This window comes from Excalfactoria chinensis, unplaced genomic scaffold, assembly GCF_039878825.1.
Source record: "Excalfactoria chinensis isolate bCotChi1 unplaced genomic scaffold, bCotChi1.hap2 Scaffold_82, whole genome shotgun sequence".
Lineage (NCBI taxonomy): Eukaryota > Metazoa > Chordata > Aves > Galliformes > Phasianidae > Excalfactoria > Excalfactoria chinensis.
Window position 1 is genome coordinate 217343 of NW_027315715.1, and position 71147 is coordinate 288489.

Genomic DNA, 71147 nt, shown 5'->3' on the forward strand with positions numbered 1-71147 from the left:
TTTCAGTAGCCATTAGACTAAATGGATTACTATTAAAACACAGAATGAAATAACACACTGGCAACACACACAGTCACACAGGCAGCAGACACGCACTGGCAGCAGACACGCACTGGCAGGAGACACGCACTGGCAGGAGACACACACTGGCAGGAGACACACACTGGCAGGAGACACACACTGGCAGGAAACACAAACTGGCAGGAGACACAAACTGGCAGGAGACACGCACTGGCAGGAGACACGCACTGGCAGGAGACACACACTGGCAGGAGACACAAACTGGCAGGAGACACGCACTGGCAGGAGACACGCACTGGCAGGAGACACGCACTGGCAGGAGACACGCACTGGCAGGAGACACGCACTGGCAGGAGACACGCACTGGTAGGAGACACACACTGGCAGGAGACACGCACTGGCAGGAGACACGCACTGGTAGGAGACACGCACTGGCAGGAGACACGCACTGGCAAGAGACACGCACTGGCAGGAGACACACACTGGCAGGAGACACACACTGGCAGGAGACACACACTGGCAGGAGACACACACTGGCAGGAGACACACACTGGCAGGAGACACACACTGGCAGGAGACACACACTGGCAGGAGACACACACTGGCAAGGCACACATGCATGGAATCAAAGAAAGACGACATAAAAATGACTAAGGAAAGGTCACTAAGCAAAAACAATAAGCTAAAACCCTAAGCAAAAACCCTAAGCAAAAACCCTAAGCAAAAACCCTAAGCAAAAACGCTAAGCAAAAACCCTAAGCAAAAACCATAAGCAAAAACCATAAGCAAAAACCATAAGCAAAAACCATAAGCAAAAACCCTAAGCAAAAACCATAAGCAAATCCATAAGCAAATACCATAAGGAATAGTAGGAAGGAAAAACAATAGGGAAATTTAATATCAAAAACGATATAGAAAAAGAATTCAGCGATGACAACAGAGTCTCTAGGACAACAAAAGCACAGCATCCATGCCTGGGAGGAGGAATGGGTAGCTACAGGGCATGCTGCTAACTCAAACAGAAATGCAACATCACGGTGCCCAGCCCAGATTGGGTCTGTGGATGACAATTACAACAAAACATCTCTTGGGAGGAATGCAAATCATCTGCAGTAATGCCAAGGAGGAGGAAAGGGTAGCTACCAGGCATGGATTTCAGTAGCCATTAGAGTAAATGGATTACGATTAAAACAAAGAATGAAATAAAACACTGGCAACACACACAATCACACAGGCAGCAGACACAGACTGGCAGCAGACACAGACTGGCAGCAGACACAGACTGGCAGGAGACACGCACTGGCAGGAGACACGCACTGGCAGGAGACACGCACTGGCAGGAGACACGCACTGGCAGGAGACATGCACTGGCAAGGCACACATGCATGGAATCAACAAAAGACGACATAAAAATGACTAAGGAAAAATCACTAAGCAAAAACAATAAGCTAAAACCCTAAGCAAAAACCCTAAGCAAAAACCCTAAGCAAAAACCATAAGTAAAAACCCTAAGCAAAAAACGATAAGCAAATCCATAAGCTAAACCATAAGCAAATACCATAAGGAATAGTAGGAAGGAAAAGCTATAGGGAAATTTAATATCAAAAACGATAGAGGAAAAGAATTCAGCGATGACAACAGAGTCTCTAGGACCCCAAAAGCACAGCATCCATGCCTGGGAGGAGGAATGGGTAGCTACAGGGCATGCTGCTAACTCAAACAGAAATGCAACATCACGGTGCCCAGCCCAGATAGGGTCTGTGGATGACAATTACAACAAAACATCTCTTGGGAGGAATGCAAAGCATCTGCAGTAATGCCAAGGAGGAGGAAAGGGTAGCTACCAGGCATTGATTTCAGTAGCCATTAGAGTAAATGGATTACTATTAAAACATAGAATGAAATAACACACTGGCAACACACACAGTCACACAGGCAGCAGACACAGACTGGCAGCAGACACAGACTGGCAGCAGACACAGACTGGCAGCAGACACAGACTGGCAGCAGACACGCACTGGCAGGAGACACGCACTGGCAGGAGACACTCACTGGCAAGGCACACATGCATGTAATCAAAGAAAGACGACATAAAAATGACTAAGGAAAAATCACTAAGCAAAAACAATAAGCTAAAACCCTAAGCTAAAACCCTAAGCAAAAACAATAAGAAAAAACTCTAAATAAAAACCCAAAATAAAACCCCTAAATAGAAAACCTAAATACAAACGCTAAGCAAAAACCCTAAGCAAAAACCCTAAGCAAAAAACCATAAGGAAAAACCATAAGGAAAAACCATAAGGAAAAACCATAAGGAAAAACCATAAGGAATAGTAGGAAGGAAAAGCACTAGGGAAATTTAATATCAAAAACGATATAGGAAAAGAATTCAACGATGACAACAGAGTCTCTAGGACCCCAAAAGTACAGCATCCATGCCTGGGAGGAGGAATGGGTAGCTACAGGGCATGCTGCTAACTCAAACAGAAATGCAACATCACGGTGCCCAGCCCAGATTGGGTCTGTGGATGACAATTACAACAAAACATCTCTTGGGAGGAATGCAAAGCATCTGCAGTAATGCGAAGGAGGAGAAAAGGGTAGCTACCAGGCATGGATTTCAGTAGCCATTAGAGTAAATGGATTACTATTAAAACACAGAATGAAATAACACACTGGCAACACACACAGTCACACAGGCAGCAGACACAGACTGGCAGCATACACAGACTGGCAGCAAACACGCACTGGCAGCAGACACACACTGGCAGCAGACACACACTGGCAGCAGACACTTGCATGGAATCAAAGAAAACCATTATAAAAAACCCTAAGCAAAAACACTGAGCAAAAACACTGAGCAAAAAGAATATGCAAAAATAATATGCAAAAACACTAAGCAAAAACAGTATGGAAAATGCCTGGGAGGAGGAAAGTGTAGCTACAGGGCATGCTGCTACCTCCACCACAGATGCTACATCAGGGTCAATAGCCAAGAATGGGTCTGCTGGATTTCAGCAGCCATTAGAGGAAATAATAATGAAGCAAAGGACAGAAAGTAAAAGCACACAGGCTAGGGACGCACTCGGTTGCAAACAAAGAAGAACAACATTAACAAATCTGAAAGAAAATGCAAGAATTCATCGTAACACAGAACAAGCTGTGGTAGGTAAGGGTTTAGTTTGTTAGTCAATTCGAAACTCAATGTTGCTTTCTCAGATGTCCTGGAATGGAAACAGTGTTGTAAAATGTAAATTGTGTTGCAAACGATGGAAACTAAGTAGCTGCAGGCATTGCAAACTACACATTGCCAGGATACTTAAGCTGCTAGAAAATAACCAAAGAATAATGGAAAAGACTGCTGACTTTCACCCTCACAACCATCATGAGAAAAGAAAGCGCATCTCCCGCAACAACCTGCACATCCGCTAGAATGACTGGAATTCATTCAGGAGATAAGAGTTGTATAAATGCAGAACTGATCCTTTGCTCAAATTGTGACCTTGGCGGAGTGTAGACTCCCCCTGGCGCCCAGCTCTGTTTTGCTCACTTGACCACCTAGCTTAATTGAATAAAGCTATCCCTTTATGTATCGCACTAGACTTTGCCTGGTTTTGTCACAATTAGAATTAATAGTAAGGAAAAGCAACAAAGAAATCAATCATCAAGCCATACAGCAGAAACAACAGCGTAAAAAAGCAAAGGAAAAGACTGCAGCTGCAGTCATGCCAAGAAGGAGGTAAGGGTAGCGACCATGCACAGACCTAGCCAGCCACCAGAGGAAAGCATATAGGTAAAAAACCACTAAAGAAAACTACTAATGAAGAACAGCACGGAAGAGCAGCACGGAAGAGCAGTAACAAGAGACACGAAGGAAAAAAAATGAAGGAGAAAAAGAGCACTAAGAAAAAGCACTAAAGGGGAAATGCACCAAAAGGGGAAAAGCTCTCAAGGGGAAAAGCTCTCAAGGGGAAAAGCTCTCAAGGGGAAAAGCTCTCAAGGGGAAAAGCTCTAAAGGGGAAAAGCTCTAAAAGGGAAAAGCTCTAAAGGGGAAAAGCTCTAAAGGGGAAAAGCTCTAAAGGGGAAAAGCTCTAAAGCGGAAAAGCTCTAAAGCGGAAAAGCTCTAAAGCGGAAAAGCTCTAAAGGGGAAAAGCTCTAAAGGGGAAAAGCTCTAAAGGGGAAACGCACTCAAGGGAAACGCAGTCAAGGGGAAAAGCTCTAAAGGGGAAAAGCACTAAAGGGGAAACGCACTCAAGGGAAACGCACTCAAGGGGAAACGCAGCACGGAAATGCACAGATGAAAAGAATGCAGAGATGACAACTGAGTCTGGAGGACCCCAAAAGCTCAGCATCCATGCTTGGCAGGAGGAAAGGGTAGCTACAGGGCACGCTGCTAAGCCCACCAGAGATGCTACATCAGGGTCAGCAGCCCAAAATGGATCTGCGGATGACAATTAGAACAAAACATCTCTCTGGAGGAAGGCAGAGCACCTGCAGTCATGCCAAGGAGGAGGTCAGGGTAGCTACCGGGCATCAATCTAGCCTGCCATCAGAGGAAAAGCTGCAAGACCACCACAAGGGAACAGGCAGCCTTGCTCAGGAGGCGTGGACACACCTGGGAAATGAGAATAAGACAGCAAATGCATCAAGCAGAGCAGGAAAGCCAAAACAGGAGGCTGGAGTTTAAGAAGTCAGAAACGAATACACAAAACAGAACAATCGAGGGTGAGAGAACATCAGGTAAGTGAAGGGAAAGTAAGAGGAAAGGCACAGGCTAGGGGACAAGGAAAGAAGGGACAAGGAAGGTAAAGCTAGGCAAGGAAGAGTGAAAAGGAAAGGAGAAACACAAAACAAAGAGAAAATACATTGTCTCAAAAGGAAAAGAATGCTCTCAGTAAGGAAGAATGCAAAGAAAGGAACAGGAAAGACAAAGAACCGACAAAAATGAAACAAAGACCATGGAAGGCAAAGCAAAAGGGGCACTACAGAAAAGCTAAGCGGGGAAATAACAAACAAACAGGGAAAAGAAAGCAAAGCAAAACAAGGTCTAGAAATGCAAGAGTAAAGCAAATCACCTGAATACAATATCACGGCAAAGCAAAGAGTCTGAATCAGATAAAAATGCTCCCCAGTGATGATCTCTGGAAAGAAAGAATGAAAGAAAGAACATTCAGAAAGAAAGAACTGCTGGACTCTTTCCAAGAGATTCCTGTACTTTTTGTTCTGAGGAGCCCACAACTGGACACAGTACTCCAGATGAGGCCTTACCAGGGCAAAGTAGAGTGGGAGGATCACCTCCCTTGACCTGCTGGCCATGCTTTTTCTAATGCACCATGGAATGCCATTGGCCTTTTTGGCCATGAGGGTACACTGATGGCATGGCCAACCTGTTGTCCACTAGGACACCCAGGTCCCTCTCTGCAGAGCTCCCCTCCAGCAGGTCATCCCCCAACCTGTACTAGTGTATGCAATTATTCCTCCCTAGGTGCAAGACTCTACACTTGCTTTTGTTGACCCTCTGTGAAGGACAGATCTGGTTTTCTTTTGTTGTCTCAAAGCTTGCTTCGTGAGGTTTTTCGTGATGATAAGACTCTGACTGGCGACTGCTAACTATCTAGGGTGAATGGTGGTTGCTATTGTGCCATCTCTGCTTATGATTGCAAAGATAAGCAGAGACAGGTCAAGCAGTCTTTTTCAGGGTGCTGCTTGAAGGAGCGGACCACTGCAGAAGGCGATAATGCTTGTGTCTGGCAAACAGAGGCACCACCAACCCCTGCTGGCTTATCTGTGGGCCAGGAATGTCACAAAAGCTGGTTTTAAACCATTTTACAAAGAGTGTTTACTCGCTTGTTTAGAAGTTCAGTGTTTGTTCGAGATACATTCCCAAAAATGCTTAGCATTCCTGTGATCCTCAAACTTCAAAGAGGACGGAAAACAACCCCACCGAAATAGGGGATAAAAGGCCCTCGCTAAACTGGGGATTTTGGGAGACGATTTTTGGAGACGATCTGGGAGACGATCTCGGGAGACGAACTCCCAAAGATGGCTTTGACGGAGAATTCCCTGAGGGGAAACCTCTTCGGAAGGCCGGCTTGCTGCAGTGCTACCTGACTTTCTCCCATCCCCCGCGGTGATCAGACGAGTTCCTGAAATCAACGGACCTACGGTGTACCTCGCTGGACCCACGGTGGTGACTATCTCTCTTGCTTTCCACAGACTCCTTGCTTATTTTTCCTACTTTTCCTATCGCCCACCTTCCCTTCCCCATCTCCCTAAAAAGGCTAGGACTTTAATAAACTGGTTGGACCAACATTTGAACCGTTGCTTCTTAATCTCACGCCGGGTATATACACATATCAAAGAACCTTGCCTCTCTCCTGCAAATTGGAGCGAGACACCCTCATCCAGTTTCTTACTGCCCAGCTCTCCAGCCTGGCCAGGTCTCGCTGAATGGCAGCACAGCCTTCAGGCGTGTCAGCCAATCCTCCCAACTTCGTATCATCAGCAAACTTGCTGAGGGTGGCCACTGTCCCCTCGTCAAGGTCATCGATGAAGACGTTGAACAAGACCGGACCCAGCATCGACCCCTGGGGGACACTGCTAGTTACAGGTCTCCAACCGGACTCTGCACTGCCAACAACGACCCTCTGTGCGCTGACAGTCAGCCAGTTCTCAACCCACCTCACTGTCCACTCATCTATCCCACACTCCCTCAGCTTTGTTATAAGGATGTCATGGGGGACACTATCAAATGCCTTGCTGAAATCATGGTAGGCTACATCCACCGCCCTATCCAAAACTATCTGGAAGGTTCTTAGTTCTTTACCACCGTTTCCTTCCCCGCGCTTGAAAACTACAAGCAGCTAAAACAATGTTCTCTGAAGATATCCAGGAGAGAAGAGTCCCGGTAGATCAGTATCAAGCCCAGCTCATGGGAGCCCAATGCCCACTGTTTCCTGGCTGATAAACACAGATCTCTGGCAGCATTCAATCGTCTTCCCTGTACAACCACCCAGCCCCCCTCCTAGTCATCAACACCAGTATCATTTTAAAGTCAATGAACCTAGCCTGTAAAAGCACATGTAGCCTCCTTCATTGGTTTGGGGGACTGAGTTTGAGAACACATCTTTAGGCAAACACTCACATCAAGTTCCATATGTCTGAATGCGCAGCCCCTCCTCATGCAGTGACCGCCCTTCCACAGCTGCAGATGGTTTCATTCCCCGCAGCAACTTCACAGCGGCAGAAGGGACAGACGCTTCCCTGTAACCAGAAGGAAACAACAAAGATAAATAAAGCAGCACAGCCCTACGTCCAAGGCTCTGTAAACTCCATGTATTCCAGTGACAGGAAGGCATCTGCAACATCAGCCTTCACCCTGGCATCAGGGTACCTTGTTGGCCTATCACAGCGGCGCTGGTACAGGATTCATTGTGTTACGCCCTGTTACCAAAGGCACGATACCTGTGAGTGGGTAACACAGTATCTCGCTACCACAGAACTTGCAAGGAGCGACACGAAGTTTGATCTCAGCACTCATCACACAGAAGTTACTTTGGCAGCCTTGGGAGGAGAATGGAGGAATCTCTTGCTATGCAGGGAGCAAGGACTTGGTGTATTTCTAGCATCAAGTTACACGTGGTCAAATCGGGTGATGTTCCCAGCCTGCATCTTCATCCTTCCTTAAGGCCTTGACTGAAAGCTTGCTGGCACTGCGTCAGCTGATTCTGGCTCGCATTCCCTCCGGATCAGCTTCAGATACATCAGGGCTTGGACACGCGTTACTGAGGAGTGCAGCAACATTGGGATCTGGCCCCAGTGATCTTCTGGACACCAGCTTTTCATTACACGTGAAATGTTCTACACTGCAAGATATTAATAAGGAGAGAGAACAATACTCAGTCGATGACAAAAAGAGAAGCGTGTGTCCCAACGCTACAACTGTTAGAGAAAACACTCACCGTGACTCCTTTAGTACAGAAAAGCTGGAACGAGGCTTCTTAGCTACTTGATCTGGCTGTTCAAAGCTATTTAAAACAAAACAACACAAAACAACCAAACGTGCTTCTCTTTGCATCGGTTTTAAAGGTTTTCTGATTTAAAGTGTGTTGAAGCAGACTGTATTCAGAGAGAAAAAGTAACAACTTCTACTCCGCACATCATTTTTGCCCTTAATCCAGTGGCTGGATTTTCACTGAGAAAGGAGGCATTTCTGATGGAGATTACAATGAAGGCACCGTCCTTCATAGGACCTGGAGGATGAAAGAAAGGTTCAGAAACCCATTCTGGAATTCAGGCGCTAATTACTGGGAATACTCAAGCACAGTCTTGTCTTTCCTAACATTTTGTTCTGATTTTACTAATATGCTAGGCTCACCTGTAGGCTTTGTTTTGTTGCTTTTTTTTTCCTCCTGTACAATGAAGAGGTGTCACTTACTGAAATGGCACTGATTACTTTTTGGAGGACAGCGTTCTTGTTTCTCTCTAACAACAAGGGTATTTTTGCTAATTGCTCATCAGAATTTCCACAGGCACAGTGAATTAAGTGTGCCCTCTGAACACAGGTAGCCACTATCATCAGAAACTGATGTTAAAAATCACTGGCTTAATTGTTGCTTAGCTCAGAACTGTACTGCCTTTCAGAAAACAGTGATTGAACACTACTACTACTCTGTACTTCACTGTAGGTTGTTAAGCAACCCCCCCTGCCCCACAAGTGCTCTTTCCCTTCCTTACAGTTATCTCCACCTAAGCAGAATCCAAAACACGTGCCCTTGATGCCATCCAACTTCCTCCGAGTGCTTTTGCAGTTTTACAGAAAAGAAAAAAAAAAAAAAGAAAAAAGAATAAGAAAGAGGATTTTCCTCTTGCCCCACTGATAAACAAAGAAGTCAAACATGGGTAGCTTGGCCATGAATGCCTCCAGGGATGGGACACCCATAACCTCTCCAGCCTGTCCATGTCCCTCTGGATGGCTTCCCTTCCCTCCAATGTATCAACTGCGCTGCTCAGTTTGTATCGTCTGCAAACCTGCTGAGGGCGCACTCGATGCCATCATCTGTGTCACTGATGTTGAAGAGCATCGGTCCCAAGACAAAACTCTGAGGGACACCACTTGTGATCAGCCTCCACCCTGACACAGAACCATCGACCACAATCCTTTGGCTGTGTCCAGCCAGCCAATTCCTAATCCACTGAACAGTCACAAAATCCACACCTCCCCAGTCTAGAGAGAAGGATGTGGTGAGGGACCATGTCAAAGGCTCTGCAGAAGTCCAGGTAGATGACATCCATCGCCCTTCCCCCGACAACCCAAGCCATCACTCCATCATACAAGGCCACCAAATTGATCAGGCAAGATCTGCCCTTGGTCAAACTATGCTGGCTCTCTTGGGTCTCTGTCTTGTGTGTGCCTTAACATCACTTCTAGGAGGATCTGCTCCCTGATTTTCCCAGGCACAAAGCTGAGGCTCGCCAGCCTGAAGTTGCCCGGGTCCTCCTTTCTACCTTGCTTAAAAATTCCTAGGATCGTGCTGTGATTCATCCATATGCAGACATTCTGGAAGACAAGCAACTGGTGCCTAGCCAAAAGTGGAACAGAATGACTGCCTACTGAGGGCTTCTTCTGCAAAAACTATTGTAAACATTTCTCATTTTTCCAAGTATCAATTCAGCTTCCCACTTCTTTTTCTAAAGCTTTTCAAAAGAGACAAGCAAGGCAGGCAAGGCAGGGATGTAGCCCTCTATGTTAGGAAAGAATGTGAATGTATGGAAATCAGTGATGGCAATGATAGGGGTGAGAGCTTATGGGTCAAAATAAAAGCAAAGGCCAGTAAAACTGACATTACCACAGGAGCGTGCTACAGGCCACCCAACCGCATGAAGATGCGGACAAGACACTTTATAGGTGGTTGGATGAGGTCTCAAGGTCTCTTCCCCTTGTTCTTGTGGGGGATTTCCACGTCCCACACATCTGCTGGATTCCTAATGCAGCAGATAGGGAACAGTCCCGGAGGTCCCTAGAGTGTGTGGGAGAGAACTTCCTGACACAGATGGTGAAGGAGCCAACAAGGGGAAGCAAAATCCTGCTGTTTGTTAACAGAAAAGGTCTTGTGACAGATGGAAAGGTTGGAGGCCGTCTGGCTCATAGAGATCGTGAGATGCCTGATTTCTCAGTCCTTGATGAACCCCAGAGGGGAGTCAGCAGAACTGCTACCTCGGACTCCCAGAGGCAAACTTTAACCTTTCTAGTACCATGGCTGAGAGGGTTCCTCGGGAGGTAGCTTTGGAGGGCGTGGGAACCCAGGAAGGCTAGCAATACTTTAAGCAAGTAATTTAAAAGGAGCAGGAGCTGACCATCCCCAAGACATAGAAGACAACAGGCAAGGAGGCTGGACTGGCTGAACGGAAACCTCTGACTGGAACTCAAGAGCAAAAGGAAATGTACGGTCTCTGCAAGAGTGGGCAAGCTACTTACGATGATAACAGGTATGTAGCAAGGCTGTGCAGGGACAACATTAGGAGAGCCAAAGCCCAGCTAGAACCGAACTTGGGCACTAAGGTAAACAACAATACATATTTCTATTAATACAACAACAGCAAGAGGAGGGCTAGGGAGAATCCATTCCTCATTGGACACCAAGAGCAACTTGGTGACTAAGGATCAGGATAAGGCTGAGCTACTTAATGCCTTCTTTGCCTCAGTCTTTAATAGCAAGATTTGTTACTCCCTGGGAATAAAATCCCCTGTGCTGCTAGGTAGGGACGAGGAACCCAGCAGGCCCTGCCCTATCAGTCTCACCTCAGCGACAGCAAAGGTTATGGAATGGATCATCTCAGGAGCCATCGTGGACCAATTAAAGATCAACCAGGGGATCAGGTCCAGTCAGCATGGGTTTATGAATGGTAATTCCATTCTATGACAAGGTGACCCACTTAGCAGATGAGGATAAGGCTGTTAATGTGGTAAAGCCTCTGACGCTGTACCCCACAACATCTTCATGGAGAAGCTGGCTGCCCACAGTTTAGATGGGCGTATGCTGCACTGGGTGAAACACTGTCTGGAAAACGGGGCCAACGAGTTGCAGTCAACGGAGTTAAATCCAGTTGGCAGCCAGTCACTCCAATGTCCCCCTGCGCTCGGTACTGGGGATGCTTCCATTCAACACCTTTATTAACAATCTTGACGAGGAGATGGAGCACACCCTCAGTAAGTTTGCAGACAACACCAAGTTCAGAAGGATGGTCGAGCTGCCTGATGGGAGAGAGGTGCTACACAGAGACCTGGATAGACTGGATCAATGGGCCAGGACAAACTGGATGAGTTTCAATAGGGCCAAGTGCTGGGTCCTGCATTTTGGTCACAACAAACCCAAGCAACCCTACAGGCTTGGGGAGGAGAGGCTGGAAAGCTGCCTGATGGAAAGGGACCTTGGTGTACTGATGGACAGTCAGCTGGATATGAGCCAGCAGCACGCCCAGGTGGCCAAGAAGGCCAACGGCACCGTAGCTTGGGTCAGGAATGGAGTGGTGAGCAGGACTAGGGAAGTCATCCTGCCCCTGCACTTGACCCTGGCGAGGTCTCACCTCAAGTACTGTGTTCAGTTTTGGGCACCCCAATTCACAAAGGACGTCAAGGTGCAGAAGCAGGTTTAAAGAAGGGCAGCAAAGCTGGGGAAAGGATTGGAGAATATGTTCTGCAGGGAGCGACTGAAGGAACTGGGGCTGTTCAGCTCGGGAAAAAGGAGGCTGAGGGGAGACCTTATTGCTCTCTCCAGATACCTGAAAGGTGCTTACAGCAAGAGCGGGGCTGGTCTCTTCTCACTGGTGACAGGATGAGGAGTAATGGCTTTGAGCTGCGCCAGGGGAAGTTTAGGTTGGATATCAGGAAAAACTTCTTGACAGAAGGGCTTGCTAAGCACTGGAATAGGCTCCCCAGGGAGGTGGTTGAGTCACCATCCCTGAATGTGTGTAAAAATCATTCTGATGCGGTGCTCAGTGACAAAACTGAGTGGAGGGCTGTTAGAGTTAGGCTAGTCTGGTTAGGTTGTGGTTGGACTTGATGATCCTTAATGCCTTCTCCAAGCTGAGCAATTCTATGATTCTATGAGATTTAACACCACAGTTCTTGTGGGAGCTGTGATGGAACTTGCAGTGTCTCTGGCTTCCCCACAATCACTTTCTCCAGGCGGATTCTTAGGTCCTGGAACTTCTCGAAAGCCAAGGACACACCTCTGTCCAGTTTCCGTACCAGCTCCTGCAGTGACATCTCTGACAGCTTTCTCCTCTAAGGAAGAACCAAGCAGGTGGTTGAGTCACCGTCCCTGAATGTGTTTAAGAACCATTTGAATGTGGTGCTCAGGGACATGATTGGGCAGCAGGTTGCCGGGTTTAGGGTAAGTTTGGTTAGGTTATGGTTGGACTTGACCACCTAAAGGTGGTCTTTTCCAACCTGAGCAATTCTATGACTCTATGATCCCTATTGAAGTTGACCTTCTGTGGTTTCTAAAATCACTCTGCCTTCAGCAAAATGTTACTCTCTGCATCCTCCTGCCTTCCAAGGAGAAGTACAGAAGCCTGTCCACCAACCAGTAGTCTTTGCTGGGCTGGATGCTGAAATTACCCACCAACTATGAAGAGCCAACAATACAAAGAGAAGTACATCAGCTGAAGTAGTCACGCTTTAGAATACCAGATGCTACTAAGATCTAAACTACCAGAGCTCCCAGGGGCAGCCTTTCTCAAGCTATACTATCATCTACTGCAGCTAGCACTTATGCTCTGCGTTCCAATGCCTACTTCTTCAGCCGGTAGCAAAGACTCATTGTATCAGCAGTACAATATCAAGAGCTCAGGGTTCCGGTTACGTGCAGCAAAACTCGATCTTAACAGAGACATCTTGAACTATTCTTGAAGACACCCATTGGTTCCTGTCAACAGGAAAGGTAAGGTGGAATCCAACAAGCCTGCACTCTCAGCCTGTGCTCTCAAATCACATGACAGGATCTGCTAGAGTGGGATGCGACAATGACACGAGTCCTCCAGCAGTCAGAAGCACCATTCTAAAAATAACCACATTTCTATGAGGCTGTAACATCAAGTGTAATGTGCCCCCCCTCACGCCACTGCTCAAACAAATAACCAGCTGCTGGTCAGGGTCCTGCTCAGCAGGGAGCTGAAAAAAGTGCTGCCCCACACCCACCCCAGGCTGCCTCATCAGCACAGGGCAGCACTAAGCCCAGCACCAGGCAGGGCAACTTGCACAACGCATACCAGGCTTTGGCTGGCTCAGCTTCCATACCGCTGTGCCTGCAGTCCCACTGACCCCAGGCTACAGCAGGCACTGTGTCATCACAAGACTGAGTGGCAACAGAGGCATATTCCCTGTGGGCTCTGCCCCAAAAATGCCATCACACAAACTGGTACTCTGAAGTTTACGTGCCTTAATACCTTAGGAGCCCCTCTCTTCAAGGAGCTAGATCTACAAGTCTGATTCCCACAAAGGGTGAGGGGCGATGACAATCAGCAGTGTGGTAGATACCCTATCCTAAGCAAGATCATTCTCCTAAGACATTCAAATTAGTGCAGCAACACCCTACCTTATTTTCTGTATTCAGCTCTGTATTGATCTCACGTGGATAAAAGTAACAGTCAGCACCTGCAACAAGTCTAGACATAGCTAAGATTTAGATGGAGGGAGCTAAGAGATCAAGACAAGATGATGTAGTGCAATGCAGTCAAAGGAGCTGGCCAAGCAAAAGCTATGTGCATGCATTTCCAAGCTGAGCATGCACCTGGAGTTGGGACTGGATCACTCACTGTCAGAAGAATTCCTGAGTACCATCATAAAGAAAGCTATACTGCGTCATGACTGGAGTCCCTTTACGTTAATTAGCCCTCTTTGCATTTTAATATGCACCATTCACTACTCCAAAGTTGCACTTCCTTTTGCCTTTCTACCTGAAGGGCTTTGAAAAAGTCTCTGAAATAGAAATTCCATGACTGCTGTAATACACTTGGGCAGGTATCTGGACTCCCATCCAGAGACATCCAATGCCTTTTACGGAAATAAAGAATACTCAAGGACTTACCCCACCAAATTCCCACTCAGTTTTACACCACTGCTTTTTGGTCTGATAGGCAGGAGTCAGCAAAAGGCAGCGAAAGGCAGCTATTCGGCAATCCCAGGAAGTCAGCTGGGCTCTAGGGAGACAAGAAGGGCACTAAGGTGACAAACAACCATTGCCTTTCATCCTTTTTCACAGGTCTTAACATCTTTGTTTCCTCCTCTTCTTCACACTCTCCCTTTGCCCAGAGGCCAGCAAGTCCTCTCTGATGGCCTGAACTGCACAGCAAAATGAAAATCAGACAAACTGTTCTCTACTCTGGGAGAGTTCCAAATCTTTTTGACCTGGGGTGAAACATGGGTGCCTCACAAGATTTTCCCAACTGTTGAAACCATTATCTTTCCATATGTGTGTATTACCCATCTTAACATTTATCAACAGTTCCTGAAGATTCTAGAGAAAATGACCAAGAGAAATTCCTCCTTATTTCACCTATTGCTTGGCCACTACTTTGTGCTCCTCCAGAAGAGGACACAGAGGCACAGAAACCCGGTGGCTCAGGACTCCTACCACCACTTGACTCGCCTCTCTCAACGCTGCTCCCTCACCAAACATCCAGGACTGGTTTTTACCACGTCCCTGCCAAAGAGAACACAAGATACTCAAGCACACCTTTCTCCCTATGAAAAACATGGCTCGTGGGCCATATAAACTCTGCAAAGCTATAAACACATGTTTAAGTTCTACAGGAAACAGAGAAACTTAAAACATATGCCTGAGGCCTCTGTTTAGCAGTAATTGTTTGCTGAATTAGGGCATAGGAGTCCGACTTGTCACATCCAAAGCCTTAATGTCCCGACCTAGCGGCATCTACTTCATCAAACACAAGGTCTCAGTAACATACACCACACACCAGCCATGCTCATAAGGACAGGTAACTCTTCTGTGACAGCTTCATCCAAACCTTACTGGATTAGCCTTGCTATCACCTGCAGCTCGTTCTAGTCACTGTTTTGAGGGGTCAGAGCCTGAACTCTGCTAAAAGGCCACATACCATCATGAGATCAGGTACACCTGAGGCAACCACACCACTAAGGCTCCTTTGCTAAACTTCAGCAGTCCCCAGTGATTGCTAAGAAATAAAATAAAATCCACAGTTCCAAACACAAACACTTTTCTCAGTATCCCAACACCTCTGCCTTGTCCATCACTGGCCAGCAGGACTAAAGTCAAAGCAGTGCAAACCACAATTCCAGAGAAATAGCTGGAAACTCTGTTTCATCTTCTCACAAGCTTAGCAGATCAGAGCTCAGTGAATGCAGGCTAAGCACAAGTTGCTCACAGAGAACAGGCGCTCTGCTATCACCAGCACCTGCTATACATCAAGAAGGAATGTGTGCTGCGGCATTCATTCTCCTTGACACAACTACGAGTTCCGCACAACTGTCAGCACTGGAAGGAAAGCAGGCTGAAGAGAAACACAGCTGAATCCGTACAGGACAGAAAAGCAGGGAGAACAAAGGACAGGGACTGATCTTGAACTAAACACATTAGAGAACAACAGCCTGGAGAGGAATATTGGACAAGTCTGAAATGGTGATTCATACAGAAGATTCCAGAGTGTACCTCGTTTTTTTCTGTTTTTCTGGTTTTTGTTTGTTTGTTTTTTGTTTAAAAAAATGAAAAAGACAACACATAAAGAAATCAGGATGGATATAATTTGAAAACTCTTTTCAAGTGGCCTGGCATCTAAGGGCAAACTGAAGACTGCACAGAACACCAACAGAAAAGGAGAGAACTAACAGCCTAGGGGGGTTCCACAGAGAAGCTGGGAAGCGACCAAGGCTCTGCTCAGATAACAACTGCTGTGTGAGGTAGAAAGCTGATGGTGATACCTTCTGCCAATAAGGAGCACAGCTGGGAGGAGAAGGATGAGGAAGGATGCCATCTGCAGCACAGGCACACACACCAGCAGTACAGCCTAGCTCAGAGCTCCAACGCCAAAGTAATTATAAGGTTTTACTTAACAGCTCTGTACGGGACGATTCAACTACTTCAAGCTTCAGCAAGCTGCTAGTGACTGATAAACCAAGACTTCTCAGCGACCTCAAAAGCTGGCAGCCTTTCAAAAAATAAACTGATTGTATGCTTTATGAGATGGTTTGTTCAATCTACAGAAATTAATCCAGCAGGCAGTCAAACAGTCAAATTCTGTGCTGCCAGCAGAGCCTTTTCATGAGCACTAGGAACATCCCCGGCTACAGCACTACCACAGCATTGGCAGAAAACACACAGTCAGCTAAGAGAATATAAAAAAAAAAAGAAGCACCTCACCCTACCCTTATTTAACTCCTCTCCCACATTTAGAACTGAAACCATGAGTTCAAATGCCATAAAAAAAATTGGGGGAAAAATCATCTGGTAATTCCAAGGCAAACCACCATGATCATAGAACCACAGAATATCCCAAGTTGTAAGGGAACCACGAGGATCATCAAGTCCAACCCGATGCTCCAGGAAGGGCCACCCAAACACAAACAGCCTTTACGCTGCAGCAGCTCAGGGCCAGGCCCACAGCCCCGGGAAGCCTGTTCCATGACCACTGGTATCAGATGCAGCAAGCACAGGGAGCAGGCAGGAAGGCACAGCAAAGCAGCAAGCCAAGCCCAATCTCTCAGAGGGGGCCTGCTTACAGGATGCCTAGACATTGCCCTCCCAAAAAAACTCCACCATTTTCACAGCCAAAACAGAAACTACCTTTGCACTTCTCACAACTCTTCCCTGCGCTCCCAAATAAATGGTATCATGACATCCTCTACCACACTGCAACTGCTCAGAATAATCAAAATTATATCATTCATGACATAAGAAACTTACTTTTGACTAGTGGCAACAACATTCCATTCCCATCCTGTCCCTCTGTGTTATGAATACTGCAATTGTCCTTCTGACAGCCTCCTGGATGAATGCACCAACAGCAAGGAAGCATCCTGCACTTACTCTGAAGAGAGAAGGAAAGCAAGTTTCATGGAAACAGGCACACAAGGCTTGCACCCAGACATGGTTCTCCAGATCATGCCACAGATAGGACTACCAGAGTGCCAGAACATAATTTACCACTAAAGGAAACATCTGGGGGCACATTCACAACTTCAGCACAAGCTGTAGTGGCTCAGCATATTTAGCTTTCCTCTCATTACAGCTGGAAAACAAGATACTCCTAAACATCAGTCAGCAAGCACTCGGATCAGCCTGCCCTCTGGTTTTTACAATGACAGACATCGTTACAGCCACCTCTAACACCTGACCAGGAGATGCTTCCATTTACTAGCCTGGACTTGCTTCCTTCCATCAGCAGCTGCTCCTAAACTGACCTTCGATTCATACAGTGATACCATTGACTTGTAGCACAAGCTGACCTGCAAGACAGAGAAGAGAAAGTAGGATGGCCACAAACACTGACACAGCACGTTCTAATATTCATAGTATCATAGTATCATAGTATTGTGCGAGTTGGAAGGGACCTTAGAGATCATCGAGTCCAACTCCCGGGATTCGAGCCCTCTGTGTAGCAGAGCAGCACTTCTACCCCCTGCTCCACAGGGGGGATTCGAACCCAGGCCCCCTGGTGTTGCAGACGGGAATTCTACCGCTGCGCCACCGGGGCACACTTGAACAACCACAAAAGAGACAAAACAGGAGATAAGGGCATCCGCAGCAACACCCCAGTTCATAAAGAAATGCAAATGCAGCCTGGCCTCAGCAGTCCTTATATATTTCTTACACATTTGATTGAGCCGACTGCATTTTGAACCAGGAGTGTTCACAGTCTCTTGCAAATTAACATGACACAGCAAAAACCAAAATAAAAACAAAACAAAAAAAAAATTACAAAAAAAAAAAAAAGCAATACAAAGGCCTATAAAGAAAAAAAGCAAGCCAAAGACCAGGGTATCAAAGATTAAAAAAAAAAACAAAACCAAAAACAAACACAAAACAAATAGAAAAAAAAAAGGAAAAAGAAAACGCATAGCACCTGTAACAGCAAAAATACTGGCACAATGGGAATATATTACAAAGGCAAGGAAAGAATGGCTCACCCACCTCTGAGAATGGAAGTGCACAGAACAAACTGCACAGAGGAGAAATCATCAGAAAAAAATCCCACCCAGGGGCAGTCAGCCCTCAGAAATGCTCTGTAAGAGAGGTGCAGCCAGGCTCCACCCCTTCCAGTCACTCAGCTGCATTGCCTTCACCTGCTGACCAGGGCTGACCAGGTGATAATCAGTGGCTCAAGCTGTAATTCAACAGTTCTCATACAGCAAATCAGAAGAAAAATAGCAAAGCATAGATGAAAAACACAGCAACAACAAATGAACCTCGAAGAATTCTAGAAAGTAACACAGAATTAAGTAAATAAATAAATAAACACACACAAAAATAAAAATTAAAATTAAAAAGAAAAAAAAGCACAGCACAGCAAAGCACAGATGACAATAAACAACAAGGAAAACCCACCACCCTGAAAAGAAATGGCACCTGAGCATTTCACCAGAGAGGCTCCTTCCATCTGTCTTCCTGCAAAGACACAAGGATAAAAGCCTCAGTTCCTCTGAGCAACAATTGGAAACAAGTCCACAAAATTATTCATTCAAAGGCACTTCCAGGAGATGTATAACAGAATCCTTCCCAGTTACACAAGCTTACACTGTGGCCTTAGGAGAAACAAGCTCCCTTTCTGGTCCCGGTTCCTAAGGGCTTCTTTTCATCACCTGTTGGACACAACAAGACGACTTTTCTTGCACAAATATATGCCCTGCATACCTTTCTCCATCCCAAAACAAAGTCCAACCTAGAGTTGCAGAGCAGACACTAGATGCTGACCAGAGCAGTAAATGAACAGAAGAGGGGAGAAGCAGATACAGGTAAAACAACTAAAGGAGTGAAAAAGATCAGAACTGAAGAAAGGATACAGGTAAGAAAGAAGGACAGAAGAATGGAAAGTGCTATAGAGGATAGGACTGGACATCAGCAGAAGAGGAGCAGATGCAAAGCTACACCAAGGTGTGCCTTCTCCCTCTGTCCCTGTCCACCACTAGCAACATCCCCCACTGACAGGGATGCTGCTGCCCCAGCAGCTGATGGGGTTGTGGCCTGGGGCTGTTCCCTGCCACTTCTTTTCTTCAGGTGTCTGCACACGAGGAACAGCTGTTCCCCATGCCCTGCATGCTGGTAATTAGTGTGGGTAATTACTGGGTGGGAATTGTGGGAAGGAAATTCAGGGGTGGGATAGTGAGAAGGCATTTGAGGGGGATGGGATATTGTTTGGGTGGGATTTTGGAAATCAGACATGACTGTTAGGATGGGGGATATTTGGTTGGAAATATTGTCATTTCCATTACTCATTGCTTTGTATGATAAGTTATTAAATGCTTTGTGTTCCTTCTGCTATACCTCTGCTTGCAGTCATCTGTGCAGTGTCAAAGGTCCTCAGCTCTACATGCCCACCTCCAGGGTAGGATGGGGCACCACAGATGGCAGGGTTCCACAGCTGCCACCAGCAGCCCCAGCCCGCTCCTGCACACCTGAGGTGTGAGTGGCTGTGAGAGGAATGTCTCTGTGGAAGTGCAGCTCATTCCTCCCCTCTGATGGGGGCAGAAGGCACGAGACAAAAGAGGAAAGCAGAAAGCATCTGCATTTCCCTCGTGGCTCTTATTTCCTGTGTTAATGTGGGAAATGAGCTGAGCCACTGTGCCTCTCTTCTATGGCTAGCTCTGCAGCTCTGCCACTGTCTTCGTGCTCAGCTGTTCCTGTGTGTAATGCTCTACACTTGGACCCTGCAGAGCCCAAAGACCTCCTTGGCTGCTGTTACTCACCACTCTGTACCTGCTTCCAGGTGTCACTTGCAAGACCCTGCGAGTCCACCTGGTTGGAACTGCAGTCCATAAACACAAATGTGAAAGAAAGAAGAAAGGATTCTTTCATTTCACAGGCTTTCATCTTCATTAAAAGATGTTCTGCTGTGGAGCACAGCTGGAAGCATTTCATTTGTGCAAAAAAGGGGGAGAGCTTGGTTCCTGCCCTCTCTAATCTCATGTAAGAGCTGGCTGTCTATGAGGAAGAGTCTCTACTTGGAGATCTGCTCTATAGGAACATTTTGTGAACCTGTTCTTCAGAAAAGTATCTTTGGGACTTTTTGTTTTGATTTGTGGGGTTTTTTTTCAGAAATAATGCTTTTGTTTACTAGCTTGAGTCCTTCACCATTCTTAGGAAAATTAGAGTAAAGCAGCTGTATCTGCTACTGCCTTCCACTACAGTTACCATTTGAGGTTATGGTTAAAGGCTGAACTTGAGAGTTTGAGCGCTGCCACAAAGCCCTGGCTGTGCCGGGCCCCCTTCCGACCTGGGCCCCAAAGCAGCCCCGACTGTGCTGGGTTCCCCTCTCACCTGGGCCCTGCAGTGGCCTCAGCTGTGCCGGGTCCCTCTCCGGTCTGGGCCCTGAGGTGGCCCCAGCCGTGCCTGGTCCTCCTCCATGCCGGGCCCCAAGGCCCTGCCTCTGCCTGCTCCCCCTCTGCTCTGGGCCCTGAGCTGGCCCTAACTGTGCCAGGCCCCCCTCAGGCACAGGCCCTGCCTCAAGCCCCGCCCCCTGTGGACAGCAGTGCTATTGCCTGTTTTTTTTCTCTCTTCCCTCTTCTTTCCCTCTTCTCTTCACAAATGCATTCGGATCCCCCAGGATGACCTGCACTGATACTGCTGCATTCTTCCTGAACAAACTTGCTGGACAGTGCAGCTTTTTCTACAGAGCAGCGTGCCTTTGGAAATGCTTTGACTATGTAAACTAACAGCAAGAGAACACTGAGCTCTTCTGGGTCTTTCTAGGAATGGCAAAGAGACAGGAGAGTGTGCTCAGCCTCGTCTGGTTGCTTGTATGCAGAAATCCCTGTCACGGTTGTAAACATCTGTGCTGTTCTGCTTGACGGCAGCAGTGTGTGACAAGAAGCCTACAGTTATCAATCTAGAGGTGGTAATTAATTGTAACAGTTCCCCCTTCTTCTTCCCTCGACACTTGGGTTATGCAGTTCTCCTATGCTATGTGCCGGTGTGTCATGGGTTAAGCTAAAATCTACCTGCACCCATGACTGGGGTATAGACGGCCTGCAGGGCTGCTATCCCAAAAGGAAAAGGGAAAAAGGGAAAAGGAAAATAAATACAGCAGCAACGATCTAAGGAGGCACACTTATTTACTAAATACTATATCGGAATACAGAATAACACAAAATAATACAATATAATTGGAATTAAGGCTAACGAATCAAGTAAAATAAGAGAGTGAGTCCCGAAACCAAGAGGCCTACTGTAACTCTAGGCGAAACGGCTGGAACGCTCCCACACGGCTCCCCCCTGGCTGGCAAGGTCCAAGAGCGCGAGTCCAGCACTGAAGTGAGATTATATAGAGTCCGTGTCATATGACTGACCGTGGTGTTCCCTGGGACATTCAGTCTTCTTTTGTGAGCAGCAGATTCGTCAAAATTATCCATGCTTTATCATGATGTTATGATGTGGAATACTGATAGCAAAATCACAGAATTGCAAAAACATGACATGGTGTAATACCTATGAGCCACAGCTTTGTTGCGTTTAGCAAAGCTCATGGCAACAGGCTTTGGCCAACCTCAGAGCTACGTAGATGATGATAAGATACCCGATGATAAGAGAGAGAAAATGAACAAGCTACAAGGTAAATGTTGTTTCTTCCTTCTAGTCAGCACGCCATCGCTAAATCTTCCATGCTATGACTTTTATCTTGATAGTGATGATCCTTTAACCTCACACCTTTAGCACAGCACTTTATGTGGAGGTACCCACTAGTGACAATGTGTTAGTGCCGCTTTTCTGCCTGTGGTTTTTTGTTGTTGTTGTTGTTTTGTCTGTATTTTCCAGAATGTGGGGATTTCTTTCATTGCCCACAAACACTGCCCAGTGCAGGAGGAGGCAGGGACGAGAGTCAGGAGCAAGGGCAGAATGGTGTCTCTGTTACTAAGTGAAATGACTGTGGTTTCTGCATGTGGATTTGCCATAGTGCTTCTTACAAGGCCTAACAGTGGGATGAAATGTGCCCTGAAGCAGGTGTGCTTTTTAGGAAGGCAAAAGAGAAATGCAAATCATGGTAAGTCTCAGCACTGTACTTGGGCACCCGGCCTGGGAGGAGAATGGTGTGAGTGCCCCATCACCTTCTGCCTGTGAGCTGTCTAGAGTCCTGTCCCAAGCTGTGGATTTCCCTAGCTAGAAGGTCATTCTTCTGGAAAGCCGGATTTCCTCAAGTTACGTTACCACATGAAGAATATCAGATTGAGTTATTTGGAAATACTGTTCTGGCCTCATTTCCCATGGGAAAACCTCCACTGGAGAGACCTTGAGGATGTGGGAGACCCCACAATGGGGGAGACCCAGGTGCTTCTTACCACACGTGAAGAGTTTGCAAAGGAGGTGGCATCACTGGCACCCTCTGGATAAGGGATTTACACCCAGGAGCGTCAGATGGGCTTCTGTTGCTAACAAACAAAATTCTTTCAGTACGCACAACTTTCTTTTCTGCTCTTCCTGCACGTGTGTTTTTGAACCTGTTGCCTAAGGAAGAGCGGCTGCAGAGAAGTGCTTTGTGTGTCTGTGTTCCCCTCAGTAATTTCTGAGTCCAGTGATGAATCAGATAGAAGGGTCGGGAGGTTCTTGGAGTTTTACTGCAAATCACCTTCAAGCAGAAGAGAAAAGTCTGCCTGCAAACCTTCATTGAGCAACCAGTGGGTCCAGAGGAGGGCCACTAAGATGATCAGAGGGCTGGAGCACCTTTCCTATGTGGACAGGCTGAGGGAACTGGGCTTGTTTAGCTTGGAGAAAGCTCCAAGGGAGACCTCCTTGTGGCCTTCTAGTATTTGAAGGGAGCATATAAACAGGAGGGGGAACGGCTGTTTACGAGGGTGGATAGTGATAGGACAAGGGGGAATGGTTTTAAACCGATACGGGGAGGTTTAGGTTGGATATTAGGTTGATGTTTTCCACACAGAGGTTGGTTACGCACTGGAACAGGTTGCCCAGGGAGGCTGTGGATGCCCCATCCCTGGAGGCATTGCAGGCCAGGCTGGACGTGGCTCTGGGCAGCCTGGTCTGCTGGTTGGAGACCCTGCACACTGTGGTCCTTTTCAGCCCAGGCTATTCTATGATTCTATGATTCTATGATGTTATCAGACCTCAGGGAAATCAAGTCTAAAAGAGAAGCCTTTGAAATTAAGCTTGATTTGCTCTGCCCCTCATACACCTGATCACTGGATCCCTTACTTGGCAAATGATCTTTCTGTGGAGCGTAGATGAGGAAGGGGGAGAAGAAAAATAAAGCAGCTGCTTTGTCCCAGAGCTCTTGTTTCATTGGGGTCTGGCCCTATTTTCTGAAACTAAAAGACAATGTGTGAAAGAAGGACAGGGAAAGGTGCAAGGAGGTTTTGGTTTTGACTCCAACTTGCTGCTTGCTGCTGGGAAAGGCACGCTTGGCTCCAAGGAAGGATGCATGGGTGGAAAGCCAGCAGCCTGGGGGTCAGGGATCCGCAGCAATAGGGGGCAGCAGCCCAACCAAGAGCTGGGTTGATTTACTTTTAAAATGCATCCAGTAAAGTCCTGTCCCATTGGATCTGACATATGTCTCCCCATTCCCTTTAGGGTCCTGCAGAAAAGGTGTTCTGTGTTTTGCAATTTTGTTTGATTTTCTCATATCCTCAAGGCCTTTTAGCATTGAAAAGTAGGCTTTCCCTCTCTCCTTTCCCTCTGCAAAATCACTGTAATTGCTGAGTGCCCCCTTATGTTTTGGCACACACCACGTTTAGTTGCATCAACAGTTAGAAAACTACTTCTTTTTCCTTTCCCCTTGTACTTCCCTGTTTTCCCTCTGCTTTGGGGAAAGTCCTTCTGTTGCAGACGTGACCCCTTGCAGAGCTGTGACTGCGTTGCTTGATACCCTGGGAACTCTGTGTGGCTGAGTTTGTTCCAGTTTGTGCAGAGGTGGCATGGGACAGAGGGCATTGCTCTCTGCCAGACTGCAGGAGCAGAAGCATTTCAGTTGCCTAAATGGTTTGCTTTCCTCGTTGTGATGGAATGGGGCACACATAGAAGGAAGACTTCCATTCTCACGGTGGATATGCAGATGGGAAACCGCGCTGCGAAGGTTTCCCTTCTCTCGGGGAGAGCTCAGAGATGCGTGCTGGGAAAAGCGGGAGCATTTCTGCTCCAGGCTCATGGTACTCCCTGTAGATGAATCCCAGTTTCCAACACAGAGCCCTAGCCCACAGCCCAGAGGAAGAAGCTAGTGAGCTTTACTCCGGTGCTTCAGTGTGCCACCCTGCAACTTTGGAAATCGTGACCTGAGTCCTTCTCCCATCCCTTTCCACGGCCCACATCCAGTTACTGAGGGAGAAAGAGATCACACCATGCAACTGGAACTGTTCTCATCTGTTCTTGACTCTAGATGATGAGCTTGGTGCTCCCTTTCCGGATGGTCATTTGGACACGGATTTTCTGCCTGTGCCTATTGGACAACCCAGAGGTAAGTTGTGTCTGTCTCCTAGAAGGCAGAAACCTTCATGCTCTCATCATTGAACTGGGTGCAAATTGACTTAAGATCCTCTCAAGGTCTTCCAAGTCTGTTAGTGCCTTGAAGGGCTTGCACAGTTGGACCACGAGTATTTATTTACCCGGAGAGCATCCCAGACCTTCATATTTGGGCCGTGTCATTCCCTGACCCACTGCCAGACCCTACAGGTGTCTCAGGGAAAAGGTGGCCCCCACATGCAGTGGAAGCTCTCCTCACCTGTGTCTCATCACACTTGTGCCTGCAGGCTTTGCTGGTGAGTCAGCTGAATGGAATCCTGTTTATGAGCCTGAGCGGGGTAATGGAGGTAAGTCACCAGGCTTCACTGGTTTGTAGATTTGGCTGGGATAGTTCAGCAAGGATCCTGCTTGTTACCAGCCAGCGGGTTCTTATCCCCGAGAAGCACGGATGGTCATCGTTTCTTGGTGCTCCATGCTGTCCGCATTGCGTTGGCTTTGTCTCTGTATCTCCAAGGTCTCCCTGTAAGAAAATTTCAAGGGGCCGAATGTTCTTCCATGAGGTCTCTGAGAACAGTTTCCCATGACCTGGAGAAAGTATTTGGGAAGCTGTGGAATAGCAGCCAGCAGGACACCTGGCCTCTCTGCAACTTTGGAACTCTCCCCCCATGTCATTACCTGAGCCCCTTCCATCAATGCAGGTCACTATGGAAGAGATGGGCATGTGCAATGGGGGTGTTTCTCCTCTGTCCTTGATTACAGCTTTGACACCAGGCAGTGGCTTACCAAAGCCTAGCTTTAATCCAACCCATGCAGCTGAGTTTAGAGCCAGGGGTGAGCTCCAAGAGGGCACTCCTATGAGCAGCTGCTCTGGTTACTTAAATATGATGGGGGTGCCCCTGCAGGCGCCCAGGAACTGTTTCCAAGGTGCTCCCGTGTGGAAGGGAGAGAAGAGTGTTGGGAAGGAATCCCCAGCTTTAATTGCATCCTGTGTCATTCTGACTGGAAGGATGTTTAATGGGAGTTGCTCTGTCCCGTGTTTGCTTCCTGATGTGACTGGAGGAGGTGATCCAGGTTCCCCTCTAGGTTCTGGGACCGAAAGTCTGGCAGATCGCATGGGTATGTCATGGCTTTGTAATTCCTTAGAGAGCTTTCACTGCCCATTTCCATGCCATTTCATGGCACGTTCCCCTGTATGCTCCGCTATTCAGTGACGCTGTAGTGTATGACTGAATCTTTTCATGGGTCTTTACTTGCAGAAGTGCCCCCAGGGAAAGCCTTGCCCGATCCTCGCTTTCCTCCTGCACTGGAGCCCAGATGGAATCCCAGCAGTGAGTACTTTGTCTTTACTGCCTCCACCGACTCACCACTGCTCTTCAAAAGCTCATGTTCATGATATTTAACTTCATGCATTCTGTTTAGGTCTGGAAAGAGTAAAGGACGAATCCGAACAAGGAAAATACTCCCAGGGCTCGTCCCGTCTCATACAAAAATTGTTGAAGGAAATGAAGAAGGCAGAGCGTGGTGGGTATACTTCAGTCTGCTTACTGTGAGTCCTGGGAAGCTGAGGTCTGATGTACATGGGTAGATAAGCTCTGGCCTACAGAGCAGGAAAGGGTCAGAGCCGTGCTGCGGTGGTGTTCCATGTAACACCTTGCAGGTGCTGTCAAGCACCAGAGCTGGTCTGCTGCCACTTCTGCATCCGGCCAAGATCCAGAGACAGGTGCTCCCCCAGCACCTCTGGGGGGCTGGGACCAGCAGACTTTGCCTGAGCTCAGGATTGGTGTACCTCGGTTCCTGATGAGAACACATCACGTCCAATTCTGCTGTCCTGCTTTCTTTCTAAAGGAATGGAACAGCCAACCGAGCAGGATGCACTGCAGGAAGGCAGCCATCCCACTCTGCCCAGCTCGGACAGTGTAACAGAGGCAGCGCCAACTATTAGCATGCCAGGTAATTTCTGTCCCGTGACCATCCAGTGTCACTAACCAGAGTCACTGTGTGCCTGCAGGCTCTTCCTGCCTACTCCTGTATACCAGGTCAGCAGCCAAATCAGGGCGCATGTAAAAGAAGCCAGGCTCTCTGAAAATGGCTGACCTCAGTGGGGTCTGGAGAGTTGTTCAGCAGCATGCCAGAGAAAGTACGTGCAGAGCTCTGTGACACTGCTCACCTCCCACCGCTCCCAGTTCCCAGAGACTTGTGAGCTTTGCCCTTTTGGATGAAAGGGATCCTGTGTGGTAGGAGCCTGCAGGGCTGTTTCTCCCCAGGGCTGGCTCCGGCTGTGCCCTGTGCTGGCTGGAGCCCAACCTTCATCCTGGGGATGTCCTGCGGGAGAGCTCAGGACACGTGAGCTGGGGAAAGTGTGAGGGAATCGGCTCTGCGGTGTTGCCCACAGAAAAAGCCCAGAGCCCAGGGCACAGTCCCAGTCCTCGGCCAAGAGCAAGACACGGGTAGTTCCTGTGCATCCTCTCCCTATCAAACGAGAGGTGGAAGCAATCTTTCTTGTCCCCCGATGCTTAGGCACCAGGGGCAGAGGCACGCACTGAAGAAAAGGACAATTTCCGGGGCCTATGAAGCACACTGAGGGATCATCTGTAGCGCAGGTGAAGGTAACGTGGGACATTGTCTTGCTTCTTCCAGGGATGAATGCCAAGAAAAGCACAAAGGCTGCTGTTGACAGGTCTGTGCGAAAGCGCCACATGATGGTGATTCTCAAAGCTCTGCTGCTGTCTGCGCTGGTGCTGGCCTGTGGTACTGTGCTATGGATATGCAAAAAATACTGGTGAGTTGGCTTTTCCCCAGAACACGTTATTGCTGCGTTTGGCAAGGAAGCATTTGTGGTGCTGGGATCCTGGACGGCCAAACTTTACGTTGCAAAGTTTTTCTAGTTTCCCCTTGTTTCCTGTCAGTGAGTAGTGCTTTCTGAAACTCATTTTCACAGGCCGTGCATGAGGAAAGAGAGAACAGCAGAGCAAGCTCATCCCGAGACCGACGGTGAGGGTGTTCCAACTGGAGATGAGTGCAGAATGGAGCTGGGAGAGGCAGCAGGAGAGAATCTTGCCCAGTCAAACGAGAATCTCAACAACAGTCCCAGACCATTCTGTTCTGCCATCAGAAACATCCTGTCAAAATGCCAGCATTTATTCATCTGCAAGACCACCCCCTGCTCCAGTTGATGTTCTAGTGGAGTGGGAGCAGGATTTGGATCGGCTCCTTTAGGAACTCTCTGAGGTGGCTGGCAGTGTAACAGCGTAGTCTCATTGTATCTTAAAAACAAACAAACCATCAAAACCCAATAAAACAAACAAAAATCCCAGCACTGTTCTTTTCCTTGGATACGCTGACGTGATACATTTTCCAGCTGAGACTTTGCAATAAGTCTTGAAGCAGTTTTGAACTGGTACAAGTTGGCAGTGTCTGCATTCCGTTCTCCTAATTTCCTTGCTGCTCAGAGTTACGGTATTTATTAATATATCAATAGGGGTATTAGTGTCAGCTGCTTTCTCCACTCAGGAAGTCCCAGTGCAAGCCAAGATCCAGACAGGAATTCTTCAGTGGAGGCTGTGGTGTTTATGAATAGCCATACAATATTGCACTTTAGTTAATTCACCAAAAGCACATCTAGTCCAATTTGACAGTATGTGAAGTTGCCATGAAATGTTCTCAAAGATGATTTAGTGTCTTGAGATCTTTCCACTTGAGCATTTCCCAAGAAATTCAGTTGCTGAGAGATATAAATACTAGTTAGGTAAGTTCAAGAACTGCTATAGTCTACAGAACTTTTCACAGGACAGTGTGTGTAGGATACCCCACGGTATAAACCATAAGAGGGATAATCCCAGAAACATGCACATCTGTAAGAGGCCATGCTTTTTACATTATTGCCTCAAAAGTTTGCTGAAATGGACAAGTCCAGGCAAGCCCTGGGCAGGGGATGAGAAATCCTTTGTCTGAGGGTAACAGATGGACAAGTCCAGGGGCAAAGAGAGAGAGAGAAGCTGCAGATGAATGGCCGTGGTCTTTTGTGTGTGCTTATCTCAAGGAAGATGGCCATCTCACGGGTACTCGCATGACTCTGACCCAAGCTCCCAGGAATGTCACGTAGGCTGGGAAGAAGTAGGATAAAAAGAGCATGGACAAACCACGAATTTAGGTTTTCTGACATCAGATGCCTCACTTCATGAACAAGGAGGTTTTTTGACATCAGGTGCCAAACTACGTGAATGCCTGCATGCTGGAGAAGATGCTTGCATGAAGAACTTCTAGGTATCTGGCCTCAGAATCTCTCCATCGTCGTCCTACTGCTGCCAACTGACTCTCCTGGGCTTGCTGTCGAACCATTTGCTGCTTCACATTTAATCCTTAGGGGAACAGAGTAGACTGGAGTTCCACGTGTTTTCATGTTGACACTCAACGTGCACGTCGTTTGATACAGGACCCAACAATGGCAGAGACGATGACGAGACCTGCTGAAGGTGTTTTGGAAGGCATAAGAAGCAAGGGAGAGAGATGTGCACAGTTCTTCTGGATGCTGTGCAAAGAGCAAATCAAAGTCAGCGCTTGTTTTCTTTGCCAGTCCCTGGATGCCTATGAGGCTTCTGTCACATATGGTTGTGCTTACAGCAGAGACACGAGGTAAGTTTTGGTTCTTAGTGAATCTTTTGAGTGCGATCCTGTCATTGTTTTTTGATCTTTCCCCTTTTCTTTCACTGTTATTTTTTTTCCTGGTGAGTACCTGGACAAAGTCCAGCAGTTCCATGATGCTGTCTGTAATGCTTTCCTAGGGAAGGGAGTTTTGCTGGAATTATACCTTCCTGTATAGCCAAGTGAGCTGAAACCAATACGATCCTTGCTGTTATTAATTTCCTGTTGTAATTTATGCGGCCATCTGAATACAATGTATTTTAATCAGGGAGATGGCCTGCGTGATGAAGGAGACCAGAGGTGACGGTAATCTTTCCAACCATTGCTACAGCAGTAGCCAAGGTCTTTGCTGCATGTAATGATACAGCACTCCCTCTGGTGTCAAGTGAAAGAAGGAGCAAATTTCAGCTCTCTTCTGTGGCCGCATACTGGTCAGGAATGGATTTCAAGTAAGACCCACAGTCATAACGTGGGGTTGAGTGACCTGCAGTAAGCACTGTTACCGCTAGAAATGACCTGCAGTCCCAAGGAAAGGTAAACAAACCCAAGCTAGGTATTATGCTGAAAAGCATCAGTGCAAAGGGCTTTAGGATAGATTGCTTTTGTGTCCACATCTGGCAGATATTAGATGAGTCCCTTGGCTCATTTCCCACTTTGTTAGGAATTTGGAAGCACCGTGGAGGAGTTACGTGCAAATCACAGTCAGTTTGACTAAAAGGGGTGACAGAAGGGGTCAGAAGGGATGGTGTCACTGTGCAGGGAGCACCAGAAAGCCAGGATGACCTGAAAAAACTCTGAACGCAGTTGTGAAGTCCAACAGATCCAAGGACAGATATCAGTCACAACCACAACAAACCATACGGATGTTCTGCTTCTGCCTTTATAGCTCTAAGGACAGACAGACCGTACAGATGTGTGGTGCTCATGGGTACGTCTCAGAAAACCAGCGGTGGAGGAGCACGTTTGGCTGCAACATCCATCCTGCTTCCCTCGAGACGTCGGTCCCCAGTGGTGGCGCTGTGATCCAACTTTTGCCACCGGAAGAACTTTTTCATGCGTGCTTTAATTTTCTGTGCTCCAGGTGATCAGTGCTATTCCAGGAGACTGAGAGAGATTGCTCATCAGGAAACTAAGGACGTCAGATTGGTTCCCATGATCCACACTCTTTGCACCATTCAGTGCACTGCAGAACTAATGAATGGCTGCACGAAATAGATGCAGTGAAAGCTAAATGACAGCTTTGGATGGAAAAGAATGGGAGTAGCTGCTGTCCCCAAAGTCATGGCTCTTATTCAGGTGCATGAGCCCTTTTCTCCTTTAATAACAGAGGCTTCCCAGATGTTGAAGCCTACGTGATCTGAAATGACCCAGTAGTCAAGCGGGAGTCATTCTGAGATGCTAGATGCCTTGGTCAGAAAGGATTGGCACATTGTGAAAGGTTCACATTTTGCCCCGTTGCGTCTCATAGAGGATCCTCCTTGGGGAAGGAGCAGTAATGCTTAACTGAACCGACGTAGGGCTGGGAACTGATTTCTCAGCAGGTGGAGGTAAGGCTTCCTTCCTGCAGTGCTTTTCTCTCTGTTGGAATAAATTGCCCATAGTCACAGAAGTCACTTGCAGCGTTTGAGGCACGGACTCAGATGTGAACGATCCAAATCGTTTATTACAAGTTCTCACATCCTTTATATACCTTCACAAGTTGCTGTTTTCTCACTTTCCCATCTGCCCTTATAACTTTCCCATCCGCCCTTATAACTTTCCCAACCACCTTTACATGTCAACAAAGCATTCTACAAGACACTTTTCAACTGTCCATGCAGGCACATATCCAATCAGAGCTGTGAGAGCCTTCTTCTCCTTCCAGAGGTGTCCTTGGTTCTCATGCTGTTTATCTTGCTCCACAGCTGCTGCTCTGAACAGCTTTTCTTGTATTCCCACAATTCCCCCTTTTTTGTTTATTCACAAACTGCTACCATACTATACTATAAAGTAATAACACTAATTATATTAATAACATAATCATTAACTCAATCAAGGCCTCGATTGACAATACTCTAAAACTGAAAAAAGGTGATAAGTCAAATGTCAAGAGATACGATTAACTCCACTAAAATATCAGACACTTTTTACCTGTGGCCTAAGTTCCTACAACCTGGAAAAGAATCCCTGAGAATCCAATCTGTGTTAATCTGAAATGGTTTAGAAAAAGACTTCAATTTCGTGTTATCCATCTTAGACCATCCCATTAGCAGGAAGCGAATATTCCCTAAGCTAGCACATTATTACTTATTGTCCCTGGAGAGGCAGAAAACTGCAGAAAAGGAGAGAGAAGGATCATGTTGGCGGTGGATGAGATAGGCAGTGCCAGCAAGGCGTCCCCTGCTTCAAGGTGCACTTTCCCTTTCTCACCCACCACGGATTCTCTCCTGCTTTTATCTTACTCAGGGTTTGAATGGTATTTTCCATTTGTACACTGCATCCGCGTGGCCAGTGCGTGGTACAGAGCCCAAGTGCAACACCTGCTTACAAAACAGAATAAACTACCGAGGTTAGCTCTTTTAGCAAGCACCTTTGTTTCAATTGATGCATGGTCATATTTTGAAAATCCCAATTAGTGAGATGAAAAAGAGTTAATCATTTTATATTGAAGAATCATCCCTTTGTCCAGGATTTTTTTCCAGGGTTTTGCATTTACAAACTAAGAAGAGGTTAGTTGATAGGCTAATAATATCATAACTGAACATTATTAATACATTACAAGAGCTATTCCCATAGATTCCTACATTGGTACTAACAAATCCTACTTAACTTATATTTGATCTATTATCAAAATAGGAAAAACACACAATAATCTAGATAATGCTTAATAATTCTAATTCTTAAATTTGTACCAGTAACGCAGAGGAGTAATCCACTATGTCCTACAATTACTAAAATTATTCCTTGCAATAAAACAAATTATAAAGCAATACCAATGAAATAAGAAGCATATAATCACAGTCATTATTAAGGCTGGATGCTATTTTCTGCCTTGAGATGAGGCCGAACATATCGTGCCGGTACCCATGTAGGGCCAGTCCCTGTAGAAACACAAGCATATCCACGACCCCAGGTTATCAGTGGCAAAGGACCTTCCCAGTGCCCTGTGACCATATTTCGAATGTGAACCATAGGCCGTTCCTTGAGCACTGGGGAGGCCCCAAAATGACGATCCACACGAGTTGTGTTTGTATGATCACGATGCAAAAAATTCAGCACAAACAAAGCCTTACATAATCTCTCTTGTGGTGTGTCTCCCGTATTCCCCCTTTTTTGTTTAATAGGAACAGATTTCAATGTTTGATGAGTACGCTCAATGATAGCTTGTCCAGTGGGAGAATGAGGGATGCCTGTAATATGTCTAACCCGCCATTCTTGAAGGAAAGTTCGAGTGGCCTTAGAGGTATAGGCGGGCCCATTATATGTTTTTATAGTATGTGGGATTCCCATAGCAGCATAAGCTGATAACCAGTGTTTACGGGCGCCACGACTGCGTTCACCTGTATGTGCTGTGGCAAATATGTAAGAAGAATGAGTATCTATCGTTACATGTACGTATTTTAGATGGCCAAATTCAGGAACGTGAGTGACATCTGCCTGCCACAGTTGAAGAGGTGCTGTGCCACGTGGATTTGTCCCAATTTGAGGCAAAGGGGCAATCACCTGGCAGTCTGGGCATGTTAGAATAATGTTATGGGCTTGATCCACTGTCAGTTGGAATTGTTTTTGTAAGGCTCTCCTGTTCTGATGGAAAAATTGATGGGAGAGTCGTGCTTGCTCAAATAATTGAGGACTAGCAAAAGCGACTGTGGCTTGATCAGCCTTACGGTTGCCCTCAGTTAAAGGACCAGGCAATGTAGTATGCGATCGAATGTGCATAATAAAATAAGGAGGAGTACGGTGAGAGACATAACGCAAGACTTGCTTAAGCTGTACAAACAAAGCCAGGTTATTAACTTCCTTAAGAAAGGATTCTTCAGTCTGTTGAATGATACCTGTAACATACAAAGAGTCAGTTATTATACTAAGCTTTTGGTCTGAAAAAATTTGGAAAGCTCGAGCTACTGCAGCGAGTTCTACAACTTGAGGTGACCCATCAACAACATGTACGTCTGACTGCCATCGTGTAGCAGTCGCACGCCAGAGAACCACTGCTTGATGTGTCTTGCCAGAGCCATCTGTAAATACAGTAACAACATCAGGTATTGGAACATGTGAAATTAAAGTATTAGTAGTAAGGGGGATATCAGCCAAATTATGTAGTAACTGATGTTTAGGAGGATGGGTGGACAATTGTCTGGTACAGTCTGCCATAACAGTCTGAAAAGAAGTCGGGAAAAGGTGCCAGGAGATGCGTGAATGAGTAAGGAACTCATGTGCAAGCTCCGCAGAAAGAAGAAAGTACACGATATGTGGAAAAAGGGTCTGGCCACTTGGGAACAATATAAGAACGTAGTCAGGGACTGCCGAGATGCGACCAGGAAGGCTAAAGCCCACCTGGAGCTGAATCTAGCTAAGGAGATAAAGGATAATAAAAAAGGGTTTTTTAAGTACGTTAACAGCAAAAGGAAGGCTAGGGAGAATGTGGGCCCCATACTAAGTGAGGGGGGTGTTCTGGTAACGGGGGATGCTGAGAAGGCGGAAATACTGAACGCCTTCTTTGCCTCTGTCTTTAGTGAAAGGGCTCTCCCCCAGGAATCCCAGTCCCCGGTGGTTGATGAGAGAATCTGGGGAATGGGAGATTTCCCTTTAGTCAGGGAAGAGGTGGTCCGTGAGTGCTTAGGAAACATTAATGTCCATAAATCCATGGGACCTGATGGGGTGCACCCGCGGGTGCTGAGAGAGCTGGCGGAGGTTATTGCTAAGCTGCTCTCTGTAATTTTTCAGAAATCTTGGAGAACTGGGGAGGTGCCTGAAGACTGGAGGATGGCCAATGTCACCCCAATCTTCAAAAAGGGCAAGAAGGATGACCCGGGTAATTATAGGCCAGTCAGCCTCACCTCTGTCCCAGGGAAGGTGATGGAACAGCTTGTGCTGGATGCCATCTCCAGACAACTGGGAGAAAAGGAGGTTATCAGGAGTACTCAGCATGGGTTCACCAAGGGGAGGTCATGCTCGACCAACCTGGTGGCCTTTTATGAAGATGTCACTCGCTGGGTGGACGGGGGGAGAGCGGTAGATGTAGTCTACCTTGATTTCAGTAAGGCTTTTGATACAGTCCCCCATGACATCCTTATAACAAAGTTGAGGAAGTATGGGATAGATGAGTGGACGGTGAAGTGGATTGAGAACTGACTGACTGGCAGAGTGCAGAGGGTTGTCGTTGGCGGTGCGGTGTCTGGCTGGAGGCCTGTGACTAGCGGTGTCCCCCAGGGGTCTGTGCTGGGTCCAGTCTTGTTCAACATCTTCATCAACGACCTTGATGAGGGGATAGTGACCACCCTCAGCAAGTTTGCTGATGACACGAAGCTGGGAGGATTGGCTGACACACCTGAAGGCTGCGCGGCCATTCAGAGAGACCTGGACAGGCTGGAGAGCTGGGCAGTAAGAAACCAGATGAGGTTTAACAAAAGCAAGTGTAGAGTCTTGCATCTAGGTAGAAATAATTGCATACACCAGTACAGGCTGGGGGATGAGCTGCTGGAGAGGAGCTCTGCTGAGAGGGACCTGGGCGTCCTGGTGGACGACAGGTTGGCCATGAGCCAGCAGTGTGCCCTTGTAGCCAAAAAGGCCAATGGCATTCTGGGGTGCATGAAAAAGAGCGTAGCCAGCAGGTCGAGGGAGGTGATCCTCCCCATCTACTCCTGGTGAGTCCTCATCTGGAATACTGTGTCCAGTTCTGGGCTCCCCAATACAAAAAAGACAGGGAACTCTTGGAAAGAGTCCAGCGGAGGGCCACAAAGATGGTAAAGGGCCTGGAGCATCTCCCCTGTGAGGAGAGACTTAGGGAACTGGGTCTGTTTAGCCTTGAGAAAAGAAGGCTGAGAGGGGACTTGATCCAGGTTTATAAATACCTGAAGAGTGGGAGCCATAGTGGCGAGGCTGGTTTGTTTTCAGTAGTGCGTGGGGACAGGACTAGGGGCAATGGGTTGAAACTTCAGCATAGGAAGTTCCGTGTGAATGTGCGCAATAACTTCTTTACAGTGAGGGTGACGGAGCACTGGATCAGGCTACCCAGGGAGGTGGTGGAGTCTCCTTCTCTGGAGATATTCAAGACCCGCCTGGACGCCTACCTGTGCGACGTGGTGTAGGGAGCCTGCTTTGGCAGGGGGGTTGGACTCGATGATCTCTAGAGGTCCTTCCAACCCCTATAATTCTGTGATTCTGTGATTCTGATCTTGAAAGATCGCATCCATTTGTTCTACAGAGGAGAGGACAGCATCTCTCTCCTTACCAACAGACATCTCTACAAGTGCTGTTTAATTCCTAGAAATTTGGCTAGAAAGCCGAAGCAGTGGATCTAATGCCCCTCCATCCTTTGGAAAACTATAACGCTGAGTGATGACTTGGTCTTTAAAGTATATTTACTCCATCTTCTCAGTCAGGGTGGAATTCACATCTCCTTTGCCTCTTCCATTCACTCCTCCCTCCTCTGGCCCCAAGAGCCATTCAGGTGAGAGATTTCCTTGGAGAGGGTTGAAGAGAGGTACTTAAATGGTTTTCACCTCAGAACCACTCTGCTGTGGGGCTGTAAACACACCCCTCTGTGCACCCATTATCCAGGCACAGCAGTTCTCCTGTAGGCAGGGAATAGCTAGACAGAATTGGATAGGATTATAGGGAGCAAGTGCTGGAAGCTTTACATTCAGCATTTCTTCTAATGTCTGTGCCCTAACACATCCCTGCTGGGAAACGCAGGTATTGAGGAGATAAAATCATACGTCTCATCCACAAAAAAATCAGACCTGCAAATACAGAAGTGGTAAGTTTTCCAGCTTATCTGAGTTCATTTTATTTTATTTTATTTTATTTTATTTTATTTTATTTTATTTTATTTTATTTTATTTTATTTTATTTTATTTTATTTTATTTTATTTTATTTTATTTTATTTTATTTTATTTTACTCCTTCATCATTCCCTTCCCTTCCCTTCCCTTCCCTTCCCTTCCCTTCCTATCCCTTCCCTTCCCTTCCCTTCCCTTCCCTTCCCTTCCCTTCCCTTCCCTTCCCTTCCCTTCCCTTCCCTTCCCTTCCCTTCCCTTCCCTTCCCTTCCCTTCCCTTCCCTTCCCTTCCCTTCCCTTCCCTTCCCTTCCCTTCCCATTTGTCCCCCTTCCCCCTGTCCTTCCCCCTTTTCCCCTTTTCCCCTTTCCCTTGAACAGACGTGAAAATAAAAAGAGCACTTTTCACGACAGTTGTTAACTCTCTGCCATCTTTCACCAGTCACGCATGTTCAGGGCTAGCTCTGCAACCCTGCAGATCATTTGGGTTTTGTCCTTTTGTTGTCCACGAACCACATAAGGTGCAATAAGGAGAAGGTAAAAATTGTTAATCCTTTCTGAAATGTTAGGTGTCCCATGTTGTGTTTATTCCATTTTGTATGTGGCTGAATTACATCATACACCAGAGAAGTCCCAGAAAAGATTCTTGAAGGGGTAAGACTTACAGTAGAGGAACTGACTTCCTTGTCAAAAACAAAACTATCTCCTTTGTGGGCTGCATAGCACAGCTCTTTGGGGTCCATTTCTTTGGCTGCACGGAGACCTTCATCTTGACAGTGATGGCCTACGATCGCTACACGGCCATCTGCAGACCTCTCCACTACACCACGCTCATGACCAGGCGCACGTGTGGCCGCATGGTGGTGGGCTCATGGCTGGGAGGCTGTGTGCATTCCATTGTGCAGACTCTTCTGACCACTCGGCTGCCCTTCTGTGGCCCCAACAAAGTTGACCACTACTTCTGCGATGTCCATCCCCTGCTACGGCTGGCCTGTGCTGACACCTATGCCGTTGGCATCACTGTCATTGCCAACAGTGGGATGATAGCTCTGAGCTCTTTTGTCATCTTGGTTGTGTCTTATGTGGTGATCCTGGTTTCCCTGAGAAGCCACACATCCGAAGGACGGCGCAAGGCCCTCTCCACCTGTGGGTCCCACATCACCGTGGTGGTTCTGTTCTTCGGGCCGTGCACGTTCACCTACATATGCCCATCCAGTGATCTCTCGGAGGACAAGATCGTGGCACTGTTTTACACCGTCATCACCCCCATGCTAAACCCCCTCATCTACACACTGAGGAATAAAGAGGTAAAGAGTGCCATGAGAAAATTGTGGGGTAGAAGAGTAGATAGTGAAGAGGCAAAGGTGTAGAAATGTGGACACTTTTCCCAAAGGATCTGTCATGATGATATATTTGGTCAGCATTGCCACAAAAATGTCTTTTGAATAAAAGCTGCTTGTTCACTCAGACTGAAGGTTCATCTTTTGGTTTGGAGGACATTGTAAACCCTGTGACAAGTTGACATTTCCTGTCTGTTTTCTTGTCAATGAGCACAGGCCCCCAGTGGGGCACCACCTAGGCACTACCTGAAACACTGGCAAATAGATAAACAGCATCAGAAATACTAAACATGCTGTAAGATCTCAGTGGGCTCTCAATTAAAGCTCTGATATGAGGTGTCAGCAGGACCATCAGGGAGTGTGAGTGGGAGACTGACTGGTGGAGTGACTTGCTGGCATCCCCGAGGGAAGGGTGACAGTGAGATACCCCCAGAAAAGTGGTTGACCCCCTGCCCTGTCACAGTCGGACAGATCTGACTGATGAGGAGGGCTGGAAGAGAGTCCCAACTCAGCTTCATGGGCGCCCCCCTGCCTGCCTAGCCCTCTTCCCCAGCTCCCTCTAAGCAACAGGGCCGAGCCTGCATGGGTTCATGACCAACTGTGTGACCAGACTGGAAGACAGGGGCAAGGTTGTTGATGAAGTCTACCTAGACTTCAGCAAAGCCTTTGGCACTGTCTCTCACAGTATTGTTCCAGGGAAACTGGCTGCCAGTGACCTGGACAGGTATACCCTTCTTTGGATAAGGAACTAGCTAGAGGGCCGTGCCCAGCAGGCAGCGGTTAATGGAGTTAGGTTCAGCTAGTGACCCATTACAAGTGGTGTCCCCCGGGGGTAGGTACTGGAGCCCATCTTGTTTAATATCTTTATTGATGACCTGGATGAGGGGATTTAGTGTACCCTAGGTAAGTTTGCAGATGACATCAAGTTGGAGGTGGTGTCGATCTGCCTGAGGGTAGGGAGGCCCTACAGAGGAATCTGGATAGGCTGGAGAGCTGGGCTGAGGTTAATGGGATGAGGTGCAACAAGGCCAAGTGCCTCATCTTGCACTTTAGCCACAATAACCCCATGTAGCACTATCAGCTTGGGGTTGAGTGGCTGGATGACTGTGAAGAGGACAGGGACCTGGAGGTGTTGGTTGATGCTCGGCTGAACATGAGCCAACAGTGTGCCCAGGTGGCCAAGAAGGCCAACAGCATCCTGGCCTGTATTAGAAATAGTGTGGCCAGCAGGAGCAGAGAGGTAACCATCCCCCTGTACTCAGCTGTATATCCCTTGAATTTCTTTGCGGATAGGCCAAATCAAGGCATGATCATAGAAACACAGAAAAGAATCCCAGAATCATTAATGTGGGAAGAAACCCCTAAGATCATCTAGTCCAAGCACTGACCCATCCCCACCATGTCCTCTGAACCATATCCCTCGGTACTGCATCTCCACGTATCTTGGACACCTCCAGGAATGGTGGCTCTACCACCTCCACGGGCAGCCCATTCCACTGCCTGACAACTCTTTCTGAGAAGGAATTCTCATAACATCCAACCTAAACCTCCCCTGGTCATTCCCTCTCGTTCTATCACTGTTCCCTAGGAGAAGAGACCAGCAACCTGGTCTACCACAGCAACCTGGTCTACCACAGCCTCCTCTCAGGCAGTTGTAGAGGGCCATAAGGTCTCTCCTGAGTCTTCTCCAGGCTGACCTATCCCAGTTCTCTCAATTGCTCCTCATAAGACCTGTGCTCCAGACCCCTCACCAGCTCTGTTACCCTTCTTTGGACACCTTGCTCCTGTGCAGTTGTCTTTGTTTGAGCTGTTTGAGCAGGAGCAATGGACTGGACGATCTCAAGAAGTCCCTTCCAATCTCAAAGGCTTCTGATTCTGTGATTCTATATTTTGTGTTAAGAAACAGCTCTGAGGAGCTGAGACAGCGCTCATAACAAAGAGATGGGAGAGCTGGGGCACAACTGCCAGTCTGGGGAGGAGGCTCTTCCTTCCCCTTCCCTCTTCTTCAGAAACCACATCCCTCTGCCATCCACTGCAGGAGCCCTCTGTGCTGGAGTCATGGTAGTGTTGGAAGCACTTAAGGCACAGTAGGATGGGGTCCTGGGCAGTCTGGTCTAGTGGCTGGTAACCCTGCTCATGGCAGGGGGTTGGAACTCAGTGATCTTTAAGGCCCTCTCCAATCTAAGCCATTTTATGATTCCATTTCCTGTCATCGTTCATCTGCTGCTTGAGGCCGCTTCTCTGCTCTGACACCCCAGAAGATGTTGCAGAAAGGAGACCAAAGCATGCAGATGAACACGTTGGCCATGGTGGGAGTCCCCGGGGCTGGTAAGCAAGGGAGTTTCTGAAAAGCGTGTGTCCACATGGGGTAACTTTTCTTGTCAGCACTGGTTTCAGAATCTATTTTAGTGCAACTGTCTGAGACCACTGAGAAACTTCAACGTCTTGGTCTTGCTGTTCCCTTACACTTTATGTCATGAGGCTGTGGATCAAACCCCATGGATTTCAAAACTCAAACAGACCTATTTGTTTGTCTGTGGAAGCTGTGGGACCAGGACCTCCTTTGGGATATATACTGCCACACTTCAAAAAGTTTACTGTGAAAGTTGGTTTTGTTTTTTTTTTTTTTTTTTTTTAATCAACATAAATCACAGATGGTGTCAGTGATGGACATTTGAGCTCAAAACATAATTCTTCAATTGCCACTTTATTTTTCTCTGGGTGTTTAGGCATGTCCCATGTTAAGTTGTTTCTGCTGGTAGGCAGAAGGGAGGGGCTGCAAAACGGGGCCGATGGCTGTTGGTGAATGACTAAAACTTCTGTTGGATGATAATGTGCCCATGAGAACAAGTGCTGAATTTCTCTTGCTTCTTTAATCTGTAATTGCCCACCTTTCATTTTCTTCTGCTGCTCTTTTTTTTTTTTTTTTTTTTTTTCTTTCCTATTTTCTAAGCCTCACATTTCCTCTTGGGGAATTATCTGCTATGTTCTCTTTGCCGCATGGAAACATGACACAAATCAGAGCAGAAACCAGAGATAATTACTCTGAAGTCAAACACAAATTCCATTCAGCTTTTGGCCACCTGTATTCCAAGGCAAACTATTTAATAACGTTGGTTTGCTCTCTTGGGAGGTTACTCGAGATGATTTTAATGAGGTCTCAGTAGATGTGGTTAAAAAGTCGATGCCTGACAAATGGCGGTGATTCAACTCAGCGCCTGAGTTTCAGTGTGTTTAAATTGGCTCCGCTGTGCATTATTAGAGTCTCAAGGTTTCTCTCCTTGAAGTTAGCAGCTCTCCAATTAGGCACCCAGGCTTGACTACGGCTCTAATGTAGGGGACAGCAAAAGACTGCCCCAAAGGAAATATGGCTTAAGGTGTCAGCAAATTTAGCTACTGGTGCTGAGCAAGTCACATTAAGTTCTGTGTAAGTATTATACAATATAATGCCTTTGTAAGCTTGGATTTGTAGCTCACTTTGAATGCTAAACAACCAAAGTCTTATTGGGCTATAGGCCAATACACTTGGGAACGTACTTCAGCAATTGTGGAGGCTGAGTTATCAGCACTGGGTTGCTAAGAGCAGGCCTGGGATTTGACATACCAGTAAGCAAACAGCCCCCGCACAGAGTGGAGGCCCAATCTGAGGTCAGTCCCAACCCAGCACTGCTTGCCCAGTGGCACAGCAAAGTGCTTTGGAGCTAAGGGCCATGGATGTGACATTGCCCTCCGATGCCTCTCTGTCTTAAAGAACTTCTCCCTTAGACCCAGCCTAAATCTCCCTTCTTATACTTCCCCTTATGATCAGTTCTAAGATTTTTTTCATCAAGTGAAAGGACAATCATAGACAAATAAAACTATTACATCACCCCCAAGCACTTGTTACTCCTTGGATTTGCTGGAGTTACTCTGCCCAGCAGAGAATACCATGATCATCATTAAGGAAATGGAAGGAAAGCTCCCCAGCACAGCAAAGTCTGAACCACAAATCCAATTGGTGACAGGAGGACAGCTGGCCTGGGTGATCTTGGAGGTCTTTTCCAACCTTGGCGATTCGTTATGGTTCCATGAGAAAATCGATCATTCATTTCAGTTACAAAGAATAATTTTAGTGGTATCACTCCAAAATCATTACGTGAATACATAAAAAAAAAATAAAAGAACATCCCACACTCTGAACACAAAATACTACAAAGACACTTGTGTTGTATGTACTGCCAGCTTGTGGGGTAGTTGTGCTGGTGGCTGTACACAGGGGATGAATTGGAACAAGTGGGCATACTCCAAAGGTCTGCACAAGCACAGCAGGACAGGCCTGTGGTTTCTCAACCTAATTCTGCAGAGGAGCTGTTGCCGAAGTCATTTTTGCCCCATTACGTGCAGGTGCCAGACCAAGGTAAGGTGGTTGGAAAATAGTGATAAAGACTTTGTAAAGGTGACAGAAGTGTGGCTTAAAGAAATCAAAACTCTGGACTCGTGTGATACATAAAATTTCCACTATCTGGAGTGGTCCCTGAGGCGTAATGGAAAGGACCCATTGAGAACGACGCCTTCTATTCCCATTTCCTGAAGGTAGACTCGAGTATGGAACCACAGCTCAATGGGAATGTTCTACAACACCAGTGACTGGAATCCAAAGATTTGGGGCAAGGAAGCTGTTTTATTGCATTGCCACATCCCTGCAACTCTTTGCACTCTTAAAGTGCCTTGTATGTGTGTCCAAGAAAACCTCAGAGACACTCCTCCCTAGGTACACCCTGAGCATATAATTACGACACCTTGTTGATGAAGAGACAATCGTGCATCTGGGCTGGTGTGCTGGCTGATGCTCATGTGTCTTTTAAGGTCTTCTCCAATACAAGTCCATCTGTGACTCTACGTGAGAAAATTCTTTTTCTGCTAAATCAGGACTCAGCTCTTCCTTAATAAATTGGTGCTCTGAAGTCTCCCGTGGAATTATTTTTCCTACACACAGATCTTCTAACTGGATGTAGAAAGGAACAGAAGGACAGGCAGGTTTCCTGGAGGCGCAGACCGCAGTATATCACCTGTAACAAACCCCTTGCTGCAGTGAGTATTTCCATGTGGTTTCCAATCTATTCCACCTGACTAACTGAAGGCTTTACAGCTGCTGATGACTTTATGATCCTAACCCCATCCTATTCCCATCTTCCCAAGTGATGCTGTGATTTAAAACACCACGAGACTTTTATTCCTGCTTAAGCATTTCTTATGGCATTTCAGTGAATTTGGTATCAAGGAAGGAGGTGCTCGTGCTGCACATAATCTCCCTCTAGAAAGACTGCATAAGTTATTACGAGTTATGCTTAATGTCGCAATATGCGCCGAGTCTTCCTAGAGGCCTCTGAAGGCAGAAGTACAATGCCCAGCTAGATCCTGAAAGTGCTAATACTGTTATGTCTTTGTCTTCAACTCTTATGATCTCCAATCTCAGAAAAGTTAAGCTTTTTGATTCATCACTTTACACTTAATATTATCTGTATCTCTATCATCTCTATCTCTAGATATTTACTTTTCCACTAGGTGATGCAAACTTGGAATTGTTTTTAAACTGCAAAGCAGACCAAAACATCACTTTGTTAAGGAGGAAAATTAAAATTTGACTGTTATTTTTATTTTTATTTTTCCAGGTAGATCTGTGAAATTTCCACAAGGAAAGATAAGATGCAGAGGGTCAACACGTCAACAGTATCTGAGTTTATTCTTGTAGGCCTTTCTGATGCTCCCGAGGTGCGTTTTCTTCTCTTTGTGCTACTTCTGGGTATCTATTTGGCCACCATGGCAGGCAACATCACAGTCCTCATTGCCATTAGGACAGATGCTCACCTTCACAACCCCATGTACTTCTTCCTTGGCAACTTATCCTTACTGGATATCATATGTCCCACCATCACTGTGCCGAAGATGTTGCAGGCCTTGCTGTTGGGGAACAAGGTGATTTCATTCACTGGTTGCATGCTCCAGCTCTTCCTCCTCATTGATGTTGTAGGCACCGAGATTTTTCTCTTGGCTGTGATGGCATACGACCGTTACGTTGCCATATGCCACCCACTGCGGTACATGAGCATTGTGAGTATGAAGCTGTGTGCTCACCTCACCATTGGCACTTGGGTAATTGGATTTTTTAATTCCCTGTTACACACCTCTCTGATTTTTACACTCTCTTTCTGCGACTCTAACAAGGTTGACCAGTATTACTGTGACATACCCCCTGTTCTGGCACTCTCCTGCTCACCCACTGCCAGCCGGGAGTTGGTGACTCTCACAGTTGCTGGGATCCTCGGAAGCAGCGCCTTTGCAGTCACTCTCATCTCATATATCCACATCCTCTTTGCTGTCCTGTGCATGAACTCTGCTGAGAGCAGCCACAAAGCTTTTTCCACGTGCAGCGCTCACTTGACAGTGGTAAGCCTTTTCTATGGGACCACCATCTGCACGTACGTACGGCCTTCCTCCACCTACTCACCTCACCAGGACAGGATAGTTTCCATGCTATACGGGATCCTCACTCCCCTGCTAAACCCCATAATTTACTGTCTGCGGAACAAGGAAGTCCAAGGTGCCCTGGGGAGAGTGGTCAGCCAGGTGAGAACTGCTTTGAAGAAACGAGAGCATCTCTCCCCTGGAGTCCAACCATTAGGGTAGGCACTGCTGGTTTGGACTTCTCTTGTCTTGCGTTAATCATCCAGAAATTAGGCACAGGAATAGAAACCCCTGCTCTGCGCTTTACCTTCCCAGGTAAAAGGGAGAGGTGTGCACCTCCAGAAAGCCAGCAGTGGCACAACTTGGGTCGCCATCAAAGGGGGAGGGAACCTCCGTTGGTCATCTTCCTCCACTGAGCACAGAGCAAGCTTGGATCTGAACCTTGATCTTAGACACAGGTGTTGAACATTCCTCTTGCAGTAAATGTCACTGGAGGTGTCCTTACAGATGCACAGGCCTCTGTGTTAAAGCAGCTTATAGGACCAGTTCTTCTTACTGACAGTATCGCTCCTGTGAAAAAGAACACAAGCACATCCTCTGTGGGAGTCTGACTAGAGGGAAAGCTCCTGCGCCTTCATGTGAGTTCACCAGTCTGGGTGTTCCTGACTGACATGTTGAGAATCCAGCTGCAGTGCCAACAAGCACATCTGGCCACAGTGTGCGCCACGTTTCTCAGTCTGCCAGGCTCTGATTCAGCTCCCACATTTGTGGGATATCAGACATGCTGGTGCTGGTTTGTTAGAAGGAATACTGGAAAATGCTATACAGTAGTTGGGGTGACAGGGGGGCTTTCTAGTCCTGCTTTTTCTGTCACCTGCTGCTGAATAGCTGATGTGTTTTTGTTGTTTGCATATGGCTCCTTACTAAAAAGCAAATATCAAATATGTTCTCAGTGGTCTTTTCTGTGATTCATGAACCTCCCTGGGAACAACTTGAGGCCATTCCCTCTATGCCTATCACTAATTATGTGGGAGAAGAGGCCAGTGCCCACCTTGCCACATACTCCCTTCAGGTTGTTATAGAGAGTGATAAGGTCTCCCACGAGCCACCCCTTTTCCAGTCTAATCAACCCGTTTCCTTAGCTGCTCCTCATAAGATTTGTGCTCCAGACCCCTCACCCGCTTTGTTGTCCTTCTCTGAACACGCTCCAGAGCCACAATGTCTTTTTTATAGTGAAGAGCCTAAAACTGAACACAGTACTCAAGGTGTGGCCTCACCAGTGCCAAGCACAGGGGAATCATCTTCTCCATAGCCCAGTTGACTACACAGTTTCTGATACAAGCCAGAATGCCATTGGTCTTCGTGGCCACACCGCTGGCTCACATTCAGCTGAGTATCAACCAACACCCCCAGTCCTTTTCTTTCATGCAATCTTCCACCCATTCTGCCCCAGGCCTGCAGCGCTGCCTGGGGTTGTTGTCGCCAAATGGCAGGACTCAGCATTTGGGCTTATTGAATTGGCTTCCCATTGGCTTCTGCCCAGCAATCCATATCCCTGTGCAGGATGTTCCAACCCCCAGGCAGACCAACGCTTTCTCACAGTTTGCTGCCATCTGCAAACTCACTGAGGGTGCACTCAGTCCCCTCATCCAGGTCATGAAGAAAGGTACTACACAGGACAGGCTCCAACACCAACCCCTGAGGAACACTGATGAAAATAGTAAAGAGAAGTGGCCCCAGCACTGAAACCTGGGGAATATCAGTCCTGAATGGCCTCCAGCTGGGATAACTCCATTCACCACGGGTCTTTGGTCACAGCCACCCACCCAGGTTTTCACCAGAGAAGCACACACACATCCAAGCCACAGGCAGACAGTTTCTCCAGGTGAACACTGTGGGGAACAGTGTCAAAAGCTTTATTAAAGTTTAGAGGCCAACAGCAACAGCTTTCCCCTCAACCACCAAGTTGGCCACCTTGTCACAATCAGATATCAGGTTAGTAAAGCAGGACTCGCCTTTCATAATCTCATGTTGACTGGTCCCAGTCACTTGGTTGTCCCCTACATGCTGTGCTACTACACTCAGAATTATCTGCTCTATAACCTTCTTGGCAACGAGGTCAGGCTGACAGGCCTATACTGGATCCTTCACCTGACCCTACTTGTTGATGGACATCACATTTGTTAGTCAACTGGGACCTCTCCTTTTTGCCAGGACTGCTGATAAATGGTGAAAAGCATCTTGGCGAGCACATCTACCATCTCCCTCACTACTATTGGGTGGATCTCAGCTTGGGATCTGAGACCTGTGTGTGTCTAGCTGGTGTAGGTGGTCACTAACCATTTCTTCTTAGATAATGAGGGCTTCATTCTGCTCCCAATCTCTGCCTTCCAGCTCAGGGGGCTGGGCACCACGGGATAAACTGGCCATACTACTACAGACTGAGGCAAAGAAGGCAGCAAGTACCTCAACCTTTCCCGCTTCCTTTGTCACTCTTTCCCCTCACATCAAAAAAAAAAGGATGGAGATTCTCCTTAGTCTTTTTGTTGCTGACTTACTTATAAAAGAACTTTTTATTGTAAGCTCCAGCTGGCCTTTGATCCTTCTGACTTCCTCCCTGTGCAGCCTCATGGCATCTTTGTAGTCCTCCTGAGGGGCTTTCCCCTTCATCCAAAGGTCACTGTCATCCAAAATTCATGAAGAAAATTCTAAGTCCAATACAGTGTTAGAAAACATCATTTCTTTATTCCTCTGACACAGAGTGGGCAACTTGAAAAGCAAACACACCTTCTCAGAGTTAAGGTTCTGCATTTGAGCAGTTCAGACGTAGATACATGGGCACACATATTCATTCTTTTCCAAGAACTCATTCAGTCATGGGGTTATCCCAGGATATAAGTCTGTGACGGGGGGGCACAATATCAGCCCACCTCCTCCTCATGCCAAGCCTTCTGGAGAAGCTGCCTCTCCTCTCCAAGAACACAAACTGCCCCAAAGGGAGGTAACAGGGAACCAGAACCTGAACTCTTTGATGGGCACTGCTCTGCATGAAGTTGTGATGTGGGATACTGACAACAGAAATCACAAAACCACAACGCATTCATATATGCTAATGTCCTTCTGGGCACGCTCAGTTGCATCTAAGGTGGTTGTACATTCGCTTAATCCCCATTTTTCCATCCTCAGTCTCATCACAGAGGCTTTTGACTGACCCTCAGCTGTTATTCCTCAATTTGGTGGATTTCCATTGCTTGGGATGCAACAACAAGCAACTTTCCACCGTGGTGAACTCTAATCCAAAACAATATATGAGAAATCTGAGGAAGAAGTCCTTGCACCTGGTGGGCACAAAGATAAAAGCGGACTATTATGACTCCAGTGTGTCTTGTGAAGCAGAATTGGTGAGAAAAACAAGGCCGTTCACACATCAAGCTATCCTGAAATGGAAGTTTCAGAACTAGCACTCATTGATTCCTTTTGCTAAACAAAGATGTTGGTCCTTAAATTCATATACTGACCCCTATTTGCTAAGCTAACCAGTCTGTATCAGTGTGACAACAGATCCATAAGTGGATTCATGAGGGGTAGAAAGAAACCAACATACACACACACAAAAAGAACAGAACAAACAAAAATAACCTATCAACAAAACAAAACAAAAAAAACACACCCAAAACACACCTCAAAAATACCCCGAATAAGGCAAGATAAATATATGCAAAATAAGCATGACTTGGGCTAATGAAAATATTGGGTATCCTTGCTCATAGCAGGTATGAAGAATTTATCAATGACTCATTTGGAGCACTAATTGCTTCAGTCCCTACAGACAAAGGTATTTTCAGATCTGTTTGGAGCACATATATTTGCTGGCTCTAGTTGTGCCTGCAGGCATTCACAGGTGGGACACAACTGCAGCAGCAGGCGTCTTCACACTGCGGAAGTAATTAGGTTAGCATGTGTTTTTCTTTGTCATGGGAGATGTCCAGGCGAGGAGCTATGCCCGTAGCTGGTGCTTGTTGCAGCTGTACGCTGTGTCAGGAACAATGGCATTATACTGATGGCATCGTAGGAGTACTGTGATAGCGATAGTGATAGTGATAGTGATAGTGATAGTGATAGTGATAGTGATAGTGATAGTGATAGTGATAGTGATAGTGATAGTGATAGACATAGCAACAGTGAGAGTGACAGCGGTAGCACTGAATTGCTTGTAAACATTTAAGAATATCTATTTATTTGGAGCAGAAGCCCAAACCATGGTCGCCATGGAACATGGTGCCACAGACTTTTGGCAGCATTGTGAAGGGTGCTTTAGTGTTTGCACACATGGGCAGCACAGCAGGTGAGGCAGGATGGCTTTTGCTCATTTCCGGTGGCTCCTGCTGGCCACGCTTTGTACGGTAATATTACCTGCACGTTTTGGTTCATGTCCTTCTTGTCCTTAGCCTGAAGCTGAACCCACACAGGTGTCTGAGGTGCCTACTGGGATGATGTCCTTTGCAAAAGGAATCAATGAGTGCTAGTTATGAAACTTTCAACATAGCTTGGTGTGTGAACAGCCTTGTTTTTCGCGCCAATTCTGCTTCACAAGACACACTGGAGTCATAATAGTTCGCTTTTATTTTTGTGCCCACCAGGTGCAAGGACTTCTTCCTCAGATTTCTCATATATTGTTTTTGATTACAGTGCACCAAGGTGGAAAGTTGCTCGTTGTTGCATCCCAAGCAATGGAAATCCACCAAACTGGGGAAAAACAGCCGAGGGTCAGCCAAAAGCCTCTGTGATGAGGCTGAGGATGGAAAAATGGGGATTAAGTAAATGAACATACAACCTCACAGATGCAACTGAGCATGCTCAGAAGGACATTGGCATAGATAAATAATTCATTGGAAAAGAATGAATATGTATGCCCATGTACTGGTTATGGATGTCTGAACAGTTCAAATGAAGAGTATGAACTTTGAGAGAGCACGCTTGCTTGTCAAGCGTCAAGGGAATAAAGGAATAACACTCTGTGACAGCACATTGGAGTTAAGAGAGTTTTATTCCCAGATTTTGGACGATGGAACATCAACACCTTATTTATTTATTTATTTATTTATTGCATTTAGGGGCATCTCTGATTTGATCAACTTTTGTACGAGAGCAGATATTTGTCTCATTTCAGTGCTGTACAGGATTGATTTCCATCAGTCAGATGCCTCTAGCCCTGTCTTGGTGCACCTTTGTGCTTTTCTCTGATGTGTCACCCAGCTTTGTTTTTCCTGAGAGAAATAACACAATGCTCACATTCCTCATTTCCAAGCTCTGCTTCATGGGTTCTGTTTATTCCTACGTAATGCTTTCACCTTTGCACATGAGTTATGCTTCTCCCAGCCAGTAGAAATAATAGTAATGTTCTGCTAAAAGGTAAACTTGTGTGGAATTTATCTCCAGAGCTTACTGTGTCTTGTCTTGTAGTCAGCTGGGATTTCAGAGATGTTTCAGGTAGCCCACTCTGCAGGCAGTTAAAATCTTCTAGGCTGGTTCGTTGCTAATGAATTACAGACAGCCCAGAAAGTGGAGTTTTTATCTCCAGGGCTTATATCTGTAAAGGCTGTGCGGAGGGAGAATGTCTGCTCCTCGAAGGTATTGGTCAGGGCTCTTTACCTTTGTCCTATCCCTACAGACCCCGCTAAAGAGTCTGGCCTCTTCCTTCTTACAGCCCCCCTTTAGATATTGAAAGGACACTCTCAGGTCACCCTTCTCTTCTCCAGGCTGCACAGCCCCAGCTCTCAGCCTGTCCACACAGCAGAGGTGTTTCATTCCTGGGTTCCTATTTATGGCCCTCCTCTGGACGCACTCTAACAGCCCCATGTCTCTCCTGCTCTGAGGACTCCACATCTGAACACAGTGCTGCTGGGGAAGCCTTGCCAGCACAGAGCAGAAGGGCAGATCCCCTCCCTCTCTCTGCTGAGACAAGTTCACCCACCTTGTTACCAAGGGAAGCCTGCTGGAGGCCATGCCCCCAAGCTGCTGAGTTGAAAAAGCACTGGGAACACGCTGTCAGAGGTATGATTTGAGCTTTGAGTGGTCCTGCATGGAACCAGGAGTGGCAGTTAATGATCCTCATTAACTGTTCAGGTTCAGGTTATGCTATGATTTCATGATTCTACAGACTTGCAGGATGTCTGTCACTTGTTCTCGGGACTGCTGTTGGGTTACATGGGCATTCTGGTGGTGCTGATGAGCTACATAGGAATTTTGGCCCTAGTGCAGGCAGAGCTGATGGCAGGAGTCACTGCCCAGCCAGGTGTGCGCGACCCATCCCAGCTGAGCAGGGATACCAACGTAAGCCGCAGGGCCATTGGCTTAGCCTGCAGTGATCTCACGCTGCTGGAGGATGTTCAAGCCTTGTCTCTGTGTCTCTGCTGCATCCAGAGCTCAAGATGGAAGAGCAGAACCTCTGTGGGTGTTGTGTTTTAATCCAGGAGGTGCCTGAGTAGCACACGCTCATCTGCTCACTCCCCACTCTTCCTAGTGATCACTGATCAAGAGAGGGTGTCACTGGCCAACAGGGGGCTTCATTGGTCATCGGGAGATTGGAGGTGTCCATGGGAGGGGATGTGCAGAACTTGTTCTGGGTGATGGGGCACTGATGCAAGAGGACTAAAGCAGATCCAAAGGAGGGACAAGTGGCTGCAGTAAGAGAGGGCGTAAAAGGAGGGTGATGTAGTCACACTGTGTCCAGGCATAGGTCGATCAAAGTGTAACAGGTTTGGGAGGAATTGTATGGAGGAGCTAAGAGAGAGCAGAGGGAGGATATTGGGGCTGCTTGGCCCAAATAGCTCCCAAAGAGCCCAAAGAGCTCCCTCCTTTAGGACTTTAGAGCAGATGATGAGAGAGGGTGGGGAAGCCCACAAGGGTGCATGAAACGGTGTGCATGGCATGGAGCTGGGGAAGCTTCCTAGCACTTTGAGGTGACCACTGGCAGGCAGGGAGAGATCCAGGCAGTCCGTGCTGAGCATGAGAACAAGGACACAGACACACAGTGTGTAGCTTTGCTGAGGGATTTATTGATCATCAGAGGGTGTCATTGATCATCATGGTCTTCATTAGTCATCAGAGGGCAACGCTGGTCATCAGAGGGCAGCAATGGTCATCAGAGGATGTCAGAGAGCATCATCGGCAAGGAGGAGCCTTGTCCCTGCAGGGTTTGTCCCCAAGGACTTAGGGCAAGAGGACTGACAGCAGCCAAGAGCCAAGAGAGCCCTGAGGATGTGGGTCCCCAGGGGACAGAAGCCACAGGCCCTTTCCCACCTGCATGGTGACTCTGGGCCATCCATAGAGCACCCTGAGCCTGCCCCCTCCAGATCAGTTCCTCTGCACAGCCCCATAGAGCACAAGGGAAGGGCTGGAGGTGACAGTGCCCGGATTTCCCTGGAAGAGGCCATGGAGAGTCCCCTCCATACCATCAATTCCCAGCCCCTGATTCCTGGTCCTCAGGGCTCCAGATACACCCAGGGTCCACCAAGTGCTCTGTGGTGTTGTAGGCATCCCTGTGCTGCTCACCTAGACATGTAGATCTAAGGCCGCGCGTTTCACACGTGGGGGATTCTCATTTGTCTGGCTGAGCAGTTTCTGGGGAAAAAGGGGCTGTTAGTGACACACCAAGGGTATCGAGAGAATGGAACACAATGGGGGCAATAAGACACACTGGGGCACCCTGAAGGTGCAGGGACCCATTGTGGGCACTAGAACATCATGGCCAAGGCATGGTCCTGTAGCCAGCTCAGCCCCAACTGCCCCCATTGCCTCCTTCCCCTGCCCATTGCCCTCACACATCTGGAGGGAGCCCAACAGCAGCCTTGGGGCTGCAGGGGTGTCCACAAGCCCCAGGGGAACTGAGAACAGCAAGAAATCCCAGCCCCACCCTCACCCCAGGGTCACCCAACTCACCAATCCAGGAATGACAACATTAACATCTCGTGGCGGTTGCTGTGGAAGAAGAGCCGTGGGGCAGCCATGAGGGAATTTGAATCTGGGGGATCACAGGGTGACCCCATCCAAGCTGCCTGGTTGGTCCCAGGGAAGCCCCCACCCCCATGGCTGCCAAGGTCTGTGTGCGCCTCTGCCCATGGATCAGGATTGGGCATAGCAAGAGGGTAGGGGCTTGAGGGGCCCAAAGGAGGGGAATAGCTCTGCCAAAAGAGCTGGGGGGACCAAACAGAGAGGAACAGGGATCTCAAAGAGGGGACAATCAGGGAAAATGAAACAAGGGGATTGTGGACCTAAAGAGGTGAGAATCGGGTTGCCAAAGAAAGGAGATCTGTTGGTGCCAAAAGGATGGGATATGGGGACCCAAAGAGAGGGCATTAGGAACCGCCAAGAGAAGGGATTTGGAGAACCCAGAGTATAGATGAGTAGGGTGCAAATGGAAGAAATTTGGATGTGCCAAATAGAGGGGTGGCCTCTGCCAGGCAGGGACAGACCCCACCTGCTCCTGCAGAGTTCCCTGCAGGGCCACTCTTGGGCACAATCAGTGTGGTTGCCCAAGCACTCACCAGAACAGCTTCCGAGGGAGGCAATTGCAGAACTGGCTGTGGGGAGAGGAGTAGGACAGATCATGAGAGAGATGCTCGCATCGGGGACCACCAAGGCAAATCACCTCCAGCCCCAGCCCACATTCCCCACGGATGCTTCACCTGAGCTTCCACTGTGCAGCACAGGGCAGCGAGGAGCATCACGAGGCTGAGCACAGCTGCCTTCATCTTCCTCTGGAAAGAAGGAAACAGGAGGAAGCAGGGACCAGAGGAAGAACACTGAGTGCTGGGATCACGATGGCACTGAGCCCAAAGCCCTCAGGTCCCAGTGCTCAGCACACACGTCCTTTCTGACCCCCAGGGCCACCCAGAGATGATGCTGTCCCCATGTCAAGGCATTGTCCAAGGACTCATCCCTGAGTTCTGTCCGTTCCTGTGAGGCTGCAAGGTGTGAGGCTGAACATTTGGGCAACTGTGACACAGCATTTGTGGACAATGGGAGGTGTGAGGGCAATAGGGACATGGGTAGAGAGGAAATTACGGAGACATTTGGAAGGCAAGGGGTCCCAGGGATATGGGGACATGAAGATACGGGAACATCATGGGGACATGAGTGTATCACGGCAGTACGGAGACATAATGGAGCACTGGTAGCCTGGTCTGGTGGTTGGTGACCCTGCACTAAGCAAGGGGATTGAAACTAGATGATCATTGTGGTCCTTTCAACCCAGGCCATTCTATAATTCTGTGTGGGCTGTGGGGACAGTTGGGTGACGGGGACACTTAGACACAGGGAGGTTGGCAGTGTTCACTCAGTGCCTTTGTTGTCAAGCAAGAGCTCAGGAGTGAATAACAGAACTTGGCTATGGCTGATGTGTTCCCTCCTCATTTATTGCTGCAAAAGACAAAGACCAAAACTTATAGAATCATGGAATCTCAAAATCCTGGATTACCTGAACCATGGAATGACAGACTCATAGAATCAGTGAGTGGTGGAATCACAGAACCATGAAATCACAACACCATAGAACTATGGAATCTTGGCATCATTAGGGTGGGACAAGACCACTTAAGTCACGTCAAGAGATGTGTCATATATTTTCTGCTGTTTTTACATAACCAAGAGCAGAAGTCCCCATGTTACATCTAGAAATATGCATTGCATGTCTGAGATGGCAGTAGTGCTGCTTCTGTCCATGAGGACAGTTTGTCATTAGGACACACAGGCACGGAATCCAAGGCTGGGGGTGAAAATTGGCTGAAGGTACCTGATTAGGTTCTGAAGTCACTGGGCTGTGTGGTTGAGCTCCAGCAGAACAAAGGTGTCCTACGGGTTTTGTTCCTGTGATGACCCAACCTCCTGTCATGGCTTCAAAGAAAGTGAGTCTTGTTTTATCTGCATGAAAGGAAAGAAAGAATAGAGAGATGATAAATGGCTTACAACTGCAAACAACTCAAGGATTCTACAAGGAAGCATGATATGCCAATTTGAAGTGCTTCATCTGGCAGAACAGCCAGCTGGTCACAGCTTTCACGGGGCATTTCCCATAAACAGGAGAGCTGCTGTGGGTCATCTCTGAGAAGAACACGTGAATGTTTACTTTGGAAACTGCCCAGAGAGCAGCCAGCTGGAAGAGCTTCCTTTGGACTGCTTCTGCTCTGCGTAGTATTTGTCAGAGCTGATCAGTGCTGCCTCATTCACTGCACTTAAATGTAATGTGAAATTGCCCCTACTCTGGGGTTCTTTTGGGAAGAACCAACCAATTGCTCGTATCGCCATCACTGAGGAATCTTGGCTGAGGTGCGGTACAGACTGTCTTTGAGATCAATGCAAAGCAGGTGGATGACACTTGATAGCAATTTCACGTGAAAAGTTCTTATTAGGAAAACCCCTTGGTTGTATTGATGACATCTAAAAAGAAATACTCAGGCTTTTGTAACAGTCAGACACTGAACGAGTGAAATGTGACGTGGTCTGAGTTCTCAGGCTTCTCAGCCAACAGCCTCCCCTGCAGCGATCTCTCCATCATGGCATCATTTAGGTTAGAAATGACCTCTCAGGTCATCCAACTGTTAACTCAGATATGATCAGCTTCAAAAGTAATACCCCCTCTTTTGTTATCTAGGCCATAAGATCAGAGGCGGATGTTGGAGATGTGTCTGTAGAGTTGAACCCTTCCATCAACATCCCATTATGTGTTGCAGCCGTGTGACAGATGTCAGCAGAGGGGCAGTCTGACAGAATGACTTTTGACATGGAAGTGCACATGAAGGAAAGTTGTGCCATAGAATTCTCACAAGCAGGAAAAGGTTGCACTTGTTGACATTCAACAGTGCTTGCTGAATGCTACTGGAGACCAAAGAGTGGATGTGAACAGACTGAGGCAGTGGCGGGTGTGTTTCAGCAGTGGTAATGGTGGGTCACCTTGGCTGGTGCGGATGCTTATGAGCAGGGCATGTAGGCTCCTCTTCCCACCCCTCAGTCTCTCACCTGCGTTCTTCAGGCTTCTCCTAACCTCCTGTGTAAGTCATCTCATTAGTACAGCTTACTACCTACCAGGTTATGCTCCAGAATGGCTCCTGTAGAACCTATCAGAGCTTTGTGCACAATTTCTGTTCCACAGACCATCCTGCAGGCAGTGACCACCTCTGAGTACGAAGTGGAAGAAGCCCTGAAGGAAGCTTAGAAACGTCTGACATTATAACCCACATCCAAGAACTTGTCCTGTGCAGGGTCTCACAGGGAATGAGCAAGAGGGGACCTGAATACCAACGTGCAAACCAGCTGCTGCTGATGGCCTCTCAGAGGCACTGGCAGATGTGAGCCAGAAAGCACAGACCCCAGCCAGGAGCCCAGGGATGGCCTGTCAGCTGTTACAGGCTGAAGCCACTGCAGAGTTTGATGAACAGCTGTGTGCTTCCTGCTGGACTGTGGGTTTCCGAGAACATCCGACCCCGACAGTTCCAGAAATGTCTCACAAGAAGGAGGACAGACAGAATCACTGCATGTCCTTTATTATGTTAAGGTTCACAGGGAGCCTGGTTCATTATGTACAGCATTTCTGGGCTAAACTACAAAGGTACAAGCTGATTAGGAATTGATTTGAGTAATGATATTTTTAAGAAAACCATTACAATATTAAAAATAAATAAATAAATAAATAAGAATTACACATCTAAAGTGGCACAAAACTAACAATAAAAGAGAGCTTGATTCAGTAAAAAGCTGCATTACAAGGCATGAATTCGAAAAGATGGGCAGTTCACTGCTAATGAAACACATTTGGTTATCACTTTCCTCACTGCATCCTTGACCTCCTGGCTCCTCATGCTGTAGATGAGTGGGTTCACTGCTGGAGGAACCACTGAGTACAGAACTGCCATCATCAAATCCATGGATGGGGAGGAGACAGAAAGGGGCTTCAGGTAGGCAAAAAAGGCAGTGCTGAGAAACAGGGAGACCACGGCCAGGTGAGGGAGGCACGTGGAGAAGAATGAGACATGAAGAATGAGAAGAAAAAGAGCTGTGCAGCACATCCTGCGTAGGAGATGGCCCTGGTGTCCCAGAGGGCGTTGGCCATGGCTTTGGGGAGAGTGGTGGAGATGCAGCCCAGGTCGAGGAGGGCCAGGTTGAGCAGGAAGAAGTACATGGGGGTGTGCAGGCGCTGGTCGCAGGCTACGGCTGTGCTGATGAGGCCGTTGCCCAGGAGGGCAGCCAGGTAGATGCCCAGCAAGAGCCAGAAGTGCAGGAGCTGCAGCTGCCGCGTGTCTGCCAACGGCAGCAGGAGGAACTCGTTGATGGAGCTGCTGTTGGACATCTGCTGTTCCTGGGCTTGGAGTCCTGCTCAGAGCGCAGAAGATAATGGCAAATCCAGACAATTCTCAGAGACACTCCTCCTGCTATAGTATAATAATTTTCCTTTTCCTTTGGGAAATTGATAATTTAACTCCAGAATTTGAAGTTATTTTCATGAATTTCACCATCCCCTAAAGAGTAGAATATTAGGGAGCTCTTACTTTCTTCTCATTTCCTCATCATATCCCAGCCTCCTGGATACTTTCCTCTTTATCCCAGCTGCTCTTTGAGACCCCAGCCCCAGCAACTGTGCTCTTCTAATCATCTCATTGAAATCAGCCTGTTTACAGGACAAGTGAATTAATTATGTCTGCAGAAAAGAACTATCACTGAAACTGACTGTATCCTTTCAGGAATGATAGGCTGAAAGCACAACCTCTGTGACTATCCACAACATAACCAATGCATGGGGAGCTCCCGAAACTGGAGAGTCTCAGAGCTGTGTTCAATGTTGACAGCCCCTATTAGATTTCTGACCCTGATCCTCTCCCCTTCACTCAGAACAGGAAATGGAAAATCCCTGCCTTGGCTCTCTTGCAGACTACCCTCACAAACATTCTGTTGTGCAGTGGAGCTGTAATCCCTCTGCCCCAGGCAGCAGCTGTGGCAGCAGAAGCCCTGCCGGGGGGTTCCTTCCCCCCACACGTCTCCCTGCAGAGTTCTGGGCAGCTCCCCGGGCAGGCTGAGTGCAGAGCCTGGCAGGCGGCAGAGTCCCTGCCCCAGCACATAGCCTGTGGCACAGCAGGGATCATGCTGTGCAGGACAGACATGGGAAACTGCCTGCAGCCCCGGCTGCACAGCCTGCAGCCGTGCTAGAGCACGCAGCCCTCAGGGCTGTGATCTGATGCTGCACCATGGAAGAACTCAGCTGGAGCAGAAGGCTTTTTCCACTGTAAAGTAACATGCAGAGCCTGTAGCCAGAGCTGCTATGGGATGTCCCTGGTTTGATAATCCTCTATGAAAAGCAGCTGCATAGACAGCAGTGAGACTTACCGTGTCATGGTCAGTGAGCAATGCTCCTGCTGTGAGCTCACAGCCCACTCACACCGTGCACATCAAGTAAGCTCTCTTTCCCCTTTCTCTCCTCTCCTTCTGTCACCTGCAGGCTGTGCTGTGCACAAGAGCTGCTCCTGGGCACAGCTGTCTCTCTACAGTGCTACCCTCTTATATGAACTCCCTGTGTCCCGGGAGCCCGGCCCAGCTCAGCAGCAGAAGATGTCATTGTTATCCTTCCCACTCGTCTCCCCTGAGATGTCCCTGGGTCTTCCTGGCCAACTACTCCTGAAAGAGAACAGCATCATGACTGTACTTTGAAATCTGCATAATTAAACACCAGATTTCACAGGGGCTTTAGGAAAGCCATGCCCATGGTGTGTCCATGTTGCTACGTCAAGACCAAGACCCACAATTGGTATAATGTCTGGGTGCCACCTTCTGTACACTAATACCAGAGATGAGCTATCCAGTCAGGCTCTGTCCAATGATGCTTTCCAATTACGATGTTTACTTCTGTGGTTATGCACTACTGCAAACACCAACACACAATAAGCTAGAAATCTTGGTAGAGATGCAGGCCAGGGCTCCTGTTTGGACCACAGGGACACAGTTTAATGGCTTCCACGACTGCACTGTAGCACAAGGGGGATATAGAGTCTTTACGAGGGATGTCCGAGGAGAGAAGGAAGGATGACTGCCCACTGTGAGAGTGCACTGAGCTCTACCTGGAGAAGCAAGAGCAGCCAGGTCAGAGCTAATGGAAATGGAAAACAGAAGAGACCACCAGTGCCTGTTCCTGTCCTTCTGATCAGGGAGAGCAAGTGGAAGGTGCCCTCGGCTAACTGATGGGAGTTTGATGTTGTCAGGCCCTTGTCAACTTTAGGGGTCTTTTTCATTCCAGTATCTTCTGCAGGGACAGCACAGCAGGGCATGTGCCATCCAGGAGATCCCTGGAGATCACAGATGGCAGCTTCTTGATCAAGCCGTGGAGGAACCAAAGAGGAGAGGTGCTCTGCTGGATCTCATAGTCATCAGCAAGGAAGGGCTGGTGGGTAATGTGAATGTTCAAAGGCATTCCAGGCCATCTGTGAGATACAAATGGATCGCTTTTTATTTATGTTTCTTTATTTGAAGCTGTAAGTTTAAAAGTTGTTCATTAACGTCGGTAGAAATGAAACAAAGAATTGAAGACAGAGATTGAAATCAATGAAAATGTGTTAACCCCTCTCTAATGAGATCTTCTCAAGAGTCTTGTTGCATTTTTAAATATAAGTCTGTAAGGGGATTTGGTGTCCTTTTTTTTTTTTTTTTTTTTTTTTTTTTTTTTTGTCTGAAACTACTATGTTTTCCAGAACTGTGTTTGCAGAACACAGATGCCTTCAGGTTCAGAGATATAGACAGCGGTGCCAGTGCCAGTGCCCTGTGACTAAAGCTCGGCATCCACCGCTGCTCTTTCCTGCTGCCTATTTGATATCAATCATCCTCCAGGCATCTCCAGCTCTCCTAAATAAATAGCCCTGGTTAAGGCCATGCCTTCAGCAGGCCATTTGGACACACACTCCTCCCACTGCCCTCCAGATTTCTCCATCCCTTGCTCTTTGTTCAGTCAGATACCTTCCCATTATCTGTTTGATTTCTGACTTTCAGGGGGATAACTCAAACTTGCTCCATCACTCCGAACTCTGATGGACTGTGTTGTCAATTCCTTCACCGTGATTCTATCTATCCCTTCCTATCTATTATTTTTCTTTTTTTTTTTCCTTCTTTTTTTCTTATTCATTTTTCATTCTCTTTCTTTTTTTTAAAGCTCGATGTCTGAAAGATGTTCATTAATGTCAGTAAAAGTGAAGAAAAGAGTTGAAGATAAAGATAGAAATCAATGAGAATGTGTTAACCCTTCTCCATGTGTGAAATACTCACGAGTCCTGTTCAGTTTTAAGTTGATCCCTCCCAACTACCTGGCTGATCTATCCCAGGGAGATTACTGGAATTTGATCCATTCCTCAAAAGTCTGATCGATTCTGTTGTCAGCTCCTTCACTGTGATTCGATCTATCCCTTCCTATCTGTGTCTAACTCATTTCTTCTGCAAATATTCTCTGTGAAAGATAAAACTCAATAGACGCAGCTTGGACATGGCATGCAGTTGATCACTGTGTTTTACTGTTCATTCAATTGCATCACCTTTCCTTCTGTATGTTGGCCAAAAAAAGAGAACTCTTTCTTTGCTCTTGTGCAGTGGGTTCTCTGTGGAAAGCCAGTGGGAGTTGGTGCAATGCAGGTTTAACACTGAGTGGTGACTGCAGAGAAGAGTGATGTGAGGAAAAGTGATGCAAGTCCCATGGGGCCAATGTGAGTAGAAATGGGGTGGTGTGGTTGAGAAGGACATTTGTCCACAGTGTAACAGAATAGAACTTACTGGGGACATCCTGGATTGATATCAGTTTCCATGTGCTGCTTTAAAGACTTGTTTATACCCAACTACAAATAAATAGACAGTAAATGTCTGCTGGATTCTTCCTCTTTAAGCTCTCTCCAGATATCTCTCCATTTTGCTGAACAAGTTCTGAAAACCTGAAGATGATGACAGGAAGGCACAAGTCACAGGAGGCTCTTTAGGTTATAATGGGCCCCAGGGCGGATTTGATGCTGAGTCCATCAACCTCCAGTGCAGAGAGAAGTTTGCACAGAGTGCTCAACGAGACAAAGTCAGAAGTAACAGTGAAGTTTCTTGGAGTATTAATGGGCCCACTGAGGGACATTAACAAGCCAGCTTCCCAAGGGACTTGTTAGAGCAGATAATTGGAAGCAATGACTACAGGCAATGAAAGACTCTGGCATGGTGGTTCTGATGCTGAGAAACTCTTCCTTTGTCTCCTTTGTCTTATGAAGCAGAAAGGCCAAGCCTAGATCCCCAGACCCTTGGCAGGGAGATCCTGTCCCTCATATTGGCTAAGGGTCCTTCCTGGGACAGGAGATGCAGAATTGTATGATGTCAAATGAAAGACAGGCAGAAGATCCCAGGCTCTGCATGGGGTGCAAGGACACTGTGAGGTTCATGTCCCATGTGTGCCCAGTGTCTCACTGCAGGATGTGGGATGTAAGAAAGGTCCAATCTGAATATATAGCCAATCCCATTGAAACTCTGAACTTCAGATCTCTCAGTTTCAGTGCCCTCCTTTGCACACCCTCCCATAGTTTGATGTCCTTTATGTTCTGTGGTGCCCAGAAGTGCAGCCAGTGCTTCATGTGAGGCTCCAGCAGTGCTGAGCAGAGAGTGACAATCCTTTCCCTCACCCAGCTGTCAATGCCTTGCTTGACGCACTCCAATGGACCGTTGAGCTTCCTGGCTGCCTGGGCACACTGCTGACTCATGTGCAATTTGATGTTGACCAGGACCCCCAATCCTTTTCAGTCAGATCGCTCTCTAGTGTCCCATATCCAGTCATTGTGTATGTCCAGGATTGCCCCTACCCAGGTGCACAATCAGGCACTTGTTCTTGTTATACTTTATGTACTTGGTGCTTAGTACCAACTGGTACCCACTTCTCTGACTTGTCCACATCTCTCTGCAAGTCCTCTCCACCCTCAGTGGAGGCAACAGCACCTCCTCATCTGGTATTGGAATGTGGAGATACTGAGGGCCTTCTTTGCTTCTTTCTTCAGAGAAAAAGCTCTCCCTCAGGAATCCCAGACCCTGGAGCTTAGTGAGAGGGTCTGGGGAATGGAAGACTTCCCATTATTTTGGGGAAGAGCTGGTCTGAGAGCACCTAGGCCACACTGATGTTCATAAAGCCATGGGACTTGATGGGGTGCATCCACGGGTGCTGAGGGAGCTGGCAGAGGAGACTGATGAACAGCTTTCTATCATCTTTGAGAGGTCTTGGAGAATGCGGGAGGTGCCTGAAGACTGGAGGATAGCCAGTGTCACTCCAATCTTCAAAAAGGGCAACAAGAAAGATCTGGGTAATTACAGGCCAGTCAACCTCACCTCTGTCCCTAGAAAGGCCATGATGTTGCCACTGGCTGGGTGGATGGGGACAGAGCTGTGGATTTCATCTACCTTGATTTCCGCAAGGCATCTGATAGTGTCTTCCATGAAAGTATGCTTATAAGAAAGCTGAGGAAGTGTGGGATAGATGAGTGGACAGTGAGGTGGGTTGAGAACTGGCTGACTGGCAGAGCATAGATGGTCGTCATTGTCAGTGCAGAGTCCAGTTGGAGACCTGTAAGTAGCGTTCTACTACCCAGGGGTCAGTGCTAGGTCCAGTCTTGTTTAACATCTTTATCAGTGACCTTTATGAGGGGATAGTGGCCACCCTCAGTAAGTTTGCTGATGATACCAAGTTGGGAGGATTAGCTGACACTCCTGAAGTCTGTGCTGCCATTCAGCGAGAACTGGACAGGCTGGAGAGCTGGGTGGTAAGATACCAGATGGGGTTTAACAAAAGCAAGTGTAGTCTTGCACCTAGGGAGGAAGAATTGCATGCACCAGGACAGGTTTGGGGATGACCAGCTGGAGAGGAGCTCTGCAGAGAGGGACCTGGGCATCCTGGTGGACAACCAGTTGGCCAATGGCATTCTGGGGTACATTAAAAAGAGCATGTCCAGCAGGTTGAGGGAGGTGATCCTCCCCTTTACTCTGCCCTGGTAAGGCCTCATCTGGAGTACTGTCCAGTTCTGGGCTCCCCAGTACAAAAAAGTCAGGGACCTCTTGGAAACACCCCAGCAGAGGGCCACAAAGGTGGTGAAGGGACTGGAGCATCTCCCCTATGAAGAAAGTATGTCCCCGGTGGCGCAGTGGTATAAAGTGCTACTTGCAACACCGGAGGCTCAGGTTCGAATCCCCCCTGTGGCGCAAGTAGTAGAAATGCTGCTCTGCTACACAGAAAGGCTCGAATCCCGGGAGTTGGACTCGATGATCTCTAAGGTCCCTTCCAACTCGCACGATACTGTGATACTGTGATACTGTGAAAGGCTAAGCGAACTGGGTCAGTATAGCCTTGAGAAAAGATACTTAGAGGGGATCTGATCCAGGTTTACAAATATCTGAGGTGTGGGGGGTAAAGTGGCAAGACCAGACTCTTTTCAGCGGTGTATGGAGACAGGACAAGGGGAAATAGCCATTAACTGGAGCATGGGAAGTTCCGCACTAATGTGTGCAAGAACTTCTTTACAGTGCAGGTGATGGTGCACTGGAACAGGCTACCCAAGGGGCTTGTGGAGTTTCCTTCTCTGGAGATATTCAAGACCCGCCTGGCCGCCTACCTGTGCACCTACCTGGTGTTCCCCAGGGGTCGGTGCTGGGGCCTGTCCTCTTCAATATCTTTATTGATGACCTAGATGAGGGCAGCGAGTGCTCCCTCAGCAAGTTTGCAGATGACACCAAACTGACTGGGTGCGTGGATCTGCCTGGGGGTTGCCAGGCCCTACTGAGGGATCTGGACAGGCTGGAGAGCTGGGCTGAAGCCAATGGGATGAGGTTCACCAAGACCAAATGCCACGTCCGGTACTTTGGGACCTGTAATGGACTGCCCAGAGGTGTGGTGGAGTCACTGACCATGGAGGTGTTCAAGGAATTATTGGAGGGACATAGATTAGTGGGAGCTATTGGTGATAGGTGAACAGTTGGACTGGATGATCTTTTAGGTCTTTTCCAACCTTGGTGATTCTATGATTCTATGATATCCTGTCCTTGTCTGTGTTCCCTTTTTGTTTCAGCAAACACTCTCTGGGAGCACTCACCACATGTCTGGAATTATTTACTGACTGCTGGAAATCTGGTGTTAAATTAAACAGATTTTAATGTACAGTCATGATGCTGTTCTCCTTCAGGAGCTGCTGGCCATGAAGATGCAGGGACATCTCAGGGGAGACGAGTGGGAAGGATAAAATGACATACTCTGCTGCTCAGCTGGGCTGGGCTCCAGGGAAACAGGAAGCTCATATAAGAGGGTAGCACTGTAGAGAGACAGCTGTGCCCAGGAGCAGCTCTTGTGCACAGCACAGCCTGCAGGTGACAGGAGAGGAGAGAAATGGGAGAGAGCTTGAAGGATGTGTACGATGTGAGCAGGCTGTGAGCTCACTGCAGAAGCATTGCTCACAGACCATGACACGGTAAGTCTCACTGCAGACTATGCAGCTGCTTTTCATAGAGGGATAACTAAATCTGGGACATCCCATAACAGATCTGGCTGCAGCCTCTGCATGTTTCTTTACTGTGGAAAAAGCCTTCTGCTCCAGCTGAGGGCTTCTGTGCTGCAGCATCAGAGCACAGCCCTGAGGGCTGCGTGTCCCAGCACGGCTGCAGGCTGTGCAGCCGGGGCTGCAGGCGGGTGCTCGGGGCTGTCCTGCAGAGCAGGGTCCCTGCTGTGCCCCAGGGGCTGTGTGCCGGCTATGGGACTCTGCCGCCTGCCAGGCTCAGCACTCAGCCTGCCCGGGGAGCTGCCCAGGGTGCTGCGGGGAGACGTGTGGGGGGAAGGAGCCCCCCGGCAGGGCTTGTGCTGCCACAGCTGCTGCCTGGGGCAGGGGGATCACAGCTCCACTGCACAACAGAATGTTTGTGAGGGCCCTTTGCAAGAGGAGAGCCAAGGCAGGGTGTTTCATTTCCTGTTCTGAGTGAAAACAGAAAGGATTGGAGGCAGAAATCTAAAACGGGCTGTCAACTTTGAACACAGCTCAGAGACTCCCCAGTATTTCTCCAATCAGTTGGCAGTTTTGTGAACAGTCACACAGGTTGTGCTTTCAACCCCACCTACCTAAAAGGATACAATCAACTTAAGTTATAGTTGTTTTCTGCAGGCATTAATAGTTCACTTGTCCAGCAAACAGGCTGATTTCTCTAAGACAAACTGAAGTGCACAGAGGCTGGGGCTGGGGTCTCGAATGCAGATGTAGTAAAGAGGAAAATACCCAGGAGGCTGGGATATGATTAGGAAATGAGAAGCAAATAAGAGCTCCCCAATCTTCTACTCCTTAAGGGATGGTGAAGCTCATGATAGCATATACAAATTATGCAGTTAAATATTTTTCTAAGGGAAATGAAAACTTATATAGTATAGCAGGAGGAGTGTGTCTGAGAATTGTCTGGACTTGTCATTATCTTCTGCACTCTGAGCAGGACTCCAAGCCCAGGAACAGCAGATGCCCAACAGCAGCTCCATCAATGAGTTCCTCCTGCTGCCGTTGGCAGACACGCGGCAGCTGCAGCTCCTGCACTTCTGGCTCTTGCTGGGCATCTACCTGGCTGCCCTCCTGGGCAACGGCCTCATCAGCACAGCCGTAGCCTGCGACCAGCGCCTGCACACCCCCATGTACTTCTTCCTCCTAAACCTGGCCCTCCTCGACCTGGGCTGCATCTCCACCACTCTCCCCAAAGCCATGGCCAACGCCCTCTGGGACACCAGGGCCATCTCCTATGCAGGATGTGCTACACAGCTCTTTTTCTTTCTCTTCTTCATGTCAGCAGAGTTTTCCCTTCTCACCATCATGTCCTATGACCGCTACGTTGCCATCTGCAAGCCGCTGCACTATGGGACCCTCCTGGGCAGCAGAGCTTGTGCCACCATGGCAGCAGCTGCCTGGGGCGCTGGGGTTCTCAATTCCCTGCTGCACACTGCCAGTACGTTTTCACTGCCTCTCTGCCAAGGCAATGTTATCAACCAGTTTTTCTGTGAAATCCCCCAGATCCTCAAGCTCTCCTGCTCAGGCTCCTACCTCAGGGAAGTTGTGTTTCTCATTTTTAGTGTCAGTTTAGTCTTTGGGTGCTTTGTTTTCATAGTTGTGTCCTATGTGCAGATCTTCATGGCCGTACTGAGGATGCCTTCTCAGCAGGGAAGGCACAAAGCCTTCTCCATGTGCCTCCCTCACCTGGCCGTAGTCTCCCTATTTCTCCTCACTGTCTTTTATGCCTACCTGAAGCCACCCTCCGTCTCCTTGCCATCCATGGACCTGATGGTGGCAGTTCTGTACTCAGTGGTTCCTCCAACACTGAACCCTATTATCTACAGCATGAGGAACAGGGAGATCAAGCACGCTCTCAGGAAGGTGTTGCAGTAAGCACTATTTCAGCTTCAGTAAAGCGCATATCATTCCTGTGATTCGCAGTGATGGCTGTTTATGTTTTATGCATCTTTGATTGTTTGATTGTGTGTGACACTGCAATCTGCAAAAAAAAAGTTGTGATTTATGTCACTGCTTCTTTCCTACCTACTTTCCGCTTTCTCACTCTAGGAGCTAATGTAAACACGGAACCAGATTCCCCAAGTTGGTAAAAAGATACCTAAAAACTGTTGTAATACAAGAAGAATTTTACAGAGCAGCAGCCATGGATCAAGATAAGGCCTTCACAGAACAGCAGCTGTGGAGCAGGATAAACATCATGAGAACCAAGAACACCTCTAGGAAAAGAATGAATGGCTTGTGGCTTTGAAGGGGGGTTTTAGGTTTGTTATTGCAGTAGCTTTCCTCCAATTAGTGTGTGTGATTTTTGGACGCCCTCATCTGTCTTCTCTAAAAGTATGGCTTTCCGGGCAATAAATGGATGCAGCTATATGTAACCATATTGGTGTGTGGCTGTTTGTCCTACCATGCTGAACTTTTGCTTTCAGGTTCGCCAACAAAAAAACTTTCAAAACAGACTTTTCCTTAGCTCTTCTCTCTCCCTACCTTTTCTGTGTCTGGGGGAGGTACAGCCACAGACAGCAGCACAATGTGCTCTTTTCATTCCTGCTCTCTTTACACTGCCACAGTGCTCTCAAGTCCTCTCATTTGTGCAGGCCTGAAGGTCTTGTGTGTCTCACAACAGTCCTGTTGTCTCTACAGCAGCACTCTGGGGCTGCAGTCAGTAGCCAGCAATATGAACGGCTGTGTCAGTGCTGGTCTCCTTGCTGGCACTGCCATAACAAGAGGGCTCCTTCAGAGCAGGACCAGAGAACTGGAGGCCTCTTCCAAAGCTGGTGTAAGGAATATACCTCAGGAGCTGCTCCCTGAGAAGACTTTGAGATCTTCTGGTGCTTTTCACTGAGAGACGGTGTCAGATTCAAGAGTCCCAAGGAGATCTGTAACGGACTCAGAACAGTGCTGTGGTTTAGAATTTATGCACTGAGTTAAAGCTATTTACTAATACAGAGAAAATGAAAAGGATAATAATTATGACAAATATATATGCATACACATATAATATATGTAGTAGATTTTCACATATACACAATATATGCAGTTGCAAATAGATATACATAGATACTAATATATACGCATATCTGTTTTCAGGTCCAGGACCTGCTGCAGGGGTTTTAACAGACACGGGCTGAAGCTGGAATGGCTGCTGGGCTATATTGTAGGAGTTGGAGCAACTGCAGAGCTTACTGCCAGAGCTGGAATCACCACACGACCTGCTACTGAAGTTGGAGCAGCCACTGGGCTCATTGGAGGGGTTGGATGGACCACAGGGCTGTACCTCCTGCCATAGTGAATCTTCCTTGGGAAGAATATGTCTCATTTTCTTATCAAAATATTTGGAACAGCTGTGGGGAACTGAATCTCCTTTCAACCCCAGGCTTTTACATCTGAAGATGAGACACCCGCACTGACTGCCTCAGCTGAATGACAGCCCTGCAAAGGGGAATTCAGAGGGTCCCTGCCCTTGTCTGCATGTCTTTTTTATTAAGGGCCAGGAGCAGAGCTTTCCAGATGAGGCATTTGCACTTCTGCTAGGCAAACACGATCTGTTAGGGCAAACTGATGCAGTAAAACAGTTAATCTCAAAGTCAAAATTTAGGTACGTGGGCCCATAAACAAGTACGATGTGTAGTAAACATAAAGGAAGAACATCCTGCATACTAAAGGGAACATTGCCCAAGAAGCTGTCCAGAACCAGGCAGCTTCTATCAAACATGACAATGCAAAAAGGACAGAGCGAGGAAGACTTTGAGCCTTCGCGAGAAAGATGTCTGACTTCATCCCCTAGACCACTGGAGGGAGACCCCCGCTATAAACTGCATGAGGAGAGGGAGAGGCATATGTAAAAGAGTTAGTGGAAAGAATGAATATATAGGTGAATTCCAGGAAATCTATTGAATATGTATGAGCTTGGCTTTTAAATACGTAACACTTCTGCTTGATGGTGTGCAAGACAGAAGGGGTGATCCTCCTTGAACCTGGCACTGAATAAATGCATATTCATAATATAACACTGGTTTTTAGAGTTTGATTTTGCAAGTCAATTTGGCAACCCAGATGGGACCAGCTCTGTTTGGCTGCGGGGCCAGCTGAGAGGGAGGACACTTTTGGTATACCCTGAGATTTCTCAGAAGGACTCCCTTCCTCACCTGATCACTGCGGGAACAGGCAAAAACCATCCATAGGCAGACCGGTTATGTGTATGGTAAGGGGAGCCCATAAGTCCTGAGGAGTCATCCTATACAGGGTACGGCCATCCGTGCTGCCCCTTGGGAGGTGAGCTCATGGCTTAGGTTGCCAGCTGGGGTAGGAAGACTCCTTGGAGGAGTTCCTATGAAAGTCATATGCATGAAAAAAAAGAGCAAGCGCTCTCCCCCAGGTGGTTGGCAATAGGACAGAGCTAGGTTGGTCTCTCCTACAGGTATGGGATATAGTGGATATCCTGTCAAATGGTAACCTGGGTTCTCCAAGCTGTAATCATGGGGCTTATAGGTTGTATGGCCATTATTATCACCTGCTGTAAGTGTTTGGTACCATGTATCAAGCTGACTCTGGGAAAAACCTTAAAGTTTGCAACAGCTCGACCAGGGTACGAGCGTAATTAAGATTCCAGCTAGAAAACATCATCAGCATTGTGTATGATGAATAAACCATGGTTTCTGATCTAAATGTCAGAGTGACTGTGGTGCGAATGAGACACAACATAGTTATGGGTTGAGTGTGGAGTCCCGATCCATGGTTCCTGCCTCCTGCAAGGGAAATGGTCAGAGACAGATGAAGTGAAAGACTTTGTATTGTCTGTCCACTCATATGTTTAGAGCTGAACGATAGGGACTGTTATGGGAAAGTTATATGGTACTAAGGGTGTTTATGGGAACTGAATAACTGTATTGTCTGACAAACTGTTTTGATGGTATAAGAAGTGTAATTGTTAATGGTATGTGGAAGTGTAATTGAGGGTATATGGAAATGTAAATGAGGGTGCGAATAGTGGAATAGTGCACAGAGGAAAAAGGGTTTAAGGGAAAGTAAGTTTGTCTGCGCTGACATGAGAGCAACCCACCGCCCCATTCCCCTGCAAGCGGAGCAGGTGAGAGCAGAGCAGTGCAGAGACACTGTCCCCATGTCGCATGTAGTGTTATTCTACCTACCAAACGGGTGAGATCACAACAGAAGAGGCAGATCTTCCTCTCTGCTCCATCTGTGGCATAGTCCGGATTTCGAGGTATTGCAGAACTATGGCACATCAATGTTCTTTCACAGCAGACACCTTAGTTTGCACAGGGCTCTCATTTCATTGGCATCTGAATAAGTCAAGGGTCAGGCTAGCAGTTGGCCATTAAGTCAGGCCCAAAGGATTATAGTCAATGGGTTCCATCAGGCTGGTAGATGGTCATTAGCAGGGTTACCCAGGGCTCCATTTTAGAACCACTTCTCATTCATGTTTTTGCAGATGACTTGCATGCAGGATTAGAAGTTGTTCCGAGAAAGTTTGCTGATGATACCAGATGAGGAGGTACTGTGTTCCTCCACTGAGGGTGGAGAAGACTTGAAGAGAAATGTGGGCAAGTCAGAGAACTGGGTACCGGTTGGTACTCAGCACCAAGTGCATAAAGTATAACAAGTGCCCGATTGTGCACCCGGGTAGGGGCAACCCTGAACGTACACACTGACTGGATATGGGACACTGGAGAGTGGTCTGACTGAAAAGGATTGGGGGTCTTGTTCAACATCAAATTGAATGTGAGTCAGCAGTGTGCCCAGGCAGCCAGGAAAGCCAGCAGCTTCCTGGACTGCAAACAAGCAAGGTATTGCCAGCTGGGTGACAGAAAGGATCATCCCACTCTGCTCTGCACTGCTACAGCCTCACCTGGAGCACTGGCTGCACTTCTGGGCACCACAGAACATAAAGGACATCAAACTATGGGAGGGTGTGCAAAGGTGGGCACTGAAACTGAGAGATCTGAAGTTCAGAGTTTCAATGGAATTGGCTATATATTCAGATTGGGCCTTTCTTACATCCCACATCCTGCAGTGAGACACTGGGCACACATGGGACATGAACCTCACAGTGTCCCTGCAGCCCATGCAGAGCCTGGGATCTTCTGTCCCCATGTCTTTCATTTGACATCATGCAAACCTCCATCCCACTGCCCAGGAAGGGCCCTCAGGCAACATGAGGGACAGAATATCCCTGCCAAGGGCCTGGGAATCCAGTCATGGCCTGTCTGCTTCGTAAGACAAAGGAGGGGTTTCTCTGCATTAGAGCCACCATGCCAGTGCCTTTGCCTACCTGCAGTCATGGCTTCCAGTTATCTGCTCTAACAAGTCCCTAGGGAAGCTTGCTTGATAATGGCCCTCAGTGGACCCATTCATACTCCAAGAAACTTCGCTGTTACTTCTGCCTTTGTCTCGTTGAGAGCTTTGTGCAGTCTTCATTCTGCACTGGAGGTTGATGGACTCAGCAGCAAATGCCCCCTGGGGCCCCTTACCACCTCAAGAGCCCTCCTGTGTCTTTTGTCCTGTGCCTTCCTATCATCACCTTCAGGTTATCAGAACTTGTTCAGCAAAATGGAGAGCTATCTGGAGAGAGCTTAAAGAGGAAGAATCCAGCAGACATTTCTTGTCTATTTATTTATAATTGGGTTTAAACAAGACATTAAAGCAGCACTTTGCAACTCATGTCGCTCCAGGGTGTCCCAAATGGGTTCTAATCTGTTACTGTGTGAACAAAGTTCATTCTCAACCTTCCCAATCCAGTTCTACTCACATTGGCCCCATGGGACTTGCATCACTTTTCCTCACATCACTCATCCCCTCTACAGTCACCCTCTCAATTTTAAATCACCTTTGCACCAACTCCCACTGGCTTTCCTCAGAGATCCAGCTGCACATGGGCAAGGAAAGATTTCTCTTTATTTTTTTTTTTGGCCAACAATCAGAAGGAAAGGAGATGCAATTGAATGAACACTAAAGCACACCAATTGACTGCATGCCATGTCCATGCTTCATCTATTGAGGTTTGTCTTTCACAGGGAATATCTGTACAAGAAATGAGATAGTCACAGATAGGATGGGATAGGTAGAATCACAGTGAAGGAGTTGACAACAGAATCCATCAGACTTTGGAGAGATGGAGCAAATTCCAGTAATATCCCTGAAAGTCAGAAATCAGTCAGACAGTTGGGAGGTATCTGAGTGAACAAAAAGCAAGGGATGGGGAAATCTGAAAGGCAGTGGAAGGAGCGCATGTCCAAATGGCCTGCTGAAAACATGCCCTTAGCCATGGCTATTTATTTAGGAGAGCTGGAGACTCCTGGAGGATGAGGGACATCAAATAGGAAGCAGGGAAGAGCAGCAACAGATGCCGGGCTTTAGTCACAGGGCATTGGCACTGAAAACCACTGTCTGTGTCCCTGTCCCTGAAGGCATCTGTGTTCTGCAAACACAGTTCTGGAAAACATTGTAATTGCAGGGGGAAAAAAGGAAGACACAAAATTACCTCAAAT

At 47.5% G+C, this 71147-nt stretch overlaps 3 protein-coding genes and 2 long non-coding RNA genes across 5 annotated transcripts; 4 read left to right on the forward strand and 1 right to left on the reverse strand.

The window, feature by feature from the left end:
* Positions 1-17381: 17381 nt before the first annotated feature.
* Positions 17382-18903, reverse strand: LOC140265288 (uncharacterized). The gene is made up of 3 exons (XR_011906229.1): positions 18795-18903; positions 18627-18665; positions 17382-17506 (listed from the first exon to the last, which is right to left on the reverse strand). It is a non-coding gene; the product is annotated as an uncharacterized lncRNA (long non-coding RNA).
* A 6709-nt stretch (positions 18904-25612) lies between these two features.
* Positions 25613-26202, forward strand: LOC140265287 (uncharacterized). The gene is made up of 3 exons (XR_011906228.1): positions 25613-25796; positions 25937-26008; positions 26100-26202. It is a non-coding gene; the product is annotated as an uncharacterized lncRNA (long non-coding RNA).
* Positions 26203-37078: 10876 nt separating this feature from the next.
* Positions 37079-37669, forward strand: LOC140265278 (olfactory receptor 4S2-like). Its single transcript, XM_072361189.1, has one exon. It carries the CDS (start codon positions 37079-37081, stop codon positions 37667-37669), a length of 591 nt encoding a protein of 196 aa, XP_072217290.1.
* Positions 37670-43324: 5655 nt separating this feature from the next.
* On the forward strand, positions 43325-55295 carry LOC140265279 (olfactory receptor 5V1-like). The gene is made up of 2 exons (XM_072361190.1): positions 43325-44245; positions 55233-55295. The coding sequence occupies exons 1-2, from the start codon at positions 43325-43327 to the stop codon at positions 55293-55295; spliced, it is 984 nt and encodes a 327-aa protein (XP_072217291.1).
* A 9307-nt stretch (positions 55296-64602) lies between these two features.
* LOC140265285 (olfactory receptor 14J1-like) lies at positions 64603-65517 on the forward strand. The gene has a single exon (XM_072361196.1). The coding sequence runs from the start codon at positions 64603-64605 to the stop codon at positions 65515-65517; it is 915 nt and encodes a 304-aa protein (XP_072217297.1).
* Positions 65518-71147: the final 5630 nt, after the last annotated feature.

What these genes read in the sequence shown, in the direction of transcription:
- LOC140265278 (XM_072361189.1), top strand. Translation starts at nt 37,079, where the DNA reads ATGGCCTACGATCGCTACACGGCCATCTGCAGACCTCTCCACTACACC.
- LOC140265279 (XM_072361190.1), top strand. Translation starts at nt 43,325, where the DNA reads ATGCAGAGGGTCAACACGTCAACAGTATCTGAGTTTATTCTTGTAGGC. An exon ending in TGGGGAGAGTGGTCAGCCAG is followed by an intron (nt 44,246 to 55,232) that starts GTGAGAACTGCT and finishes TCTGTTCCACAG; the next exon opens with ACCATCCTGCAGGCAGTGAC.
- LOC140265285 (XM_072361196.1), top strand. Translation starts at nt 64,603, where the DNA reads ATGCCCAACAGCAGCTCCATCAATGAGTTCCTCCTGCTGCCGTTGGCA.